Genomic DNA, 53,142 nt, shown 5'->3' on the forward strand with positions numbered 1-53,142 from the left:
CGTCGATTTTGTGTTAATGCCTAGTATTTATACAAAATCATAATTTAAAGGACTTCATTCCTTCATTCACTTTGGAAATTTGGAATTGCAGCACATCAAATTTTGCCTGGGAAGAAAAGTAGATTAAATAAATTTAATAAGTCTTACTACTTCCCATTAAATAAATTAAATACGTCTTACTTGTTCCCACTCCTTTTCAAAACAGTAGTTTAAAACGAGGGCCCTTCACTCAATCTTTAACCCCAACCCCGCACGTTGTGTTGTATCTGTGAATGTTGGTTGTGGCCAAATGATAGTTTTCTTTCATTCGTTTAGGTTCCAAGAAAACTTGATGTAACTCTACTTTTAACTGCCGTTTCAGATAAGCGGGTATTACGTCGCAGTCATGTGCCGTGGATATGACGTAATTGCCCGAACCTCCGCCAAAATTCAAATCTGTTGGCGCGATGGCCGTGAGCCACTGAGCAGCGACGATTATCAACAGAAATATCTTTATTTTCTGCTTGCAACTGGACCGTCTAGAGCGTACACGGTAAGTAACACTCATTGTGTTTAAGGAGATTTACGTTTGTAATAGCAGAAGTGTAGCCGCGTTGCGTTGTACGTGTGAAAATTGGTCGAGGCGAAATGTTAATGTTTAATTTCATTCCTTTAGGTTCCACGGTGTTTGTTGGCTGCAAGTTTTCCACTGCAAGAAGAGGCTCGTATCATTGACCAGGAGCGAGCTACAATGGTGAGTAGCCATAACATTTATGTTAAACACTTCCTATTTCATGTCTAACAGTACTTGATTTAACAAATAACCATAAATAAATACAGTGTGGGCACTGAAGTTAACATATGTGATTATACTGCCTAATCTGTCACGGAGTAGATTGTTGCAAAGTAATATAAGATCCAAAGTTGTAATTCAGAATAGTTTTCAAAAGAAGGCCATTAGAATTATATACAAGTCTGATTACCCTGAACAAGCTATTAATTAAATCACAAATTCTTCAATTCAAAGATTTGGTAGATTATCAGACAAATAATGTCTAACAGTAATTGATTTAACACATCACGATAAGTAGATTGAGTGTGGGCACTCTCAAGTTAACATATGTGATTATACTGCCTAATCTGTTACAGAGTATGTTGTTGCCAAGTAATGTAGAATAGATCCAAAGTAGTAATCCAGAATAGTTTTGAAGAGGCCATTAGAATGATAAACAAATCTGATTACCTTGAACATAATAACAAGCTAAGTGTTTAATATGTCCTATGAAGTCAAAATTGGGCACCATCATGTGGTGAAATTTGGAATTGCATCACATCCAATTTTGCCTGGGAACAAACAGATTACATAAATCTTAGTTTTGAATAAGCCACTCCTTCTCAAACAAGTAAACTCTGCCCATTTTGCGCAGTAGATGTTCTGTTAATATCTAGTATTTATACAAAGTCATAATTTAAATTGCTTTCAACCTTCATTCATCGGTTCAACCAACATTACTCGCTCTTATTACCAACTTGTATTGATTTAACTAAGCGTTTAATACTTCCTATCAGGTCTCAAATCGAGATTTGGCAAAATACAATTTCAGCAAATCCAATTTTGCCAGGGAACAAAAATAGATTAAATAAACTAAATAAGTCCTCTTCCCATTAAATAAATCAGAAAAGTCTGTCTTGTAACCAGTCCTCTTCAAACAAGTAAAGTCTGCCCATTTTGTGCCGTAGATTTTGTGTCTATGCCTAGTATTTAAACAAAATCATAATTTAAACGACTTCTTTCCTTCATTCACTTTGGAAATTTGGAATTGCAGCAAATCGAATTTTGGCAGGGAACAAAAATAGATCAATTAAACTAAATAAGTCTTCTTCCCATTAAATAAATTAAAAAAGTCTGTCTTGTAACCAGTCCTTTTCAAACAAGTAAAGTCTGCCCATTTTGTGCCGTCGATTTTGTGTTAATGCCTAGTATTTATACAAAATCATAATTTAAAGGACTTCATTCCTTCATTCACTTTGGAAATTTGGAATTGCAGCACATCAAATTTTGCCTGGGAAGAAAAGTAGATTAAATAAATTTAATAAGTCTTACTACTTTGTTTTCCCTCGCCCGGACGCGGGTCACCGGGGCCCCCCTCTGGAGCCAGGCCTGGAGGCGGGGCTCGAAGGCGAGCGTCTGGTGGCCGGGTCTTCGCCCATGGGGCCCGGCCGGGCATAGCCCGAAATGGAAACGTGGGTCCCCCTTCCCATGGGCTCACCACCTGTGGGAGGGGCCGAAGGGGTCGGGTGCAATGTGAGCTGGGCGGCAGCCAAAGGCAGGGACCTTGGCGGTCTGATCCCCGGCTGCAGAAGCTGGCTCTTGGGACATGGAATGTCACCTCTCTGGCTGGAAAGGAGCCCGAGCTGGTGTGCGAGGCAGAAAGATTCCGACTAGATATAGTCGGACTAGCCTCCACACACAGTTTGGGTTCCGGTACAAGCCCTCTCGAGAGGGGCTGGACTCTCTTCCACTCTGGAGTTGCCCACGGTGAGAGGCGTCGAGCAGGTGTGGGTATACTTATTGCCCCCCGGCTGGGCGCCTGCACATTGGGGTTCACCCCGGTGAACGAGAGGGTAGCCTCCCTCCGCCTTCGGGTGGGGGGACGGGTCCTGACTGTTGTTTGTGTCTATGCACCAAACAGCAGCTCAGAGTACCCACCCTTCTTGGGGTCCCTGGAAGAAGTGCTGGAGAGCGCTCCTTCTGGGGACTCCATCGTTCTACTGGGTGACTTCAATGCTCACGTGGGCAATGACAGTGAGACCTGGAAGGGCGTGATTGGGAGGAACGGCCCCCCTGATCTGAACCCGAGCGGTGTTCTATTGTTGGACTTCTGTGCTCGACACGGATTTTCAATAATGAACACCATGTTCAAACATAAGGGTGTCCATGTGTGCACTTGGCACCAGAACACCCTAGGCCGCAGTTCGATGATCGACTTTGTAGTCGTGTCATCGGATTTGCGGCCGCATGTTTTGGACACTTGGGTGAAGAGAGGGGCGGAGCTGTCAACTGATCACCACCTGGTGGTGGGTTGGCTCCGATGGTGGGGGAAGATGCCGGTCCGACCTGGCAGACCCAAACGCTCTGTGAGGGTCTGCTGGGAACGTCTGGCAGAATCTCCTGTCAGGAAGAGCTTCAACTCCCACCTCCGGCAGAGCTTTTCCCACGTCCCGGGGGAGGCGGGGGACATTGAGTCTGAGTGGACCATGTTCCGCGCCTCCATTGTTGAGGCGGCCGACCGGAGCTGTGGCCGTAAGGTCGTTGGTGCCTGTCGTGGCGGCAATCCCCGAACCCGCTGGTGGACACCGGCGGTAAGGGATGCCGTCAAGCTGAAGAAGGAGTCCTATCGGGCCGTTTTGGCCTGCGGGACTCCGGAGGCAGCTGACAGGTACCGGATGGCCAAGCGGAACGCGGCTTCGGCGGTTGCTGAGGCAAAAACCCGGGCGTGGGAGGAGTTCGGTGAGGCCATGGAGAATGACTTTCGGACGGCTTCGAGGAAATTCTGGTCCACCATCCGGCGTCTCAGGAGGGGGAAGCAGTGCAACGTCAACACTGTTTACAGTGGGGATGGCGTGCTGCTGACCTCGACTCGGGACGTCGTGAGTCGGTGGGGAGAATACTTCGAAGACCTCCTCAATTCCACCTACACGCCTTCCATTGAGGAAGCAGGGCCTGGAGACTCTGAGGCGGATTCTCCAATCTCTGGGGCCGAAGTCACTGAGGTAGTCAAAAAACTCCTCGGTGGCAAGGCCCCGGGGGTGGATGAGATCCGCCCGGAGTTCTTAAAGGCTCTGGATGTTGTGGGGCTGTCATGGCTGACACGCCTCTACAACGTTGCGTGGACATCGGGGACAGTGCCTCTGGATTGGCAGACTGGGGTGGTGGTTCCCCTCTTTAAGAAGGGGGACCGGAGGGTGTGTTCCAATTACAGGGGAATCACACTCCTCAGCCTCCCTGGTAAGGTCTATTCAGGGGTGCTGGAGAGGAGGGTCCGTCGGGAGGTCGAACCTCGGATTCAGGAGGAGCAGTGTGGCTTTCGTCCTGGCCGTGGAACAGTGGACCAGCTCTACACCCTCGACAGGATCCTCGAGGGTGCATGGGAGTTCGCCCAACCAGTCCACATGTGTTTTGTGGACTTGGAGAAGGCGTTCGACCGTGTCCCTCGGGAGGTTCTGTGGAGGGTGCTTCGGGAGTACGGGGTGCCGAGCCAACTGATAAGGGCGGTTCGGTCCCTGTATCACCGATGCCAGAGTCTGGTCCGCATTTCCGGCAGTAAGACGGATTCGTTCCCAGTGAGGGTTGGACTCCGCCAAGGCTGCCCTTTGTCACCGATTCTGTTCATAATTTTTATGGACAGAATTTCTAGGCGCAGCCGAGGCGTTGAGGGGGTCCGGTTTGGGGACCTCAGCATCGCGTCTCTGCTTTTTGCAGATGACGTGGTGCTGTTGGCTTCTTCAGGCCGTGATCTCCAGCTCTCGCTGGAACGATTCGCAGCCGAGTGTGAAGCGGTCGGGATGAGGGTCAGCACCTCCAAATCCGAGTCCATGGTCCTCGATCGGAAAAGGGTGGAATGCCCTCTCCGGATCGGGGATGAGATCCTGCCCCAAGTGGAGGAGTTCAAGTATCTTGGAGTCTTGTTCACGAGTGAGGGGAGGATGGAGCGTGAGATCGACAGGCGGATCGGTGCAGCGTCGGCAGTAATGCGGACCCTGTACCGGTCCGTTGTGGTGAAGAGAGAGCTGAGCCAAAAGGCAAAGCTCTCAATTTACCGGTCGATTTACGCTCCTACCCTCACCTATGGTCACGAGCTATGGGTCGTGACCGAAAGAACGAGATCTCGGATACAAGCGGCCGAAATGAGTTTTCTCCGCAGGATGTCCGGGCTCTCCCTTAGAGATAGGGTGAGAAGCTCGGTCATCCGGGAGAGACTCGGAGTAGAGTCGCTACTCCTCCACGTTGAGAGGAGCCAGATGAGGTGGCTCGGGCATCTTATCAGGATGCCTCCTGGACGCCTCCCTGGGGAGGTGTTCCGGGCATGTCCCACCGGTAGGAGACCCCGTGGACGACCCAGGACGCGCTGGAGAGACTATGTCTCTCAGCTGGCCTGGGAACGCCTTGGGATCCCCCGGGATGAGCTGGATGAAGTGGCTGGGGAGAGGGAAGTCTGGGAGTCCCTCCTAAAGCTGCTCCCCCCGCGACCCGACCCCGGATAAGCGGAAGAAGATGGATGGATGGATGGATGGAAGTCTTACTACTTCCCATTAAATAAATTAAATACGTCTTACTTGTTCCCACTCCTTTTCAAAACAGTAGTTTAAAACGAGGGCCCTTCACTCAATCTTTAACCCCAACCCCGCACGTTGTGTTGTATCTGTGAATGTTGGTTGTGGCCAAATGATAGTTTTCTTTCATTCGTTTAGGTTCCAAGAAAACTTGATGTAACTCTACTTTTAACTGCCGTTTCAGATAAGCGGGTATTACGTCGCAGTCATGTGCCGTGGATATGACGTAATTGCCCGAACCTCCGCCAAAATTCAAATCTGTTGGCGCGATGGCCGTGAGCCACTGAGCAGCGACGATTATCAACAGAAATATCTTTATTTTCTGCTTGCAACTGGACCGTCTAGAGCGTACACGGTAAGTAACACTCATTGTGTTTAAGGAGATTTACGTTTGTAATAGCAGAAGTGTAGCCGCGTTGCGTTGTACGTGTGAAAATTGGTCGAGGCGAAATGTTAATGTTTAATTTCATTCCTTTAGGTTCCACGGTGTTTGTTGGCTGCAAGTTTTCCACTGCAAGAAGAGGCTCGTATCATTGACCAGGAGCGAGCTACAATGGTGAGTAGCCATAACATTTATGTTAAACACTTCCTATTTCATGTCTAACAGTACTTGGTTTAACAAATAACCATAAATAAATACAGTGTGGGCACTGAAGTTAACATATGTGATTATACTGCCTAATCTGTCACGGAGTAGATTGTTGCAAAGTAATATAAGATCCAAAGTTGTAATTCAGAATAGTTTTCAAAAGAAGGCCATTAGAATTATATACAAGTCTGATTACCCTTAACATAACAACAAGCTATTAATTAAATCACAAATTCTTCAATTCAAAGATTTGGTAGATTATCAGACAAATAATGTCTAACAGTAATTGATTTAACACATCACGATAAGTAGATTGAGTGTGGGCACTCTCAAGTTAACAGATATGATTATACTGCCTAATCTGTTACAGAGTATGTTGTTGCCAAGTAATGTAGAATAGATCCAAAGTAGTAATCCAGAATAGTTTTGAAGAGGCCATTAGAATAATAAACAAATCTGATTACCTTGAACATAATAACAAGCTAAGTGTTTAAGGAGATTTACGTTTGTAATAGCAGAAGTGTAGCCGCGTTGCGTTGTACGTGTGAAAATTGGTCGAGGCGAAATGTTAATGTTTAATTTCATTCCTTTAGGTTCCACGGTGTTTGTTGGCTGCAAGTTTTCCACTGCAAGAAGAGGCTCGTATCATTGACCAGGAGCGAGCTACAATGGTGAGTAGCCATAACATTTATGTTAAACACTTCCTATTTCATGTCTAACAGTACTTGATTTAACAAATAACCATAAATAAATACAGTGTGGGCACTGAAGTTAACATATGTGATTATACTGCCTAATCTGTCACGGAGTAGATTGTTGCAAAGTAATATAAGATCCAAAGTTGTAATTCAGAATAGTTTTCAAAAGAAGGCCATTAGAATTATATACAAGTCTGATTACCCTTAACATAACAACAAGCTATTAATTAAATCACAAATTCTTCAATTCAAAGATTTGGTAGATTATCAGACAAATAATGTCTAACAGTAATTGATTTAACACATCACGATAAGTAGATTGAGTGTGGGCACTCTCAAGTTAACAGATATGATTATACTGCCTAATCTGTTACAGAGTATGTTGTTGCCAAGTAATGTAGAATAGATCCAAAGTAGTAATCCAGAATAGTTTTGAAGAGGCCATTAGAATAATAAACAAATCTGATTACCTTGAACATAATAACAAGCTAAGTGTTTAATATGTCCTATGAAGTCAAAATTGGGCACCATCATGTGGTGAAATTTGGAATTGCATCACATCCAATTTTGCCTGGGAACAAACAGATTAAATAAATCTTAGTTTTGAATAAGCCACTCCTTCTCAAACAAGTAAACTCTGCCCATTTCGCGCAGTAGATGTTCTGTTAATATCTAGTATTTATACAAAGTCATAATTTAAATTGCTTTCAACCTTCATTCATCGGTTCAACCAACATTACTCGCTCTTATTACCAACTTGTATTGATTTAACTAAGCGTTTAATACTTCCTATCAGGTCTCAAGGCAAGATTTGGCAAAATACAATTTCAGCAAATCCAATTTTGCCAGGGAACAAAAATAGATTAAATAAACTAAATAAGTCTTCTTCCCATTAAATAAATCAGAAAAGTCTGTCTTGTAACCAGTCCTCTTCAAACAAGTAAAGTCTGCCCATTTTGTGCCGTAGATTTTGTGTCTATGCCTAGTATTTAAACAAAATCATAATTTAAACGACTTCTTTCCTTCATTCACTTTGGAAATTTGGAATTGCAGCAAATCGAATTTTGCCAGGGAACAAAAATAGATCAATTAAACTAAATAAGTCTTCTTCCCATTAAATAAATTAAAAAAGTCTGTCTTGTAACCAGTCCTTTTCAAACAAGTAAAGTCTGCCCATTTTGTGCCGTCGATTTTGTGTTAATGCCTAGTATTTATACAAAATCATAATTTAAAGGACTTCATTCCTTCATTCACTTTGGAAATTTGGAATTGCAGCACATCAAATTTTGCCTGGGAAGAAAAGTAGATTAAATAAATTTAATAAGTCTTACTACTTCCCATTAAATAAATTAAATACGTCTTACTTGTTCCCACTCCTTTACAAAAAAGTAGTTTAAAACGAGGTCCCTTCACTCAACCTTTAACCCTATTTATTCACCTTCTAGGCTAAGTGTTAAAGGCTAAGTGTTAAAGGCTAAGTGTTAAAGGCTAAGTGTTAGAGGCTAAGTGCCAGAGGCTAGGCGCCAGAGGCGAGTTTTTGTGGGCTGAAGTTTTAGTGGGGTTAGTGTGAATACAATCCAAAAGAATACAACAGAATACAATACAATAGAATATAATACATAGATTAAATTCAATAGCTCTTACTACTTCCCATTAAATAAATTAAATACGTCTTACTTGTTCCCAATCCTTTTCAAAAAAGTAGTTTAAAACGAGGGCCCTTCACTCAACCTTTAACCTCAACCCCGCACGTCACATTGTGTTGTATCTGTGAATGTTGGTTGTGGCCAAATGATAGTTTTCTTTCATTCGTTTAGGTTCCACGGTGTTTGTTGGCTATGTTTTCCACTGTCAGAAGGATGAAAATACAAAGTACAACGCTTGGACGTGGGCGAAGACGTCACCGGTGAGTCCTTCCTTCCTATTTATTTACCTTCTAGATGCTAGAGGCTAAGTGTTAGAGGCTAAGTGTTAGAGGCTAAGTGTTAAACACAATACGAACAACACAACGATACTGCACTGAACAACACGATACCGCACTGAGAAACACGATACCGCACTGAACAACACGATACCGCACTGAACAACACCATGCCGCACTGAACACCATGCCACACTGAACAACACCATCCCGCACTGAACAACACCATGCCGCACTAAACAACACCATGCCGCACTGAACAACACCATGCCTCACTGAACGACACCATGCCGCACTGAAAGACACCATGCCGCACTGAACGACACCATGCCGCACTGAAAGACACCATCCCGCACTGAACACCATGCCGCACTGAACAACACCATCCTGCACTGAACAACACCATCCCGCACTGAACAACACCATGCCGCACTGAACAACATTATGCCGCACTGAACATTATGCCGCACTGAACAACACCATGCCGCACTGAACAACACCATGCCGCACTGAACAACATTATGCCGCACTGAACAACACCATGCCGCACTGAACAACACCATGCCGCACTGAACAACACCATGCCGCACTGAACAACATTATGCCGCACTGAACAACACCATGCCGCACTGAACAACACCATCCTGCACTGAACAACACCATTCCGCATTGAACACCATGCCGCACTGAACAACACCATCCCGCACTGAACAACACCATCCCGCACTGAACAACACCATGCCGCACTGAACAACATTATGCCGCACTGAACAACACCATGCCGCACTGAACAACACCATGCCGCACTGAACAACACCATGCCGCACTGAACAACATTATAACGCACTGAACAACACCATCCCGCACTGAACAACACCATGCCGCACTAAACAACATTATGCCGCACTGAACAACATTATGCCGAAATGAACAACACCATGCCGCACTGAACAACACCATGCCGCACTGAACAACACCATCCTGCACTGAACAACACCATCCCGCACTGAACAACACCATGCCGCACTGAACAACACCATGCCGCACTGAACAACACCATGCCGCAATGAACAACACCATCCCGCACTGAACAACATTATGCCGCACTGAACAACATTATGCCGCACTGAACAACATTATGCCCCACTGAACAACATTATGCCGCACTGAACAACACCATGCCGCACTGAACAACACCATCCTGCACTGAACAACACCATCCCGCACTGAACAACACCATGCCGCATTAAACAACACCATGCCGCACTGAACAACACCATCCTGCACTGAACAACACCATGCCGCACTGAACAACACCATGCCGCACTGAACAACACCATGCCGCACTGAACAACATTATGCCGCACTGAACAACATTATGCCGCACTAAACAACATTATGTCGCACTGAACAACACCATGCCGCACTGAACAACACCATGCTGCACTGAACAACATTATGCCGCACTGAACAACACGATCCCGCATTGAACAACACCATCCCGCAGTGAACAACACCATGCCGCATTGAACAACACCATGCCGCACTGAACAACACCATGCTGCACTGAACAACATTATGCTGCACTGAACAACACGATCCTGCATTGGACAACACCATGCCGCACTGAACAACACCATCCTGCACTGAACAACACCATGCCGCACTGAACAACACCATGCCGCACTGAACAACATTATGCCGCACTGAAAAACACCATGCCGCACTGAACAACACCATCCCGCACTGAACAACACCATGCCGCATTGAACAACACCATGCCGCACTGAACAACACCATGCTGCACTGAACAACATTATGCTGCACTGAACAACACGATCCTGCATTGAACAACACCATGCCGCACTGAACAACACCATCCTGCACTGAACAACACCATCCTGCACTGAACAACACCACCCCGCACTGAACAACATGATCCCGCATTGAACAACACCATCCCGCACTGAACAACACCATGCTGCACTGAACAACACCATTCTGCACTGAACAACACCATGCCGCACTGAACAACACCATGCCGCACTGAACAACACCATGCCGCACTGAACAACACCATGCCGCACTGAACAACATTATGCCGCACTGAACAACACCATGCCGCACTGAACAACACCATCCCGCACTGAACAACACCATGCCGCATTGAACAACACCATGCCGCACTGAACAACACCATCCTGCACTGAACAACACCATCCCGCACTAAACAACACCATGCCGCACTGAACAACATTATGGCGCACTGGACAACATTATGCCGCACTGAACAACACCATGCTGCACTGAACAACATTATGCTGCACTGAAAAACACGATCCTGCATTGAACAACACCATGCCGCACTGAACAACACCATCCTGCACTGAACAACACCATGCCGCACTGAACAACACCATGCCGCACTGAACAACATTATGCCGCACTGAAAAACACCATGCCGCACTGAACAACACCATCCCGCACTGAACAACACCATGCCGCATTGAACAACACCATGCCGCACTGAACAACACCATGCTGCACTGAACAACATTATGCTGCACTGAACAACACGATCCTGCATTGAACAACACCATGCCGCACTGAACAACACCATCCTGCACTGAACAACACCATCCTGCACTGAACAACACCACCCCGCACTGAACAACACCACCCCGCATTGAACAACACCATCCCGCACTGAACAACACCATGCCGCACTGAACAACACCATTCCGCACTGAACAACACCATGCCGCACTGAACAACACCATGCCGCACTGAACAACACCATGCCGCACTGAACAACACCATGCCGCACTGAACAACACCATGCCGCACTGAACAACACCATGCCGCACTGAACAACACCATGCCGCACTGAACAACATTATGCCGCACTGAACAACACCATGCCGCACTTAACAACACCATCCCGCACTGAACAACACCATGCCGCATTGAACAACACCATGCCGCACTGAACAACACCATCCTGCACTGAACAACACCATCCCGCACTAAACAACACCATGCCGCACTGAACAACATTATGGCGCACTGGACAACATTATGCCGCACTGAACAACACCATGCTGCACTGAACAACATTATGCTGCACTGAACAACACGATCCTGCATTGAACAACACCATGCCGCACTGAACAACACCATCCTGCACTGAACAACACCATGCCGCACTGAACAACACCATGCCGCACTGAACAACATTATGCCGCACTGAAAAACACCATGCCGCACTGAACAACACCATCCCGCACTGAACAACACCATGCCGCATTGAACAACACCATGCCGCACTGAACAACACCATGCTGCACTGAACAACATTATGCTGCACTGAACAACACGATCCTGCATTGAACAACACCATGCCGCACTGAACAACACCATCCTGCACTGAACAACACCATCCTGCACTGAACAACACCACCCCGCACTGAACAACATGATCCCGCATTGAACAACACCATCCCGCACTGAACAACACCATGCCGCACTGAACAACACCATTCCGCACTGAACAACACCATGCCGCACTGAACAACACCATGCCGCACTGAACAACACCATGCCGCACTGAACAACACCATGCCGCACTGAACAACATTATGCCGCACTGAACAACACCATGCCGCACTGAACAACACCATCCCGCACTGAACAACACCATGCCGCATTGAACAACACCATGCCGCACTGAACAACACCATCCTGCACTGAACAACACCATCCCGCACTAAACAACACCATGCCACACTGAACAACATTATGGCGCACTGGACAACATTATGCCGCACTGAACAACACCATGCCGCACTGAACAACACCATGCCGCACTGAACAACACCATGCCGCACTGAACAACACCATGCCGCACTGAACAACATTATGCCGCACTGAACAACACCATGCCGCACTGAACAACACCATGCCGCACTGAACAACACGATCCCGCATCGAACAACACCATCCTGCACTGAACAACACCATGCTGCACTGAACAACATTATGCCGCACTGAACAACACGATCCCGCACTGAACAACATTATGCCGCACTGAACAACACGATCCCGCATTGAACAACACCATCCCGCACTGAACAACACCATGCCGCATTGAACAACACCATGCCGCACTGAACAACACCATCCCGCACTGAACAACACCACCCCGCACTGAACAACACCATGCCGCACTGAACAACACCATGCCGCACTGAACAACACCATGCCGCACTGAACAACACCATTCCGCACTGAACAACACCATGCCGCACTGAACAACACCATGCCGCACTGAACAACACCATGCCGCACTGAACAACACCATGCCGCACTGAACAACATTATGCCGCACTGAACAACACCATGCCGCACTGAACAACACCATCCCGCACTGAACAACACCATGCCGCATTGAACAACACCATGCCGCACTGAACAACACCATCCTGCACTGAACAACACCATCCCGCACTGAACAACACCATGCCGCACTGAACAACATTATGGCGCACTGAACAACATTATGCCGCACTGAACAACACCATGCCGCACTGAACAACACCATGCCGCACTGAATAACACCATGCCGCACTGAACAACACTATGCCGCACTGAACAACATTATGCCGCACTGAACAACACCATGCCGCACTGAACAACACCATGCCGCACTGAACAACACCATGCCGCACTGAACAACACGACGTCGCACTGAACAACACGACGCCGCACAGAACAACACGACGCCGCACAGAATAACACAATACCGCACAGAACAACACAATACCGCACAAACAGTTTTAGATAATATTACGTCGCAGTCATGTGACGCGGACATGACGTCAATAGGCGGAACTCACGGCAAAATTATAATCCGTGGGCGTGGCTTGCAACAGGAAGTAGGAAAGCGGCAGTTCTGGCAAACAAGACACAGCGGTTAGTAACACGATGACTAACAAGGCAAATATTTTTGTTTTCAGCTTGCAACTTGACCGTCTAGAGCGTACAAGGTAATTACAACTGTTTTTTTTTAGCCCTGAAAAGTGAGGGAGTGTGGCGTTTGGGAGGAATGTCGAACTCGGCGTCTGCTTCCAGCCACAGACGCCAAATTTCGACGATTATTTCGACTGGTCAACGGTTGTAAATTATTGCGTTGACTAAAAACTTTATTTAACTCTACTCTTAACTTTGCCGTTTCAGATATGCGGGTATTACACCGCGGAAATGACGTCAATAGGCTGAACTCTCGCCAAAATTCAAATCTGTGGGCGCAATGGCCTTGAGCGAGACACCGGATACAAACGCGACGATTATCAACAGAAATATCTTTATTTTCCGCTTGCAAGTGGACCGTCTAGAGCGTACACGGTAAGTACAACTCATTGTGTTTAAAAAGATTTACGTTTGTGTAGTTTGCGTTGCGTTGTATCTGTGAATGTTGGTTGAGGCTAAATGTTAATGTTTAATTTCATTCCTTTAGGTTCCACGGTGTTTGTTGGCTGTATGTTTTCCACTGCAAGAAGAGGCTCGTATCATTGACCAGCAGGAGCTACAATGGTGAGTACCCCTTTCGTCTTCCATTTATGTTAAACACTTCCTATTTCATGTCTAACAGTACTCGATTTAACAAATAACCATAAATAAATACAGTGTGGGCAGTCACGTTAACATATGTGATTATCCTGCCTAATATGTTTATCACAAATATGTCACTAATCACTAATATGTTTATTTGTTTATCACAACACCTTTGGACCTTCAGCAATCGATTATTTACCTTCATCTACATAGAGACAGAACGATGGTGTCTTAAACATCTCATTCATTTCACCAAATAACTTCACGCAGGTGGATAACGGCCGTCTCGGTCACGCTATGTTGCGTGATGCAGTTTTGAAGAACCAAATGCATTTATTCAATGAATAAGTCAAGCTAGTTCTATGTTTATGATGTTGTAAGTTACGGTACCGATTGAAGTTGAGTTCGAAGCCAGTGGAAAACAGCGCTGCGTTTGTGCTCTCCAGGTACAAATGTTGTGATCTCTGACTGACGACCGGGCGAGACTCGAGTAAGAGATGTCCAAACGAGCTCCGGCAGGGCGGGCCAAGGCGGAGCGAACGGACGCCCTTCAGGCCGCCAATGACGAGCTGAGAACCAAACTGATGGACGTCCAGTTAGAACTTCAGCAGGAGAAGAACAAGGTGAAAACCTCAACAGACAGACACTGCCTGCCTCCCTGCCTGCCTCCCTGCCTGCCTCCCTGCCTGCCTCCCTCCCTCCCAGTTTTCCCGATGTAGATTAGACATGCGTGTGCCATGACTGTGTCAGCCTACATCAACAAATGCACCGAGGACGTCAGCACCACTAAGAATATCATCACCCGGGGCAACCAACGACCCTGGATGACTGAGGAGGTACGTCAAACGCTACGAGCGCGGAACTCTGCCTTCAAGTCTGGCGACAAGGAGACACTGAGGACAGCGAGAGCCAACTTGAACCGTGCCATCAGGATAGCGAAGCGAGACCGCAGTCGAAAATTTCAGGATCGTTTCCACGACGTCAAAAACATCAGGAGTATGTGGCAAGGCATACGGGCGATTACAGACTACAACTCACCCTCCCCCCCCCCGGTGGGTGTAGTTGATGCTGACTTTCTAAATGGTCTAAATAACTTCTTTGGGAGGTTCGAGGCACTAAACGGCACTCCAGCAGTTAAAACTGTCCCCCATCAGGAAGAGGAGGTACTCTGCCTTGACTCCGCCGATGTGTTGAAGACCCTGAGGAGAGTCAACCCCTGTAAGGCCCCTGGCCCCGACAACATTCCTGGGCGTGTGTTCAGGGAATGTGCAAGTCATCTGGCTGGGGTCATCACAGACATTTTTAACACCTCGCTGGGCCAAGCCACAGTGCCGGCGTGCTTTAAGACTGCCTCCATCATTCCGGTGCCGAAGAAACCTCAAATCACCTCATTTAATGATTACCGGCCTGTTGCACTGACTCCGGTTATGATGAAGTGCTTCGAAAGGCTGCTTAAAGGTCACATCGTTTCCAGACTCCCCCTATTATTTGACCCGTTCCAGTTTGCCGACCGGCAAAACCGCTCCACTCAGGACGCCATCTCCTCCGTTCTTCACCTGAGCCTGGCTCACCTGGAGGAGAAGAACACCCATGTGCGGAGGCTGTTCCTGGACTTCAGCTCAGCGTTTAACACCATCATCCCACAGCATCTGGTAGGAAAATTGGAACACCTGGGCTTCAACACCCCCCTTCGCAACTGGCTGCTAGACTTCCTCACCAACAGACCTCAGTCAGTCCGGGTCGGACAGAACACCTCTGATGTCATCACCCTCAGCACAGGCTCCCTTCAGGGCTGCGTCCTGAGCCCCCTGCTGTGCACCCTGATGACACACGACTGCGTCCTCAGGTTCACCACCAATCACATCGTGAAGTCAGCAGACGACACAACGGTGGTGGGGCTCATCAGAGACAACAACGACCTGGACTACAGAGAGGAGGTGGAGCAGCTGGTGGGCTGGTGCAGAGAAAACAGCCTGATCCTGAATGAGGAGAAGATGAAGGAGATCATCGTCGACTTCAGGAAAAAACAGCCTCACCACGCTCCACTGATCATCAACAGCTCAGCTGTGGAGGTGGTCAGCACCACCAAATTCCTGGGGGTCCACATCACAGAAGACCTCACCTGGACTATGAACACTACGGCACTGGTCAAGAGGGCACAGAAGCGCTTGTACTTCCTGCGGAGGATGAGGAGAGCCCACCTGCCCCCACCCATCATGAGGACGTTCTACAGGAGCACCATAGAGAGCATTCTGACAAGCTGTCTCTCTGTGTGGTGTGGAGGCTGCACCGCCTCCGATTGGAAGAACGTGAGGAGAGTGGTGAGGACAGCAGAGAGGATCATAGGGGCTCCTCTTCCCTCCATTCAGGACATTTCATCTCAGCGCTGCATGTCCCGTGCCCGTAACATCATCAATGACCCATCACACCCCCACCATGGACTGTTCTCCCTGCTGCCCTCTGGGAAGAGGTTTGCAGCATCCGCTGCAGGTCCACCAGGTTCTGCAACAGCTTTTTCCCTGCTGTCATCAGACTGTTGAACACTAGAACTGTTGAGCTCTAAACTGAACTCTGCATCACACATTCACAGAACTGTACTTTATGACACTACGGACCTCTATCTTGCACTATCTCGCACTACCAACTTTACTGAACTTGTATAAACCCTTTAAATAGAAGTTTAATACATGGTTTAGCATTCCTCTGCACACTCTTGAATACTGTTTTGCCTACTTGCACTATTGCATAATTATCACTGCTGCACTTTATACTTATTTTTAATATATATATATATATATATTTTCATAGGGTATGTTACTTCTATTCAACTGCAATATCACTACTTTGTTGTAAGACGTATGCAACGGAATTTCGTTTTGTATGCACCATGTGCAGACAAGATGACAATAAAGTTTGTCTAAGTCTAAGTCTAAGTCATGTCAGGTCAGCTGTCTGGAGAGAGAGAGAAGTCAGGACCTGCGGGCGGAGCACCACCGTGCCACCGCCGCCATGACGGAACTCAAAAGCAAACTCCATGAGGAGAAGCAGAAAGAGTTAGCCATTACCAGGGAGACATTACTGCGGCAGCATGAAATGGAGCTGATGAGAGTGATCAAAATCAAAGATGGAGAGATCCAGCGACTGAATGCCTTGGTCCTCAGCCTGAGGGACGGCTCCATGGACAAGGTGATCCGCTCTATCCGTGTCTGACTATCCGCACGCCACGTCGGGCTTCGATGCGGCCGCTACCGTATTGTGTAGCTTGTCCCCAGTAAGCGTCGCGGCGCTCCGTTGCGGTCTCAACGGCCCGGTGTGGCGCAATGTCTGCTCAGGTGAGGAGGGGGGGCGCTTTGCTGGCGGAGGTGGAGGAGACGCGGCGGTGTCGGGAGACCGAGCGGTGTCGCCTCCACCAGGAGCGCGGAAGAAGCCCTGGCAGCGGCCCAGCAGGCCTGGCAGTCCCGAGCGGCCGAGCTCCGATCGGCTCATCACCAGCATCGGGAGGAGCTGAGCCGAACCAAGAGAGACTGCGAGAGGGAGATCCGCCGACTGGTAGGACTGATCAGATGCGCGGTGCGTGGCTATGTTCCCAATTTCGTTGTATACCTGCAGTGCAATGACACCTAAGGCATTCTATTCTATTCTATTTCACAAGAAGAAAATGTCCGGTTGCTCGCTTCGCTTTTGTCACAGCAAAGGTGTTCTAGTCGATTCAAGAAAAAAATTGGCCGGTTGCTCTCTTTGTTTTTGTCACAATTCTGGCAAATGAGTTTGCCCGCCTGCCTGAGCGCTCCCCGTTTGTACATCCAGACGGATGAGATCAAGCTGAAAGACAGAGCGGTTAGTGTTTTGGATGAAGCCCTGGGGCCGGCCACGTCCACCGCCTTCAGCTGCAGACTCAGGCTGCCGAGCAGCAGATCGCTGCCCTGAGGGATTCCCAAAGGGCGGGCCTAAACTACCCTGGAAGTGGGGTCAACGCCGCTACTAGCAATCCTCTTCATTGCGTAAGCCACCTCATCACACACTTGCAGTACGCATGACTTAGTTCGTTGCTGGAGGAAGGTAGCACAAAAACAGTTTTGAACTTTGAACGAGTGCTTGTGTGTGTGTGTTGCGGGGCGTTTTCAGTCTCAGGAGGATCGGGACACGCGACGGTTTCATCTGAAAATCGCTGAGCTCAGCGCAGTCATCAGGAAACTGGAGGATCGAAACGCCCTGCTTTCTGAAGAGCGCAATGAACTGGTAATTTATTGACGGCACGCTTGAAGGTTTGCGCTACGTTTGATGCGCGCCATCCAGCGAGGCACCCATTGCGCTTGCTTATTAGTTGAGCGGCGCGGCGAGTCGGTTGCCTGGTAGATGTCTTTTATTGGGAGCCAAAGCCACGATTCCGTTCAAACCGATGCAAAAGGAATGGATACGTTCTGGCCCGCGTGTTGTGCGTCTTTCACATCCCGCACTTCATGCTTGCAGCTAAAGCGACTGAGAGAAACAGAAAGCCAGTTTCTGCCACTCCTGTACAAAAACAAACGCCTGAGCAGGAAGAATGAAGAACTCTCGCTGGTGCTGTGTCGCCTTGAAAACAAAGTGCGCTTTGTCACCCAGGAGAACGAGGAGATGGCAAGCTTGGTAAGTCGACGCGGACAACGGCGGCGTGCCAACAGAGTCCACTGCATTTGTGTTCCACAGAGAAGGCCTAGTTCGCTCAATGACCAGGACCGCGGTTGCGGCCAGCAGGACGGTGAAATGGAGTTCCTTCAAGTTGTGGAGCAGCGGCACATCATCGACGACTTGTCCAAGGTCTTCAGGCAGGCGACTCGGTGCACGTACGGCAGCGCCGCGCTCGCTCGCTGTCGCCAGGAAACCTTTTCCGTCCAAAGCTTGGCCGGCGGCCGCCATCCAAAAAATTGGCCCCTTAAATTCCGACCTTTCAAGCAGGAGCATTGTGCGCACGCGTTTGAACACGCTTTAGACTTGTTTTGCCGTTTTCAGCAGCTCAAAGCTCCCGTTTTGTCAGCGCCTTTGCCACTCGCTGTGCGCTGAAAACGACGGACTTGCCCGGCTGCTCAGCCCGTCAACCATGAGCCGCGAGCGCGACGTCATTGTCCGTAGGCAGCTAGTGGCAAAATGCACCCTGTTAGAGTTGCGCTCGCTCCAACTTATTTTGCAAGAACCACACGGGAGACAAGTAAGTTCTTTTGGACACCTGCAGGTGGAGAGTCCATCCGTTGTACGAATGAAGTCTGACTCTCGGCTCCTGCACGAGCATTTTAATTAAGAGAAACAGGGTGGGTGTAAGAGTGGATTGAATAGAGGAAGCCCTTGACCTCTAGTCAAAACATAGCAAGGGGTGTTTTACGACTTTGTGTAGGAAGGGATAAGCGATAGGGATAAATAAGGGATAAATAATATTATTTATTACAGGTCGCAGTCAAAGTCAAAGCAAAACAATGATACGATAAAGATAATCTGGAAAACCCTGACACACCCTGTAGTTGTCACTTTTGGAAAAGACGAGCGTCCCTCCAATCATCGCCGGTGACGTGTTTTTCAGGCTCTGGAGACAGGAGCTCATGTCAGAAATGTCATTGTGAGTCGCGTTTGTTTCTGCGCCGGAGCCGTTCGTTCCCTTTGCATCCAAAGAATCTCAAAGGCGGATTATTTGTGTCGACAGGAGAGAGATTTGCTGCTACGATACCGACGTCGAGAATCTCTGAGGAGGAACAAAGCGTGAGGTCCTGCAAGGTGAGTCTGTTTGTTTGCGGCTGCTTGGTGTTGCGCAAGATGAAATGGCCTTTTTCTCGCTATCGTTCCTCTCGTCGATTCATCGTGAGGTGTCGCTTCAGTTTGTTCAGAGAGATGTTTGCTTCCGCGCCCGCAGGTCATCGAAACATTTTACGGCTACGACGAAGACGTGTTGGTGGACTCGGACGGATCGTCCTTGTCTTTTCACACCGACAGAACCCCCGACACGGAACCCGAAGAGGTAGCCCGCCATTTCTGCCAGCGTATTGGCACCAAACATTCCTCTTCAGCCTGGAATCGGACTCGTCTTTGCGTCGCGGGTGCTTTGTCGCCGGTCTGACTGATTCTGGTACTAGTGCTGTGTTGCATTGGTGTGTGCATGAAGAGGCGGAGCTTCGCTACCGCCAGCTGACGCAAGAATATCAAGCGCTGCAACGAGCCTACGCTCTGCTAGCCCAGACCAGCGAAAGGGGACTACGACGCCGAGAAGGAGATCAAGGTGGCGCCCCTTCCCGCAACCCCCGGCCGGGTCGCAGCCTCCCCGTTCTCACCCAGCCTCGGGTGTTCTCTGGTCTGAAAGGAGGAGGAGGAGCCTCCCTCCTCCTCCTTTCAGACCAGAGAAAAGCTGATGGTAGAAATGGGTCACTATCAAAGCAGAGTAGCAGATCTGGAGTCAGCGCTGAAGCAACAAGGACAGGTAAGCTCATCAATGAGCACACCTTTTTCTCAGACAAAATAGCTACATTCTTCAGTCACTCATCCGTCTGGCATTACTGGACCAACCCCCCCCCCCCCCCCCCCCCCCGAACGTGGCTGGGAAAATGCGGAGAAAAGCAAATGTCATTTTCCAGTCAACCAAAGAATTTGTGGATGAAAATGACACAACATTCCAAAGCTGTCCACGCGTTTGTCTCTTCTAGAATGTCAAGTGGGTGGAGGAGAAGCAGCTGCTGCGTCAGAGCAATCAGCAGTTGGCCGAAAAGGTGACGGAAAGAAAGGCGCTGGGCGGAGTCGCTTGGCGTCACACCTGTCGGGAAGCCCCGCAGATGAGGTCTGACTGTCTTTTCAGGTCAGGCGGATGGAGGCGGAAGAAGCGCGTCTGAAAGAGCACATCCAGGATATCCGAGACCAAAACGAACTGCTTGAGTTCCGCATCCTGGAGCTGGAGGTGGGAAGACTCGCACAAGCGTGTTGAGGCCAGAGATGTGACGGACGGACGGACGGACGGACGGACGGATGCATGCCTCTGCCTTTCAGGAGAGGGAGTGGCGCTCCCCCGTCTTGAAGTTTCTGCAAGTCCGTTTCCCAGACGGCCTCAGCCCTTTGCAGATCTACTGCGAGGCCGAGGGCGTGAGCGTACGTAAGGCGTCCCTCGCAACCCTAACCTTAACCCGAGGTCCCAGAACACCTTACATTGCTCCTTGCGCCTTTCCCCCGGACATCGTCATCAGTGATCTGATGAAGAAGCTGGACATCCTGGGCTATAACGCCGTAAGTGTATGTCGAACTCCTTATGTTCGCACTCCACGAGACTCGGCGGCTCAAATGTGACTTTTGGAAGGCTTTGCGCTGAAAGAAGCTTGTTGACGCTGTGCCTTTGGGCTCTTGCAGAATCTCACCAGCGAGGAGCAGGTGGTCGTGATTCACGCCAGGACCTTTCTCACCCTAGCCGAGAAGGTAACACGCACGTCCACGCACACTCTCGCATTCTGCTTATGTGACAGCAGCCTTTCCTCAGTGGTTAGAATACATCAAAGTGACCAAGTCAACACTTCAACAGAAGATGTTGGACATTGAAAGTGAGAAGGTAGACAGACACGCGACATCAGCCAAGGGGAACTCCGGCAATGTGCCCCAACAATTCTGACCTTGAGCTGTGCTAGGATATGTTCTGCAAGCAGAAGGGCTACCTGGATGAAGAGTTGGACTTCAGGAAGTGTTCCATGGACCAGGCTCATAAGGTAAGCCGCCCTCAAATCTCCCGCCGGACCACTGATGGACGAGGATTGCGGCCCAGAGGATCCTGGAGCTGGAGGCCATGTTGTACGAGGCGCTACCGCAGCGGGACTGCCCCGCCACGGACGGCGAAAAAGCCAGCCACGCTGGCGTGAATGACGTGCTGACGGCGGATCAGAGAGAAGAGCTTAGGAGCGCCGTGGACCAATGGAAGCGAGCCCTGATGTGCGAGTTGAGGGAGCGCGACGCTTGCATCCTCCAAGAGAGAATGGATCTGCTGCACAGCGCGCAACAGGTAAGGGCCCAAAGCCAGCCCGGCACTTACTTGCACGCTTACTGGCTTTTGAATGCCACTTTCCATTTGTCCGTCCTAGAGGAACAAAGAGCTGAAAGAATTCATCGAAGCTCAGAAGAGACAAATCAAACAATTGGAGGAGAAGTTTCTGTTTCTCTTTCTATTCTTCTCCTTGGCCTTCATTCTGTGGCCCTAACACCAGCTGGTGAGTGAGCTCCAGCGGCACCGCACTCGACACCTCCGATACACTGCCAGCCGGTCTCAGACGTTGGCAGACGCTCCGATGCCAACGTATACCCCCCGCCACGGTGACAGAGGCACCGCGTCACACCGGCGCTCATCCAATCAGAAGGCAGGAAAAGCAAATTCACATGCAGGGCACTTTTGAACCAGAAGAGAGCGCCACAAAAAACGGTTGTTGCCCCAAACGCGCACTAAAAAGGGTCAGAATAACAAGAGTCCCACTGGCCAGCCGGGGCCACCCGTCCAGCTGTTTCTTCAGGGGGGAAAAAAATTGGAGTCACCGGTGAGTACATTTTGCATTTAGCTCTGCTTTTCTGCTTCTGTCTTCAAGTGTGTGGCATCCTGCGATCAAAGAGTCAGCCAACCCCAAAGCGGTTGACCTCAACGTCCCACCACCATGCCTACCAGAGCAGGTGACGTGATGCTTTGGACATCCTTCCGTCTCAGATGCCCAAAAGTACTCTTTGCCACATCTGCGGCAATACGGTGTCTTTTCAAAGGTGCAAATAAATCCAGCGTGGGCGGAACACGCACGTCTTCGGTTTTTCCCGCTTTGTTTGTGTGACAGCTGTTGTGAAAATTTTATACAAATAAAGTTGTATAGTACAGGTTTGGCCAAGCCGCAACTCCCGAACCGCATGCGGCTCTTTTATGTTCATATCAACATTTGTGTGTGTGTGTGTGTGTGGGGGGGGGGGGGGGGGGGGGGTTGTGCGTGTTGGCTTCACTTGAGTTCAATTTGGTATTTTGGTCAAAAGCGCATGTGGTGAAATTCCACAAAGTAGGATGGGCAAACACATTTCTTTAAACTATGAGTGTCAATTGGGCTCTCGAAATGGCAGGGAAAAGATGCACAGCAAAACGAAAATACGTAGATGAACACAGGACGTTTTAATCAGAGTGGGAAAGTTTCTATTTTTTGTTGAACGTGATGGCAAACCATTCTGCCTGATATGTCAGACCTCAGCGCATTTCAAAGATTCAAATCTTCAGCGCCATGCACTTCAGCTCACTCCATGCTAACATTGATCAGGCGTCGAACCCGCATCATCATGCTTAAGAGGTGGCCATGCTAACCAGTGCGCCATTATGTCAACGCATAATAACTAAGTCTACTGGTCAAAACAGCGGTTACTATATGACGTCGCTACGTCGTGGTCACGTGACGCAGACAAGACGTCAATGGACGTGGGCAGAGTTAACTTGTTTAAAAGGGAGTAGGCAGAAGAAATATTTAATTTATTTAAATCTATTTTGAGTGCACACCATTATGCCAATGCATAACAACTGTAAATCTACTAAACAAAACAGCGGTTGCTATATGACATCTGCCACGTCGTGGTCACGTGACATACGTGACGTCGATGGGCGTAACTTTCGCCGGAATTCAAATCCGCGGGGAGAGTTAACTTGTTTAAAAGAGAGTGGGCAGAAGAATTATTTAATTTATTTAAATCTATTTGGTGTGTGCGCCATTATGTCAATGCATAACAACTGTAAGTCTACTAAACAAAACAGCGGTTGCTATATGACGTCTGCCACGTCGTGGTCACGTGACGCGGACGTGACGTCGACGCCTACTTTACATCCCACCGATCACAGGACCCCTCGGCTGCATAACCGTGCCCCCTTCCCAACCAATCGGATTTGCTATATGCGAAAACGACGCCAATGGAAAGAGCTTCCGCCCAAATTTAAATCCGTGGGCGCGGCTCGCAGCAGGAAGTAGGAAAATGGCGGCGATGTTGACAAAGACACAGCGGATGGTAACAAACGACTAACAAGAGAAATATTTTTATTTTCTGCTTGCAACTGGACCGTCCAGAGCGTACACGGTAAGTACAACTCATCGTTTTTAAAAAGAAGTACTTTTGTTGCCCTGAAAAGCGAGTGAGCGTGGCGTTTGTGGGGGACGTCGAATTTCGACGATTCTTTCTGGTCAACGGTTGTAAATGATTGTGTTGATTAAAAAAGAAAACTTGATGTAACTCTACTTTTAACTGCCGTTTCAGATAGATTTGGAATTGCATCACATCCAATTTTGCCTAGAGCGTACACGGTAAGTAACACTCGTTGTGTTTAAGGAGATTTACGTTTGTAATAGCAGAAGTGTAGCCGCGTTGCGTTGTACGTGTGAATGTTGGTCCGGGCGAAATGTTAATGTTTAATTTCATTCCTTTAGGTTCCACGGTGTTTGTTGGCTGCAAGTTTTCCACTGCAAGAAGAGGCTCATATCATTGACCAGGAGCGAGCTACAATGGTGAGTAGCCATAACATTTATGTTAAACACTTCCTATTTCATGTCTAACAGTACTTGATTTAACAAATAACCATAAATAAATACAGTGTGGGCACTGAAGTTAACATATGTGATTATACTGCCTAATCTGTCACCGAGTAGATTGTTGCAAAGTAATATAAGATCCAAAGTTGTAATTCAGAATAGTTTTCAAAAGAAGGCCATTAGAATTATATACAAGTCTGATTACCCTGAACAAGCTATTAATTAAATCACAAATTCTTCAATTCAAAGATTTGGTAGATTATCAGACAAATAATGTCTAACAGTAATTGATTTAACACATCACGATAAGTAGATTGAGTGTGGGCACTCTCAAGTTAACATATGTGATTATACTGCCTAATCTGTTACAGAGTATGTTGTTGCCAAGTAATGTAGAATAGATCCAAAGTAGTAATCCAGAATAGTTTTGAAGAGGCCATTAGAATGATAAACAAATCTGATTACCTTGAACATAATAACAAGCTAAGTGTTTAATATGTCCTATGAAGTCAAAATTGGGCACCATCATGTGGTGAAATTTGGAATTGCATCACATCCAATTTTGCCTGGGAACAAACAGATTACATAAATCTTAGTTTTGAATAAGCCACTCCTTCTCAAACAAGTAAACTCTGCCCATTTTGCGCAGTAGATGTTCTGTTAATATCTAGTATTTATACAAAGTCATAATTTAAATTGCTTTCAACCTTCATTCATCGGTTCAACCAACATTACTCGCTCTTATTACCAACTTGTATTGATTTAACTAAGCGTTTAATACTTCCTATCAGGTCTCAAATCGAGATTTGGCAAAATACAATTTCAGCAAATCCAATTTTGCCAGGGAACAAAAATAGATTAAATAAACTAAATAAGTCCTCTTCCCATTAAATAAATCAGAAAAGTCTGTCTTGTAACCAGTCCTCTTCAAACAAGTAAAGTCTGCCCATTTTGTGCCGTAGATTTTGTGTCTATGCCTAGTATTTAAACAAAATCATAATTTAAACGACTTCTTTCCTTCATTCACTTTGGAAATTTGGAATTGCAGCAAATCGAATTTTGGCAGGGAACAAAAATAGATCAATTAAACTAAATAAGTCTTCTTCCCATTAAATAAATTAAAAAAGTCTGTCTTGTAACCAGTCCTTTTCAAACAAGTAAAGTCTGCCCATTTTGTGCCGTCGATTTTGTGTTAATGCCTAGTATTTATACAAAATCATAATTTAAAGGACTTCATTCCTTCATTCACTTTGGAAATTTGGAATTGCAGCACATCAAATTTTGCCTGGGAAGAAAAGTAGATTAAATAAATTTAATAAGTCTTACTACTTCCCATTAAATAAATTAAATACGTCTTACTTGTTCCCACTCCTTTTCAAAACAGTAGTTTAAAACGAGGGCCCTTCACTCAATCTTTAACCTCAACCCCGCACGTTGTGTTGTATCTGTGAATGTTGGTTGTGGCCAAATGATAGTTTTCTTTCATTCGTTTAGGTTCCAAGAAAACTTGATGTAACTCTACTTTTAACTGCCGTTTCAGATAAGCGGGTATTACGTCGCAGTCAAATGCCGCGGATATGACGTAATTGCCCGAACCTCCGCCAAAATTCAAATCTGTTGGCGCGATGGCCGTGAGCCACTGAGCAGCGACGATTATCAACAGAAATATCTTTATTTTCTGCTTGCAACTGGACCGTCTAGAGCGTACACGGTAAGTAACACTCATTGTGTTTAAGGAGATTTACGTTTGTAATAGCAGAAGTGTAGCCGCGTTGCGTTGTACGTGTGAAAATTGGTCGAGGCGAAATGTTAATGTTTAATTTCATTCCTTTAGGTTCCACGGTGTTTGTTGGCTGCAAGTTTTCCACTGCAAGAAGAGGCTCGTATCATTGATCAGGAGCGAGCTACAATGGTGAGTAGCCATAACATTTATGTTAAACACTTCCTATTTCATGTCTAACAGTACTTGATTTAACAAATAACCATAAATAAATACAGTGTGGGCACTGAAGTTAACATATGTGATTATACTGCCTAATCTGTCACGGAGTAGATTGTTGCAAAGTAATATAAGATCCAAAGTTGTAATTCAGAATAGTTTTCAAAAGAAGGCCATTAGAATTATATACAAGTCTGATTACCCTGAACAAGCTATTAATTAAATCACAAATTCTTCAATTCAAAGATTTGGTAGATTATCAGACAAATAATGTCTAACAGTAATTGATTTAACACATCACGATAAGTAGATTGAGTGTGGGCACTCTCAAGTTAACATATGTGATTATACTGCCTAATCTGTTACAGAGTATGTTGTTGCCAAGTAATGTAGAATAGATCCAAAGTAGTAATCCAGAATAGTTTTGAAGAGGCCATTAGAATGATAAACAAATCTGATTACCTTGAACATAATAACAAGCTAAGTGTTTAATATGTCCTATGAAGTCAAAATTGGGCACCATCATGTGGTGAAATTTGGAATTGCATCACATCCAATTTTGCCTGGGAACAAACAGATTACATAAATCTTAGTTTTGAATAAGCCACTCCTTCTCAAACAAGTAAACTCTGCCCATTTTGCGCAGTAGATGTTCTGTTAATATCTAGTATTTATACAAAGTCATAATTTAAATTGCTTTCAACCTTCATTCATCGGTTCAACCAACATTACTCGCTCTTATTACCAACTTGTATTGATTTAACTAAGCGTTTAATACTTCCTATCAGGTCTCAAATCGAGATTTGGCAAAATACAATTTCAGCAAATCCAATTTTGCCAGGGAACAAAAATAGATTAAATAAACTAAATAAGTCCTCTTCCCATTAAATAAATCAGAAAAGTCTGTCTTGTAACCAGTCCTCTTCAAACAAGTAAAGTCTGCCCATTTTGTGCCGTAGATTTTGTGTCTATGCCTAGTATTTAAACAAAATCATAATTTAAACGACTTCTTTCCTTCATTCACTTTGGAAATTTGGAATTGCAGCAAATCGAATTTTGGCAGGGAACAAAAATAGATCAATTAAACTAAATAAGTCTTCTTCCCATTAAATAAATTAAAAAAGTCTGTCTTGTAACCAGTCCTTTTCAAACAAGTAAAGTCTGCCCATTTTGTGCCGTCGATTTTGTGTTAATGCCTAGTATTTATACAAAATCATAATTTAAAGGACTTCATTCCTTCATTCACTTTGGAAATTTGGAATTGCAGCACATCAAATTTTGCCTGGGAAGAAAAGTAGATTAAATAAATTTAATAAGTCTTACTACTTCCCATTAAATAAATTAAATACGTCTTACTTGTTCCCACTCCTTTTCAAAACAGTAGTTTAAAACGAGGGCCCTTCACTCAATCTTTAACCCCAACCCCGCACGTTGTGTTGTATCTGTGAATGTTGGTTGTGGCCAAATGATAGTTTTCTTTCATTCGTTTAGGTTCCAAGAAAACTTGATGTAACTCTACTTTTAACTGCCGTTTCAGATAAGCGGGTATTACGTCGCAGTCATGTGCCGTGGATATGACGTAATTGCCCGAACCTCCGCCAAAATTCAAATCTGTTGGCGCGATGGCCGTGAGCCACTGAGCAGCGACGATTATCAACAGAAATATCTTTATTTTCTGCTTGCAACTGGACCGTCTAGAGCGTACACGGTAAGTAACACTCATTGTGTTTAAGGAGATTTACATTTGTAATAGCAGAAGTGTAGCCGCGTTGCGTTGTACGTGTGAAAATTGGTCGAGGCGAAATGTTACTGTTTAATTTCATTCCTTTAGGTTCCACGGTGTTTGTTGGCTGCAAGTTTTCCACTGCAAGAAGAGGCTCGTATCATTGACCAGGAGCGAGCTACAATGGTGAGTAGCCATAACATTTATGTTAAACACTTCCTATTTCATGTCTAACAGTACTTGATTTAACAAATAACCATAAATAAATACAGTGTGGGCACTGAAGTTAACATATGTGATTATACTGCCTAATCTGTCACGGAGTAGATTGTTGCAAAGTAATATAAGATCCAAAGTTGTAATTCAGAATAGTTTTCAAAAGAAGGCCATTAGAATTATATACAAGTCTGATTACCCTTAACATAACAACAAGCTATTAATTAAATCACAAATTCTTCAATTCAAAGATTTGGTAGATTATCAGACAAATAATGTCTAACAGTAATTGATTTAACACATCACGATAAGTAGATTGAGTGTGGGCACTCTCAAGTTAACAGATATGATTATACTGCCTAATCTGTTACAGAGTATGTTGTTGCCAAGTAATGTAGAATAGATCCAAAGTAGTAATCCAGAATAGTTTTGAAGAGGCCATTAGAATAATAAACAAATCTGATTACCTTGAACATAATAACAAGCTAAGTGTTTAATATGTCCTATGAAGTCAAAATTGGGCACCATCATGTGGTGAAATTTGGAATTGCATCACATCCAATTTTGCCTGGGAACAAACAGATTAAATAAATCTTAGTTTTGAATAAGCCACTCCTTCTCAAACAAGTAAACTCTGCCCATTTCGCGCAGTAGATGTTCTGTTAATATCTAGTATTTATACAAAGTCATAATTTAAATTGCTTTCAACCTTCATTCATCGGTTCAACCAACATTACTCGCTCTTATTACCAACTTGTATTGATTTAACTAAGCGTTTAATACTTCCTATCAGGTCTCAAGGCAAGATTTGGCAAAATACAATTTCAGCAAATCCAATTTTGCCAGGGAACAAAAATAGATTAAATAAACTAAATAAGTCTTCTTCCCATTAAATAAATCAGAAAAGTCTGTCTTGTAACCAGTCCTCTTCAAACAAGTAAAGTCTGCCCATTTTGTGCCGTAGATTTTGTGTCTATGCCTAGTATTTAAACAAAATCATAATTTAAACGACTTCTTTCCTTCATTCACTTTGGAAATTTGGAATTGCAGCAAATCGAATTTTGGCAGGGAACAAAAATAGATCAATTAAACTAAATAAGTCTTCTTCCCATTAAATAAATTAAAAAAGTCTGTCTTGTAACCAGTCCTTTTCAAACAAGTAAAGTCTGCCCATTTTGTGCCGTCGATTTTGTGTTAATGCCTAGTATTTATACAAAATCATAATTTAAAGGACTTCATTCCTTCATTCACTTTGGAAATTTGGAATTGCAGCACATCAAATTTTGCCTGGGAAGAAAAGTAGATTAAATAAATTTAATAAGTCTTACTACTTCCCATTAAATAAATTAAATACGTCTTACTTGTTCCCACTCCTTTACAAAAAAGTAGTTTAAAACGAGGTCCCTTCACTCAACCTTTAACCCTATTTATTCACCTTCTAGGCTAAGTGTTAAAGGCTAAGTGTTAAAGGCTAAGTGTTAAAGGCTAAGTGTTAGAGGCTAAGTGCCAGAGGCTAGGCGCCAGAGGCGAGTTTTTGTGGGCTGAAGTTTTAGTGGGGTTAGTGTGAATACAATCCAAAAGAATACAACAGAATACAATACAATAGAATATAATACATAGATTAAATTCAATAGCTCTTACTACTTCCCATTAAATAAATTAAATACGTCTTACTTGTTCCCAATCCTTTTCAAAAAAGTAGTTTAAAACGAGGGCCCTTCACTCAACCTTTAACCTCAACCCCGCACGTCACATTGTGTTGTATCTGTGAATGTTGGTTGTGGCCAAATGATAGTTTTCTTTCATTCGTTTAGGTTCCACGGTGTTTGTTGGCTATGTTTTCCACTGTCAGAAGGATGAAAATACAAAGTACAACGCTTGGACGTGGGCGAAGACGTCACCGGTGAGTCCTTCCTTCCTATTTATTTACCTTCTAGATGCTAGAGGCTAAGTGTTAGAGGCTAAGTGTTAGAGGCTAAGTGTTAAACACAATACGAACAACACAACGATACTGCACTGAACAACACGATACCGCACTGAGAAACACGATACCGCACTGAACAACACGATACCGCACTGAACAACACCATGCCGCACTGAACACCATGCCACACTGAACAACACCATCCCGCACTGAACAACACCATGCCGCACTAAACAACACCATGCCGCACTGAACAACACCATGCCTCACTGAACGACACCATGCCGCACTGAAAGACACCATGCCGCACTGAACGACACCATGCCGCACTGAAAGACACCATCCCGCACTGAACACCATGCCGCACTGAACAACACCATCCTGCACTGAACAACACCATCCCGCACTGAACAACACCATGCCGCACTGAACAACATTATGCCGCACTGAACATTATGCCGCACTGAACAACACCATGCCGCACTGAACAACACCATGCCGCACTGAACAACATTATGCCGCACTGAACAACACCATGCCGCACTGAACAACACCATGCCGCACTGAACAACACCATGCCGCACTGAACAACATTATGCCGCACTGAACAACACCATGCCGCACTGAACAACACCATCCTGCACTGAACAACACCATTCCGCATTGAACACCATGCCGCACTGAACAACACCATCCCGCACTGAACAACACCATCCCGCACTGAACAACACCATGCCGCACTGAACAACATTATGCCGCACTGAACAACACCATGCCGCACTGAACAACACCATGCCGCACTGAACAACACCATGCCGCACTGAACAACATTATAACGCACTGAACAACACCATCCCGCACTGAACAACACCATGCCGCACTAAACAACATTATGCCGCACTGAACAACATTATGCCGAAATGAACAACACCATGCCGCACTGAACAACACCATGCCGCACTGAACAACACCATCCTGCACTGAACAACACCATCCCGCACTGAACAACACCATGCCGCACTGAACAACACCATGCCGCACTGAACAACACCATGCCGCAATGAACAACACCATCCCGCACTGAACAACATTATGCCGCACTGAACAACATTATGCCGCACTGAACAACATTATGCCGCACTGAACAACATTATGCCGCACTGAACAACACCATGCCGCACTGAACAACACCATCCTGCACTGAACAACACCATCCCGCACTGAACAACACCATGCCGCATTAAACAACACCATGCCGCACTGAACAACACCATCCTGCACTGAACAACACCATGCCGCACTGAACAACACCATGCCGCACTGAACAACACCATGCCGCACTGAACAACATTATGCCGCACTGAACAACATTATGCCGCACTAAACAACATTATGTCGCACTGAACAACACCATGCCGCACTGAACAACACCATGCTGCACTGAACAACATTATGCCGCACTGAACAACACGATCCCGCATTGAACAACACCATCCCGCAGTGAACAACACCATGCCGCATTGAACAACACCATGCCGCACTGAACAACACCATGCTGCACTGAACAACATTATGCTGCACTGAACAACACGATCCTGCATTGGACAACACCATGCCGCACTGAACAACACCATCCTGCACTGAACAACACCATGCCGCACTGAACAACACCATGCCGCACTGAACAACATTATGCCGCACTGAAAAACACCATGCCGCACTGAACAACACCATCCCGCACTGAACAACACCATGCCGCATTGAACAACACCATGCCGCACTGAACAACACCATGCTGCACTGAACAACATTATGCTGCACTGAACAACACGATCCTGCATTGAACAACACCATGCCGCACTGAACAACACCATCCTGCACTGAACAACACCATCCTGCACTGAACAACACCACCCCGCACTGAACAACATGATCCCGCATTGAACAACACCATCCCGCACTGAACAACACCATGCCGCACTGAACAACACCATTCTGCACTGAACAACACCATGCCGCACTGAACAACACCATGCCGCACTGAACAACACCATGCCGCACTGAACAACACCATGCCGCACTGAACAACATTATGCCGCACTGAACAACACCATGCCGCACTGAACAACACCATCCCGCACTGAACAACACCATGCCGCATTGAACAACACCATGCCGCACTGAACAACACCATCCTGCACTGAACAACACCATCCCGCACTAAACAACACCATGCCGCACTGAACAACATTATGGCGCACTGGACAACATTATGCCGCACTGAACAACACCATGCTGCACTGAACAACATTATGCTGCACTGAAAAACACGATCCTGCATTGAACAACACCATGCCGCACTGAACAACACCATCCTGCACTGAACAACACCATGCCGCACTGAACAACACCATGCCGCACTGAACAACATTATGCCGCACTGAAAAACACCATGCCGCACTGAACAACACCATCCCGCACTGAACAACACCATGCCGCATTGAACAACACCATGCCGCACTGAACAACACCATGCTGCACTGAACAACATTATGCTGCACTGAACAACACGATCCTGCATTGAACAACACCATGCCGCACTGAACAACACCATCCTGCACTGAACAACACCATCCTGCACTGAACAACACCACCCCGCACTGAACAACATGATCCCGCATTGAACAACACCATCCCGCACTGAACAACACCATGCCGCACTGAACAACACCATTCCGCACTGAACAACACCATGCCGCACTGAACAACACCATGCCGCACTGAACAACACCATGCCGCACTGAACAACACCATGCCGCACTGAACAACACCATGCCGCACTGAACAACACCATGCCGCACTGAACAACACCATGCCGCACTGAACAACATTATGCCGCACTGAACAACACCATGCCGCACTTAACAACACCATCCCGCACTGAACAACACCATGCCGCATTGAACAACACCATGCCGCACTGAACAACACCATCCTGCACTGAACAACACCATCCCGCACTAAACAACACCATGCCGCACTGAACAACATTATGGCGCACTGGACAACATTATGCCGCACTGAACAACACCATGCTGCACTGAACAACATTATGCTGCACTGAACAACACGATCCTGCATTGAACAACACCATGCCGCACTGAACAACACCATCCTGCACTGAACAACACCATGCCGCACTGAACAACACCATGCCGCACTGAACAACATTATGCCGCACTGAAAAACACCATGCCGCACTGAACAACACCATCCCGCACTGAACAACACCATGCCGCATTGAACAACACCATGCCGCACTGAACAACACCATGCTGCACTGAACAACATTATGCTGCACTGAACAACACGATCCTGCATTGAACAACACCATGCCGCACTGAACAACACCATCCCGCATTGAACAACACCATCCCGCACTGAACAACACCATGCCGCACTGAACAACACCATTCCGCACTGAACAACACCATGCCGCACTGAACAACACCATGCCGCACTGAACAACACCATGCCGCACTGAACAACACCATGCCGCACTGAACAACACCATGCCGCACTGAACAACACCATGCCGCACTGAACAACACCATGCCGCACTGAACAACATTATGCCGCACTGAACAACACCATGCCGCACTTAACAACACCATCCCGCACTGAACAACACCATGCCGCATTGAACAACACCATGCCGCACTGAACAACACCATCCTGCACTGAACAACACCATCCCGCACTGAACAACACCATGCCGCACTGAACAACATTATGGCGCACTGGACAACATTATGCCGCACTGAACAACACCATGCTGCACTGAACAACATTATGCTGCACTGAACAACACGATCCTGCATTGAACAACACCATGCCGCACTGAACAACACCATCCTGCACTGAACAACACCATGCCGCACTGAACAACACCATGCCGCACTGAACAACATTATGCCGCACTGAAAAACACCATGCCGCACTGAACAACACCATCCCGCACTGAACAACACCATGCCGCATTGAACAACACCATGCCGCACTGAACAACACCATGCTGCACTGAACAACATTATGCTGCACTGAACAACACGATCCTGCATTGAACAACACCATGCCGCACTGAACAACACCATCCTGCACTGAACAACACCATCCTGCACTGAACAACACCACCCCGCACTGAACAACATGATCCCGCATTGAACAACACCATCCCGCACTGAACAACACCATGCCGCACTGAACAACACTATTCCGCACTGAACAACACCATGCCGCACTGAACAACACCATGCCGCACTGAACAACACCATGCCGCACTGAACAACACCATGCCGCACTGAACAACATTATGCCGCACTGAACAACACCATGCCGCACTGAACACCATCCCGCACTGAACAACACCATGCCGCATTGAACAACACCATGCCGCACTGAACAACACCATCCTGCACTGAACAACACCATCCCGCACTAAACAACACCATGCCACACTGAACAACATTATGGCGCACTGGACAACATTATGCCGCACTGGACAACATTATGCCGCACTGAACAACACCATGCCGCACTGAACAACACCATGCCGCACTGAACAACACCATGCCGCACTGAACAACACCATGCCGCACTGAACAACATTATGCCGCACTGAACAACACCATGCCGCACTGAACAACACCATGCCGCATCGAACAACACCATCCTGCACTGAACAACACCATGCCGCACTGAACAACACCATGCCGCACTGAACAACACCATTCCGCACTGAACAACACCATTCCACACTGAACAACACCATGCCGCACTGAACAACACCATCCCGCACTGAACAACACCATCCCGCATTGAACAACACCATGCCGCACTGAACAACACCATCCTGCACTGAACAACACCATGCCGCACTGAACAACACCATGCCGCACTGAACAACACCATGCCGCACTGAACAACATTATGCCTTACTGAACAACATTATGCCGCACTAAACAACATTATGTCGCACTGAACAACACCATGCCGCACTGAACAACACCATGCCGCACTGAACAACACCATGCCGCACTGAACAACACCATGCCGCACTGAACAACACCATGCCGCAATGAACAACACCATCCCGCATTGAACAACACCATGCCGCACTGAACAACACCATCCCGCACTGGACAACACCACCCCGCACTGAACAACACGATCCCGCATTGAACAACACCATCCCGGACTGAACAACACCATGCCGCACTGAACAACACCATTCCGCACTGAACAACACCATGCCGCACTGAACAACACCATGCCGCACTGAACAACACCATGCCGCACTGAACAACACCATGCCGCACTGAACAACATTATGCCGCACTGAACAACACCATGCCGCACTGAACAACACCATCCCGCACTGAACAACACCATGCCGCATTGAACAACACCATGCCGCACTGAACAACACCATCCTGCACTGAACAACACCATCCCGCACTGAACAACACCATGCCGCACTGAACAACATTATGGCGCACTGAACAACATTATGCCGCACTGAACAACACCATGCCGCACTGAACAACACCATGCCGCACTGAACAACACCATGCCGCACTGAACAACATTATGCCGCACTGAACAACATTATGCCGCACTGAACAACACCATGCCGCACTGAACAACACCATGCCGCACTGAACAACACCATGCCGCACTGAACAACACGACGTCGCACTGAACAACACGACGCCGCACAGAACAACACGACGCCGCACAGAATAACACAATACCGCACAGAACAACACAATACCGCACAAACAGTTTTAGATAATATTACGTCGCAGTCATGTGACGCGGACATGACGTCAATAGGCGGAACTCACGGCAAAATTATAATCCGTGGGCGTGGCTTGCAACAGGAAGTAGGAAAGCGGCAGTTCTGGCAAACAAGACACAGCTGTTAGTAACACGATGACTAACAAGGCAAATATTTTTGTTTTCAGCTTGCAACTTGACCGTCTAGAGCACAGGTGTCAAACTCAAGGCCCGGGGGCCAGATACGGCCCGCCACATCATTTTATGTGGCCCGCGAAGACAAATTGTGCATGACATTTGTGTGTCATTAATAGAATTGCAAATTGTCTTCACTTTTAATATATATTTTTTAAAAATATTTGACCAGTTTTTATTCGTCTGATTTGAAAACGAGTCCTTTGTCAGTTTGTTTTGTAGATTTTACTGTGTATAATATGAGGTGCTCATACATTTATTTGGGTTGACAGTCATAATGGCCCTCCGAAAGAAGCTATGACTACAATGCGGCCCGCCAAAAAAATGAGTTTGACACCCCTGGTCTAGAGCGTACAAGGTAATTACAACTGTTTTTTTTTAGCCCTGAAAAGCAAGGGAGTGTGGCGTTTGGCAGGAATGTCGAACTCGGCGTCTGCTTCCAGCCACAGACGCCAAATTTCGACGATTATTTCGACTGGTCAACGGTTGTAAATTATTGCGTTGACTAAAAACTTTATTTAACTCTACTCTTAACTTTGCCGTTTCAGATATGCGGGTATTACACCGCGGAAATGACGTCAATAGGCTGAACTCTCGCCAAAATTCAAATCTGTGGGCGCAATGGCCTTGAGCGAGACACCGGATACAAACACGACGATTATCAACAGAAATATCTTTATTTTCCGCTTGCAAGTGGACCGTCTAGAGCGTACACGGTAAGTACAACTCATTGTGTTTAAAAAGATTTACGTTTGTGTAGTTTGCGTTGCGTTGTATCTGTGAATGTTGGTTGAGGCTAAATGTTAATGTTTAATTTCATTCCTTTAGGTTCCACGGTGTTTGTTGGCTGTATGTTTTCCACTGCAAGAAGAGGCTCGTATCATTGACCAGCAGGAGCTACAATGGTGAGTACCCCTTTCGTCTTCCATTTATGTTAAACACTTCCTATTTCATGTCTAACAGTACTCGATTTAACAAATAACCATAAATAAATACAGTGTGGGCAGTCACGTTAACATATGTGATTATCCTGCCTAATATGTTTATCACAAATATGTCACTAATCACTAATATGTTTATTTGTTTATCACAACACCTTTGGACCTTCAGCAATCGATTATTTACCTTCATCTACATAGAGACAGAACGATGGTGTCTTAAACATCTCATTCATTTCACCAAATAACTTCACGCAGGTGGATAACGGCCGTCTCGGTCACGCTATGTTGCGTGATGCAGTTTTGAAGAACCAAATGCATTTATTCAATGAATAAGTCAAGCTAGTTCTATGTTTATGATGTTGTAAGTTACGGTACCGATTGAAGTTGAGTTCGAAGCCAGTGGAAAACAGCGCTGCGTTTGTGCTCTCCAGGTACAAATGTTGTGATCTCTGACTGACGACCGGGCGAGACTCGAGTAAGAGATGTCCAAACGAGCTCCGGCAGGGCGGGCCAAGGCGGAGCGAACGGACGCCCTTCAGGCCGCCAATGACGAGCTGAGAACCAAACTGATGGACGTCCAGTTAGAACTTCAGCAGGAGAAGAACAAGGTGAAAACCTCAACAGACAGACACTGCCTGCCTCCCTGCCTGCCTCCCTGCCTGCCTCCCTGCCTGCCTCCCTCCCTCCCAGTTTTCCCGATGTAGATTAGACATGCGTGTGCCATGACTGTGTCAGCCTACATCAACAAATGCACCGAGGACGTCAGCACCACTAAGAATATCATCACCCGGGGCAACCAACGACCCTGGATGACTGAGGAGGTACGTCAAACGCTACGAGCGCGGAACTCTGCCTTCAAGTCTGGCGACAAGGAGACACTGAGGACAGCGAGAGCCAACTTGAACCGTGCCATCAGGATAGCGAAGCGAGACCGCAGTCGAAAATTTCAGGATCGTTTCCACGACGTCAAAAACATCAGGAGTATGTGGCAAGGCATACGGGCGATTACAGACTACAACTCACCCTCCCCCCCCCCGGTGGGTGTAGTTGATGCTGACTTTCTAAATGGTCTAAATAACTTCTTTGGGAGGTTCGAGGCACTAAACGGCACTCCAGCAGTTAAAACTGTCCCCCATCAGGAAGAGGAGGTACTCTGCCTTGACTCCGCCGATGTGTTGAAGACCCTGAGGAGAGTCAACCCCTGTAAGGCCCCTGGCCCCGACAACATTCCTGGGCGTGTGTTCAGGGAATGTGCAAGTCATCTGGCTGGGGTCATCACAGACATTTTTAACACCTCGCTGGGCCAAGCCACAGTGCCGGCGTGCTTTAAGACTGCCTCCATCATTCCGGTGCCGAAGAAACCTCAAATCACCTCATTTAATGATTACCGGCCTGTTGCACTGACTCCGGTTATGATGAAGTGCTTCGAAAGGCTGCTTAAAGGTCACATCGTTTCCAGACTCCCCCTATTATTTGACCCGTTCCAGTTTGCCGACCGGCAAAACCGCTCCACTCAGGACGCCATCTCCTCCGTTCTTCACCTGAGCCTGGCTCACCTGGAGGAGAAGAACACCCATGTGCGGAGGCTGTTCCTGGACTTCAGCTCAGCGTTTAACACCATCATCCCACAGCATCTGGTAGGAAAATTGGAACACCTGGGCTTCAACACCCCCCTTCGCAACTGGCTGCTAGACTTCCTCACCAACAGACCTCAGTCAGTCCGGGTCGGACAGAACACCTCTGATGTCATCACCCTCAGCACAGGCTCCCTTCAGGGCTGCGTCCTGAGCCCCCTGCTGTGCACCCTGATGACACACGACTGCGTCCTCAGGTTCACCACCAATCACATCGTGAAGTCAGCAGACGACACAACGGTGGTGGGGCTCATCAGAGACAACAACGACCTGGACTACAGAGAGGAGGTGGAGCAGCTGGTGGGCTGGTGCAGAGAAAACAGCCTGATCCTGAATGAGGAGAAGATGAAGGAGATCATCGTCGACTTCAGGAAAAAACAGCCTCACCACGCTCCACTGATCATCAACAGCTCAGCTGTGGAGGTGGTCAGCACCACCAAATTCCTGGGGGTCCACATCACAGAAGACCTCACCTGGACTATGAACACTACGGCACTGGTCAAGAGGGCACAGAAGCGCTTGTACTTCCTGCGGAGGATGAGGAGAGCCCACCTGCCCCCACCCATCATGAGGACGTTCTACAGGAGCACCATAGAGAGCATTCTGACAAGCTGTCTCTCTGTGTGGTGTGGAGGCTGCACCGCCTCCGATTGGAAGAACGTGAGGAGAGTGGTGAGGACAGCAGAGAGGATCATAGGGGCTCCTCTTCCCTCCATTCAGGACATTTCATCTCAGCGCTGCATGTCCCGTGCCCGTAACATCATCAATGACCCATCACACCCCCACCATGGACTGTTCTCCCTGCTGCCCTCTGGGAAGAGGTTTGCAGCATCCGCTGCAGGTCCACCAGGTTCTGCAACAGCTTTTTCCCTGCTGTCATCAGACTGTTGAACACTAGAACTGTTGAGCTCTAAACTGAACTCTGCATCACACATTCACAGAACTGTACTTTATGACACTACGGACCTCTATCTTGCACTATCTCGCACTACCAACTTTACTGAACTTGTATAAACCCTTTAAATAGAAGTTTAATACATGGTTTAGCATTCCTCTGCACACTCTTGAATACTGTTTTGCCTACTTGCACTATTGCATAATTATCACTGCTGCACTTTATACTTATTTTTAATATATATATATATATATATTTTCATAGGGTATGTTACTTCTATTCAACTGCAATATCACTACTTTGTTGTAAGACGTATGCAACGGAATTTCGTTTTGTATGCACCATGTGCAGACAAGATGACAATAAAGTTTGTCTAAGTCTAAGTCTAAGTCATGTCAGGTCAGCTGTCTGGAGAGAGAGAGAAGTCAGGACCTGCGGGCGGAGCACCACCGTGCCACCGCCGCCATGACGGAACTCAAAAGCAAACTCCATGAGGAGAAGCAGAAAGAGTTAGCCATTACCAGGGAGACATTACTGCGGCAGCATGAAATGGAGCTGATGAGAGTGATCAAAATCAAAGATGGAGAGATCCAGCGACTGAATGCCTTGGTCCTCAGCCTGAGGGACGGCTCCATGGACAAGGTGATCCGCTCTATCCGTGTCTGACTATCCGCACGCCACGTCGGGCTTCGATGCGGCCGCTACCGTATTGTGTAGCTTGTCCCCAGTAAGCGTCGCGGCGCTCCGTTGCGGTCTCAACGGCCCGGTGTGGCGCAATGTCTGCTCAGGTGAGGAGGGGGGGCGCTTTGCTGGCGGAGGTGGAGGAGACGCGGCGGTGTCGGGAGACCGAGCGGTGTCGCCTCCACCAGGAGCGCGGAAGAAGCCCTGGCAGCGGCCCAGCAGGCCTGGCAGTCCCGAGCGGCCGAGCTCCGATCGGCTCATCACCAGCATCGGGAGGAGCTGAGCCGAACCAAGAGAGACTGCGAGAGGGAGATCCGCCGACTGGTAGGACTGATCAGATGCGCGGTGCGTGGCTATGTTCCCAATTTCGTTGTATACCTGCAGTGCAATGACACCTAAGGCATTCTATTCTATTCTATTTCACAAGAAGAAAATGTCCGGTTGCTCGCTTCGCTTTTGTCACAGCAAAGGTGTTCTAGTCGATTCAAGAAAAAAATTGGCCGGTTGCTCTCTTTGTTTTTGTCACAATTCTGGCAAATGAGTTTGCCCGCCTGCCTGAGCGCTCCCCGTTTGTACATCCAGACGGATGAGATCAAGCTGAAAGACAGAGCGGTTAGTGTTTTGGATGAAGCCCTGGGGCCGGCCACGTCCACCGCCTTCAGCTGCAGACTCAGGCTGCCGAGCAGCAGATCGCTGCCCTGAGGGATTCCCAAAGGGCGGGCCTAAACTACCCTGGAAGTGGGGTCAACGCCGCTACTAGCAATCCTCTTCATTGCGTAAGCCACCTCATCACACACTTGCAGTACGCATGACTTAGTTCGTTGCTGGAGGAAGGTAGCACAAAAACAGTTTTGAACTTTGAACGAGTGCTTGTGTGTGTGTGTTGCGGGGCGTTTTCAGTCTCAGGAGGATCGGGACACGCGACGGTTTCATCTGAAAATCGCTGAGCTCAGCGCAGTCATCAGGAAACTGGAGGATCGAAACGCCCTGCTTTCTGAAGAGCGCAATGAACTGGTAATTTATTGACGGCACGCTTGAAGGTTTGCGCTACGTTTGATGCGCGCCATCCAGCGAGGCACCCATTGCGCTTGCTTATTAGTTGAGCGGCGCGGCGAGTCGGTTGCCTGGTAGATGTCTTTTATTGGGAGCCAAAGCCACGATTCCGTTCAAACCGATGCAAAAGGAATGGATACGTTCTGGCCCGCGTGTTGTGCGTCTTTCACATCCCGCACTTCATGCTTGCAGCTAAAGCGACTGAGAGAAACAGAAAGCCAGTTTCTGCCACTCCTGTACAAAAACAAACGCCTGAGCAGGAAGAATGAAGAACTCTCGCTGGTGCTGTGTCGCCTTGAAAACAAAGTGCGCTTTGTCACCCAGGAGAACGAGGAGATGGCAAGCTTGGTAAGTCGACGCGGACAACGGCGGCGTGCCAACAGAGTCCACTGCATTTGTGTTCCACAGAGAAGGCCTAGTTCGCTCAATGACCTGGACCGCGGTTGCGGCCAGCAGGACGGTGAAATGGAGTTCCTTCAAGTTGTGGAGCAGCGGCACATCATCGACGACTTGTCCAAGGTCTTCAGGCAGGCGACTCGGTGCACGTACGGCAGCGCCGCGCTCGCTCGCTGTCGCCAGGAAACCTTTTCCGTCCAAAGCTTGGCCGGCGGCCGCCATCCAAAAAATTGGCCCCTTAAATTCCGACCTTTCAAGCAGGAGCATTGTGCGCACGCGTTTGAACACGCTTTAGACTTGTTTTGCCGTTTTCAGCAGCTCAAAGCTCCCGTTTTGTCAGCGCCTTTGCCACTCGCTGTGCGCTGAAAACGACGGACTTGCCCGGCTGCTCAGCCCGTCAACCATGAGCCGCGAGCGCGACGTCATTGTCCGTAGGCAGCTAGTGGCAAAATGCACCCTGTTAGAGTTGCGCTCGCTCCAACTTATTTTGCAAGAACCACACGGGAGACAAGTAAGTTCTTTTGGACACCTGCAGGTGGAGAGTCCATCCGTTGTACGAATGAAGTCTGACTCTCGGCTCCTGCACGAGCATTTTAATTAAGAGAAACAGGGTGGGTGTAAGAGTGGATTGAATAGAGGAAGCCCTTGACCTCTAGTCAAAACATAGCAAGGGGTGTTTTACGACTTTGTGTAGGAAGGGATAAGCGATAGGGATAAATAAGGGATAAATAATATTATTTATTACAGGTCGCAGTCAAAGTCAAAGCAAAACAATGATACGATAAAGATAATCTGGAAAACCCTGACACACCCTGTAGTTGTCACTTTTGGAAAAGACGAGCGTCCCTCCAATCATCGCCGGTGACGTGTTTTTCAGGCTCTGGAGACAGGAGCTCATGTCAGAAATGTCATTGTGAGTCGCGTTTGTTTCTGCGCCGGAGCCGTTCGTTCCCTTTGCATCCAAAGAATCTCAAAGGCGGATTATTTGTGTCGACAGGAGAGAGATTTGCTGCTACGATACCGACGTCGAGAATCTCTGAGGAGGAACAAAGCGTGAGGTCCTGCAAGGTGAGTCTGTTTGTTTGCGGCTGCTTGGTGTTGCGCAAGATGAAATGGCCTTTTTCTCGCTATCGTTCCTCTCGTCGATTCATCGTGAGGTGTCGCTTCAGTTTGTTCAGAGAGATGTTTGCTTCCGCGCCCGCAGGTCATCGAAACATTTTACGGCTACGACGAAGACGTGTTGGTGGACTCGGACGGATCGTCCTTGTCTTTTCACACCGACAGAACCCCCGACACGGAACCCGAAGAGGTAGCCCGCCATTTCTGCCAGCGTATTGGCACCAAACATTCCTCTTCAGCCTGGAATCGGACTCGTCTTTGCGTCGCGGGTGCTTTGTCGCCGGTCTGACTGATTCTGGTACTAGTGCTGTGTTGCATTGGTGTGTGCATGAAGAGGCGGAGCTTCGCTACCGCCAGCTGACGCAAGAATATCAAGCGCTGCAACGAGCCTACGCTCTGCTAGCCCAGACCAGCGAAAGGGGACTACGACGCCGAGAAGGAGATCAAGGTGGCGCCCCTTCCCGCAACCCCCGGCCGGGTCGCAGCCTCCCCGTTCTCACCCAGCCTCGGGTGTTCTCTGGTCTGAAAGGAGGAGGAGGAGCCTCCCTCCTCCTCCTTTCAGACCAGAGAAAAGCTGATGGTAGAAATGGGTCACTATCAAAGCAGAGTAGCAGATCTGGAGTCAGCGCTGAAGCAACAAGGACAGGTAAGCTCATCAATGAGCACACCTTTTTCTCAGACAAAATAGCTACATTCTTCAGTCACTCATCCGTCTGGCATTACTGGACCAACCCCCCCCCCCCCCCCCCCCGAACGTGGCTGGGAAAATGCGGAGAAAAGCAAATGTCATTTTCCAGTCAACCAAAGAATTTGTGGATGAAAATGACACAACATTCCAAAGCTGTCCACGCGTTTGTCTCTTCTAGAATGTCAAGTGGGTGGAGGAGAAGCAGCTGCTGCGTCAGAGCAATCAGCAGTTGGCCGAAAAGGTGACGGAAAGAAAGGCGCTGGGCGGAGTCGCTTGGCGTCACACCTGTCGGGAAGCCCCGCAGATGAGGTCTGACTGTCTTTTCAGGTCAGGCGGATGGAGGCGGAAGAAGCGCGTCTGAAAGAGCACATCCAGGATATCCGAGACCAAAACGAACTGCTTGAGTTCCGCATCCTGGAGCTGGAGGTGGGAAGACTCGCACAAGCGTGTTGAGGCCAGAGATGTGACGGACGGACGGACGGACGGACGGACGGATGCATGCCTCTGCCTTTCAGGAGAGGGAGTGGCGCTCCCCCGTCTTGAAGTTTCTGCAAGTCCGTTTCCCAGACGGCCTCAGCCCTTTGCAGATCTACTGCGAGGCCGAGGGCGTGAGCGTACGTAAGGCGTCCCTCGCAACCCTAACCTTAACCCGAGGTCCCAGAACACCTTACATTGCTCCTTGCGCCTTTCCCCCGGACATCGTCATCAGTGATCTGATGAAGAAGCTGGACATCCTGGGCTATAACGCCGTAAGTGTATGTCGAACTCCTTATGTTCGCACTCCACGAGACTCGGCGGCTCAAATGTGACTTTTGGAAGGCTTTGCGCTGAAAGAAGCTTGTTGACGCTGTGCCTTTGGGCTCTTGCAGAATCTCACCAGCGAGGAGCAGGTGGTCGTGATTCACGCCAGGACCCTTCTCACCCTAGCCGAGAAGGTAACACGCACGTCCACGCACGCTCTCGCATTCTGCTTATGTGACAGCAGCCTTTCCTCAGTGGTTAGAATACATCAAAGTGACCAAGTCAACACTTCAACAGAAGATGTTGGACATTGAAAGTGAGAAGGTAGACAGACACGCGACATCAGCCAAGGGGAACTCCGGCAATGTGCCCCAACAATTCTGACCTTGAGCTGTGCTAGGATATGTTCTGCAAGCAGAAGGGCTACCTGGATGAAGAGTTGGACTTCAGGAAGTGTTCCATGGACCAGGCTCATAAGGTAAGCCGCCCTCAAATCTCCCGCCGGACCACTGATGGACGAGGATTGCGGCCCAGAGGATCCTGGAGCTGGAGGCCATGTTGTACGAGGCGCTACCGCAGCGGGACTGCCCCGCCACGGACGGCGAAAAAGCCAGCCACGCTGGCGTGAATGACGTGCTGACGGCGGATCAGAGAGAAGAGCTTAGGAGCGCCGTGGACCAATGGAAGCGAGCCCTGATGTGCGAGTTGAGGGAGCGCGACGCTTGCATCCTCCAAGAGAGAATGGATCTGCTGCACAGCGCGCAACAGGTAAGGGCCCAAAGCCAGCCCGGCACTTACTTGCACGCTTACTGGCTTTTGAATGCCACTTTCCATTTGTCCGTCCTAGAGGAACAAAGAGCTGAAAGAATTCATCGAAGCTCAGAAGAGACAAATCAAACAATTGGAGGAGAAGTTTCTGTTTCTCTTTCTATTCTTCTCCTTGGCCTTCATTCTGTGGCCCTAACACCAGCTGGTGAGTGAGCTCCAGCGGCACCGCACTCGACACCTCCGATACACTGCCAGCCGGTCTCAGACGTTGGCAGACGCTCCGATGCCAACGTATACCCCCCGCCACGGTGACAGAGGCACCGCGTCACACCGGCGCTCATCCAATCAGAAGGCAGGAAAAGCAAATTCACATGCAGGGCACTTTTGAACCAGAAGAGAGCGCCACAAAAAACGGTTGTTGCCCCAAACGCGCACTAAAAAGGGTCAGAATAACAAGAGTCCCACTGGCCAGCCGGGGCCACCCGTCCAGCTGTTTCTTCAGGGGGGAAAAAAATTGGAGTCACCGGTGAGTACATTTTGCATTTAGCTCTGCTTTTCTGCTTCTGTCTTCAAGTGTGTGGCATCCTGCGATCAAAGAGTCAGCCAACCCCAAAGCGGTTGACCTCAACGTCCCACCACCATGCCTACCAGAGCAGGTGACGTGATGCTTTGGACATCCTTCCGTCTCAGATGCCCAAAAGTACTCTTTGCCACATCTGCGGCAATACGGTGTCTTTTCAAAGGTGCAAATAAATCCAGCGTGGGCGGAACACGCACGTCTTCGGTTTTTCCCGCTTTGTTTGTGTGACAGCTGTTGTGAAAATTTTATACAAATAAAGTTGTATAGTACAGGTTTGGCCAAGCCGCAACTCCCGAACCGCATGCGGCTCTTTTATGTTCATATCAACATTTGTGTGTGTGTGTGTGTGTGTGGGGGGGGGGGGGGGGGGGGTTGTGCGTGTTGGCTTCACTTGAGTTCAATTTGGTATTTTGGTCAAAAGCGCATGTGGTGAAATTCCACAAAGTAGGATGGGCAAACACATTTCTTTAAACTATGAGTGTCAATTGGGCTCTCGAAATGGCAGGGAAAAGATGCACAGCAAAACGAAAATACGTAGATGAACACAGGACGTTTTAATCAGAGTGGGAAAGTTTCTATTTTTTGTTGAACGTGATGGCAAACCATTCTGCCTGATATGTCAGACCTCAGCGCATTTCAAAGATTCAAATCTTCAGCGCCATGCACTTCAGCTCACTCCATGCTAACATTGATCAGGCGTCGAACCCGCATCATCATGCTTAAGAGGTGGCCATGCTAACCAGTGCGCCATTATGTCAACGCATAATAACTAAGTCTACTGGTCAAAACAGCGGTTACTATATGACGTCGCTACGTCGTGGTCACGTGACGCAGACAAGACGTCAATGGACGTGGGCAGAGTTAACTTGTTTAAAAGGGAGTAGGCAGAAGAAATATTTAATTTATTTAAATCTATTTTGAGTGCACACCATTATGCCAATGCATAACAACTGTAAATCTACTAAACAAAACAGCGGTTGCTATATGACATCTGCCACGTCGTGGTCACGTGACATACGTGACGTCGATGGGCGTAACTTTCGCCGGAATTCAAATCCGCGGGGAGAGTTAACTTGTTTAAAAGAGAGTGGGCAGAAGAATTATTTAATTTATTTAAATCTATTTGGTGTGTGCGCCATTATGTCAATGCATAACAACTGTAAGTCTACTAAACAAAACAGCGGTTGCTATATGACGTCTGCCACGTCGTGGTCACGTGACGCGGACGTGACGTCGACGCCTACTTTACATCCCACCGATCACAGGACCCCTCGGCTGCATAACCGTGCCCCCTTCCCAACCAATCGGATTTGCTATATGCGAAAACGACGCCAATGGAAAGAGCTTCCGCCCAAATTTAAATCCGTGGGCGCGGCTCGCAGCAGGAAGTAGGAAAATGGCGGCGATGTTGACAAAGACACAGCGGATGGTAACAAACGACTAACAAGAGAAATATTTTTATTTTCTGCTTGCAACTGGACCGTCCAGAGCGTACACGGTAAGTACAACTCATCGTTTTTAAAAAGAAGTACTTTTGTTGCCCTGAAAAGCGAGTGAGCGTGGCGTTTGTGGGGGACGTCGAATTTCGACGATTCTTTCTGGTCAACGGTTGTAAATGATTGTGTTGATTAAAAAAGAAAACTTGATGTAACTCTACTTTTAACTGCCGTTTCAGATAGATTTGGAATTGCATCACATCCAATTTTGCCTAGAGCGTACACGGTAAGTAACACTCGTTGTGTTTAAGGAGATTTACGTTTGTAATAGCAGAAGTGTAGCCGCGTTGCGTTGTACGTGTGAATGTTGGTCCGGGCGAAATGTTAATGTTTAATTTCATTCCTTTAGGTTCCACGGTGTTTGTTGGCTGCAAGTTTTCCACTGCAAGAAGAGGCTCATATCATTGACCAGGAGCGAGCTACAATGGTGAGTAGCCATAACATTTATGTTAAACACTTCCTATTTCATGTCTAACAGTACTTGATTTAACAAATAACCATAAATAAATACAGTGTGGGCACTGAAGTTAACATATGTGATTATACTGCCTAATCTGTCACCGAGTAGATTGTTGCAAAGTAATATAAGATCCAAAGTTGTAATTCAGAATAGTTTTCAAAAGAAGGCCATTAGAATTATATACAAGTCTGATTACCCTGAACAAGCTATTAATTAAATCACAAATTCTTCAATTCAAAGATTTGGTAGATTATCAGACAAATAATGTCTAACAGTAATTGATTTAACACATCACGATAAGTAGATTGAGTGTGGGCACTCTCAAGTTAACATATGTGATTATACTGCCTAATCTGTTACAGAGTATGTTGTTGCCAAGTAATGTAGAATAGATCCAAAGTAGTAATCCAGAATAGTTTTGAAGAGGCCATTAGAATGATAAACAAATCTGATTACCTTGAACATAATAACAAGCTAAGTGTTTAATATGTCCTATGAAGTCAAAATTGGGCACCATCATGTGGTGAAATTTGGAATTGCATCACATCCAATTTTGCCTGGGAACAAACAGATTACATAAATCTTAGTTTTGAATAAGCCACTCCTTCTCAAACAAGTAAACTCTGCCCATTTTGCGCAGTAGATGTTCTGTTAATATCTAGTATTTATACAAAGTCATAATTTAAATTGCTTTCAACCTTCATTCATCGGTTCAACCAACATTACTCGCTCTTATTACCAACTTGTATTGATTTAACTAAGCGTTTAATACTTCCTATCAGGTCTCAAATCGAGATTTGGCAAAATACAATTTCAGCAAATCCAATTTTGCCAGGGAACAAAAATAGATTAAATAAACTAAATAAGTCCTCTTCCCATTAAATAAATCAGAAAAGTCTGTCTTGTAACCAGTCCTCTTCAAACAAGTAAAGTCTGCCCATTTTGTGCCGTAGATTTTGTGTCTATGCCTAGTATTTAAACAAAATCATAATTTAAACGACTTCTTTCCTTCATTCACTTTGGAAATTTGGAATTGCAGCAAATCGAATTTTGGCAGGGAACAAAAATAGATCAATTAAACTAAATAAGTCTTCTTCCCATTAAATAAATTAAAAAAGTCTGTCTTGTAACCAGTCCTTTTCAAACAAGTAAAGTCTGCCCATTTTGTGCCGTCGATTTTGTGTTAATGCCTAGTATTTATACAAAATCATAATTTAAAGGACTTCATTCCTTCATTCACTTTGGAAATTTGGAATTGCAGCACATCAAATTTTGCCTGGGAAGAAAAGTAGATTAAATAAATTTAATAAGTCTTACTACTTCCCATTAAATAAATTAAATACGTCTTACTTGTTCCCACTCCTTTTCAAAACAGTAGTTTAAAACGAGGGCCCTTCACTCAATCTTTAACCTCAACCCCGCACGTTGTGTTGTATCTGTGAATGTTGGTTGTGGCCAAATGATAGTTTTCTTTCATTCGTTTAGGTTCCAAGAAAACTTGATGTAACTCTACTTTTAACTGCCGTTTCAGATAAGCGGGTATTACGTCGCAGTCAAATGCCGCGGATATGACGTAATTGCCCGAACCTCCGCCAAAATTCAAATCTGTTGGCGCGATGGCCGTGAGCCACTGAGCAGCGACGATTATCAACAGAAATATCTTTATTTTCTGCTTGCAACTGGACCGTCTAGAGCGTACACGGTAAGTAACACTCATTGTGTTTAAGGAGATTTACGTTTGTAATAGCAGAAGTGTAGCCGCGTTGCGTTGTACGTGTGAAAATTGGTCGAGGCGAAATGTTAATGTTTAATTTCATTCCTTTAGGTTCCACGGTGTTTGTTGGCTGCAAGTTTTCCACTGCAAGAAGAGGCTCGTATCATTGATCAGGAGCGAGCTACAATGGTGAGTAGCCATAACATTTATGTTAAACACTTCCTATTTCATGTCTAACAGTACTTGATTTAACAAATAACCATAAATAAATACAGTGTGGGCACTGAAGTTAACATATGTGATTATACTGCCTAATCTGTCACGGAGTAGATTGTTGCAAAGTAATATAAGATCCAAAGTTGTAATTCAGAATAGTTTTCAAAAGAAGGCCATTAGAATTATATACAAGTCTGATTACCCTGAACAAGCTATTAATTAAATCACAAATTCTTCAATTCAAAGATTTGGTAGATTATCAGACAAATAATGTCTAACAGTAATTGATTTAACACATCACGATAAGTAGATTGAGTGTGGGCACTCTCAAGTTAACATATGTGATTATACTGCCTAATCTGTTACAGAGTATGTTGTTGCCAAGTAATGTAGAATAGATCCAAAGTAGTAATCCAGAATAGTTTTGAAGAGGCCATTAGAATGATAAACAAATCTGATTACCTTGAACATAATAACAAGCTAAGTGTTTAATATGTCCTATGAAGTCAAAATTGGGCACCATCATGTGGTGAAATTTGGAATTGCATCACATCCAATTTTGCCTGGGAACAAACAGATTACATAAATCTTAGTTTTGAATAAGCCACTCCTTCTCAAACAAGTAAACTCTGCCCATTTTGCGCAGTAGATGTTCTGTTAATATCTAGTATTTATACAAAGTCATAATTTAAATTGCTTTCAACCTTCATTCATCGGTTCAACCAACATTACTCGCTCTTATTACCAACTTGTATTGATTTAACTAAGCGTTTAATACTTCCTATCAGGTCTCAAATCGAGATTTGGCAAAATACAATTTCAGCAAATCCAATTTTGCCAGGGAACAAAAATAGATTAAATAAACTAAATAAGTCCTCTTCCCATTAAATAAATCAGAAAAGTCTGTCTTGTAACCAGTCCTCTTCAAACAAGTAAAGTCTGCCCATTTTGTGCCGTAGATTTTGTGTCTATGCCTAGTATTTAAACAAAATCATAATTTAAACGACTTCTTTCCTTCATTCACTTTGGAAATTTGGAATTGCAGCAAATCGAATTTTGGCAGGGAACAAAAATAGATCAATTAAACTAAATAAGTCTTCTTCCCATTAAATAAATTAAAAAAGTCTGTCTTGTAACCAGTCCTTTTCAAACAAGTAAAGTCTGCCCATTTTGTGCCGTCGATTTTGTGTTAATGCCTAGTATTTATACAAAATCATAATTTAAAGGACTTCATTCCTTCATTCACTTTGGAAATTTGGAATTGCAGCACATCAAATTTTGCCTGGGAAGAAAAGTAGATTAAATAAATTTAATAAGTCTTACTACTTCCCATTAAATAAATTAAATACGTCTTACTTGTTCCCACTCCTTTTCAAAACAGTAGTTTAAAACGAGGGCCCTTCACTCAATCTTTAACCCCAACCCCGCACGTTGTGTTGTATCTGTGAATGTTGGTTGTGGCCAAATGATAGTTTTCTTTCATTCGTTTAGGTTCCAAGAAAACTTGATGTAACTCTACTTTTAACTGCCGTTTCAGATAAGCGGGTATTACGTCGCAGTCATGTGCCGTGGATATGACGTAATTGCCCGAACCTCCGCCAAAATTCAAATCTGTTGGCGCGATGGCCGTGAGCCACTGAGCAGCGACGATTATCAACAGAAATATCTTTATTTTCTGCTTGCAACTGGACCGTCTAGAGCGTACACGGTAAGTAACACTCATTGTGTTTAAGGAGATTTACGTTTGTAATAGCAGAAGTGTAGCCGCGTTGCGTTGTACGTGTGAAAATTGGTCGAGGCGAAATGTTACTGTTTAATTTCATTCCTTTAGGTTCCACGGTGTTTGTTGGCTGCAAGTTTTCCACTGCAAGAAGAGGCTCGTATCATTGACCAGGAGCGAGCTACAATGGTGAGTAGCCATAACATTTATGTTAAACACTTCCTATTTCATGTCTAACAGTACTTGATTTAACAAATAACCATAAATAAATACAGTGTGGGCACTGAAGTTAACATATGTGATTATACTGCCTAATCTGTCACGGAGTAGATTGTTGCAAAGTAATATAAGATCCAAAGTTGTAATTCAGAATAGTTTTCAAAAGAAGGCCATTAGAATTATATACAAGTCTGATTACCCTTAACATAACAACAAGCTATTAATTAAATCACAAATTCTTCAATTCAAAGATTTGGTAGATTATCAGACAAATAATGTCTAACAGTAATTGATTTAACACATCACGATAAGTAGATTGAGTGTGGGCACTCTCAAGTTAACAGATATGATTATACTGCCTAATCTGTTACAGAGTATGTTGTTGCCAAGTAATGTAGAATAGATCCAAAGTAGTAATCCAGAATAGTTTTGAAGAGGCCATTAGAATAATAAACAAATCTGATTACCTTGAACATAATAACAAGCTAAGTGTTTAATATGTCCTATGAAGTCAAAATTGGGCACCATCATGTGGTGAAATTTGGAATTGCATCACATCCAATTTTGCCTGGGAACAAACAGATTAAATAAATCTTAGTTTTGAATAAGCCACTCCTTCTCAAACAAGTAAACTCTGCCCATTTCGCGCAGTAGATGTTCTGTTAATATCTAGTATTTATACAAAGTCATAATTTAAATTGCTTTCAACCTTCATTCATCGGTTCAACCAACATTACTCGCTCTTATTACCAACTTGTATTGATTTAACTAAGCGTTTAATACTTCCTATCAGGTCTCAAGGCAAGATTTGGCAAAATACAATTTCAGCAAATCCAATTTTGCCAGGGAACAAAAATAGATTAAATAAACTAAATAAGTCTTCTTCCCATTAAATAAATCAGAAAAGTCTGTCTTGTAACCAGTCCTCTTCAAACAAGTAAAGTCTGCCCATTTTGTGCCGTAGATTTTGTGTCTATGCCTAGTATTTAAACAAAATCATAATTTAAACGACTTCTTTCCTTCATTCACTTTGGAAATTTGGAATTGCAGCAAATCGAATTTTGGCAGGGAACAAAAATAGATCAATTAAACTAAATAAGTCTTCTTCCCATTAAATAAATTAAAAAAGTCTGTCTTGTAACCAGTCCTTTTCAAACAAGTAAAGTCTGCCCATTTTGTGCCGTCGATTTTGTGTTAATGCCTAGTATTTATACAAAATCATAATTTAAAGGACTTCATTCCTTCATTCACTTTGGAAATTTGGAATTGCAGCACATCAAATTTTGCCTGGGAAGAAAAGTAGATTAAATAAATTTAATAAGTCTTACTACT

General features: G+C 46.3%; 2 protein-coding genes and 3 long non-coding RNA genes across 8 annotated transcripts; all 5 read left to right on the plus strand.

Moving 5' to 3' along the window:
* The first annotated feature begins 17,946 nt into the window (after positions 1–17,946).
* LOC148393681 (uncharacterized) lies at positions 17,947–20,660 on the plus strand. 3 transcript variants are annotated; one of them, XR_015860353.1, is made up of 4 exons: positions 17,947–18,135; positions 18,260–19,721; positions 19,806–19,876; positions 20,013–20,660. It is a non-coding gene; the product is annotated as an uncharacterized LOC148393681 (long non-coding RNA). The 3 variants fall into 3 exon arrangements; XR_015860354.1 differs by having other exon boundaries at positions 18,260–18,373; positions 18,605–19,876; XR_015860352.1 differs by having other exon boundaries at positions 18,260–19,876.
* A 1,107-nt stretch (positions 20,661–21,767) lies between these two features.
* On the plus strand, positions 21,768–22,885 carry LOC148393682 (janus kinase and microtubule-interacting protein 3-like). The gene is made up of 2 exons (XM_088385801.1): positions 21,768–22,127; positions 22,207–22,885. The coding sequence occupies exons 1-2, from the start codon at positions 21,915–21,917 to the stop codon at positions 22,321–22,323; spliced, it is 330 nt and encodes a 109-aa protein (XP_088241927.1). The 5' UTR covers positions 21,768–21,914; the 3' UTR covers positions 22,324–22,885.
* Positions 22,886–30,323: 7,438 nt separating this feature from the next.
* LOC148393683 (uncharacterized) lies at positions 30,324–37,396 on the plus strand. Its single transcript, XR_015860611.1, has 4 exons — positions 30,324–30,435; positions 36,762–36,847; positions 37,038–37,205; positions 37,318–37,396. It is a non-coding gene; the product is annotated as an uncharacterized LOC148393683 (long non-coding RNA).
* A 3,831-nt stretch (positions 37,397–41,227) lies between these two features.
* On the plus strand, positions 41,228–43,941 carry LOC148393684 (uncharacterized). Of its 2 annotated transcripts, XR_015860371.1 has the most exons (4): positions 41,228–41,416; positions 41,541–43,002; positions 43,087–43,157; positions 43,294–43,941. It is a non-coding gene; the product is annotated as an uncharacterized LOC148393684 (long non-coding RNA). The 2 variants fall into 2 exon arrangements; XR_015860370.1 differs by having other exon boundaries at positions 41,541–43,157.
* Positions 43,942–45,001: 1,060 nt separating this feature from the next.
* Positions 45,002–46,163, plus strand: LOC148393685 (janus kinase and microtubule-interacting protein 3-like). The gene is made up of 2 exons (XM_088385739.1): positions 45,002–45,405; positions 45,485–46,163. The coding sequence occupies exons 1-2, from the start codon at positions 45,193–45,195 to the stop codon at positions 45,599–45,601; spliced, it is 330 nt and encodes a 109-aa protein (XP_088241865.1). The 5' UTR covers positions 45,002–45,192; the 3' UTR covers positions 45,602–46,163.
* The last annotated feature ends 6,979 nt before the right edge of the window (positions 46,164–53,142 follow it).

Source organism: Syngnathus floridae, chromosome 9 (assembly GCF_059516105.1).
Source record: "Syngnathus floridae isolate MCC-2025c chromosome 9, RoL_Sflo_1.0, whole genome shotgun sequence".
Lineage (NCBI taxonomy): Eukaryota > Metazoa > Chordata > Actinopteri > Syngnathiformes > Syngnathidae > Syngnathus > Syngnathus floridae.

Coding starts and splice junctions, on each gene's coding strand:
- LOC148393682 (XM_088385801.1), top strand. CDS start 21,915: ATGTTGTACGAGGCGCTACCGCAGCGGGACTGCCCCGCCACGGACGGC. Junction 22,128..22,206: donor TGCTGCACAGCGCGCAACAG/GTAAGGGCCCAA, acceptor TGTCCGTCCTAG/AGGAACAAAGAGCTGAAAGA.
- LOC148393685 (XM_088385739.1), top strand. CDS start 45,193: ATGTTGTACGAGGCGCTACCGCAGCGGGACTGCCCCGCCACGGACGGC. Junction 45,406..45,484: donor TGCTGCACAGCGCGCAACAG/GTAAGGGCCCAA, acceptor TGTCCGTCCTAG/AGGAACAAAGAGCTGAAAGA.